At 32.5% G+C, this 70,848-nt stretch overlaps 6 protein-coding genes across 6 annotated transcripts in view; 4 read left to right on the top strand and 2 right to left on the bottom strand.

Moving 5' to 3' along the window:
* Positions 1-3,906: 3,906 nt before the first annotated feature.
* On the top strand, positions 3,907-8,758 carry TRIADDRAFT_58608 (uncharacterized protein; the record flags this gene model as incomplete). Its single annotated transcript, XM_002114744.1, has 10 exons — positions 3,907-4,137; positions 4,404-4,562; positions 6,236-6,446; positions 6,600-6,679; positions 6,931-7,074; positions 7,249-7,383; positions 7,448-7,600; positions 7,768-7,925; positions 8,063-8,378; positions 8,588-8,758. 10 exons carry the CDS (start codon positions 3,907-3,909, stop codon positions 8,756-8,758), a joined length of 1,758 nt encoding a protein of 585 aa, XP_002114780.1.
* A 6,754-nt stretch (positions 8,759-15,512) lies between these two features.
* TRIADDRAFT_58607 (uncharacterized protein) lies at positions 15,513-23,377 on the top strand (the record flags this gene model as incomplete). The annotated part of the gene is made up of 25 exons (XM_002114743.1): positions 15,513-15,795; positions 17,569-17,642; positions 18,003-18,208; positions 18,763-18,883; positions 19,154-19,226; positions 19,313-19,402; positions 19,514-19,707; positions 20,000-20,074; positions 20,150-20,213; positions 20,302-20,375; positions 20,468-20,541; positions 20,734-20,886; positions 20,971-21,097; positions 21,229-21,323; positions 21,405-21,489; positions 21,588-21,734; positions 21,833-21,904; positions 22,051-22,134; positions 22,232-22,285; positions 22,423-22,503; positions 22,620-22,688; positions 22,806-22,895; positions 23,014-23,138; positions 23,214-23,247; positions 23,357-23,377. The coding sequence occupies 25 exons, from the start codon at positions 15,513-15,515 to the stop codon at positions 23,375-23,377; spliced, it is 2,565 nt and encodes an 854-aa protein (XP_002114779.1).
* A 1,279-nt stretch (positions 23,378-24,656) lies between these two features.
* On the bottom strand, positions 24,657-33,512 carry TRIADDRAFT_58606 (uncharacterized protein; the record flags this gene model as incomplete). The annotated part of the gene is made up of 23 exons (XM_002114562.1): positions 24,657-24,801; positions 25,036-25,074; positions 25,188-25,321; positions 25,453-25,545; positions 25,697-25,765; positions 25,840-25,920; positions 26,024-26,077; positions 26,430-26,519; positions 26,988-27,081; positions 27,519-27,637; positions 27,733-27,856; positions 28,052-28,204; positions 28,445-28,521; positions 28,845-28,921; positions 29,057-29,120; positions 29,300-29,374; positions 29,452-29,654; positions 29,861-29,950; positions 30,069-30,141; positions 30,314-30,434; positions 30,563-30,762; positions 30,905-30,981; positions 33,281-33,512. 23 exons carry the CDS (start codon positions 33,510-33,512, stop codon positions 24,657-24,659), a joined length of 2,484 nt encoding a protein of 827 aa, XP_002114598.1.
* A 9,520-nt stretch (positions 33,513-43,032) lies between these two features.
* TRIADDRAFT_58605 (uncharacterized protein) lies at positions 43,033-54,021 on the top strand (the record flags this gene model as incomplete). Its single annotated transcript, XM_002114742.1, has 27 exons — positions 43,033-43,291; positions 44,956-45,059; positions 45,195-45,400; positions 46,179-46,299; positions 46,662-46,728; positions 46,868-46,948; positions 47,420-47,616; positions 47,696-47,770; positions 47,848-47,902; positions 48,138-48,214; positions 48,575-48,666; positions 48,767-48,919; positions 49,113-49,236; positions 49,334-49,428; positions 49,665-49,755; positions 49,857-50,000; positions 50,101-50,187; positions 50,297-50,383; positions 50,504-50,557; positions 50,647-50,727; positions 50,836-50,904; positions 51,356-51,445; positions 51,544-51,668; positions 51,829-51,873; positions 52,071-52,115; positions 52,436-52,986; positions 53,117-54,021. 27 exons carry the CDS (start codon positions 43,033-43,035, stop codon positions 54,019-54,021), a joined length of 4,080 nt encoding a protein of 1,359 aa, XP_002114778.1.
* A 2,744-nt stretch (positions 54,022-56,765) lies between these two features.
* TRIADDRAFT_50604 (uncharacterized protein) lies at positions 56,766-63,148 on the bottom strand (the record flags this gene model as incomplete). The annotated part of the gene is made up of 15 exons (XM_002114561.1): positions 56,766-56,910; positions 56,993-57,081; positions 57,226-57,369; positions 57,488-57,587; positions 57,942-58,084; positions 58,386-58,472; positions 58,871-58,975; positions 59,351-59,470; positions 59,600-59,649; positions 59,921-60,013; positions 60,202-60,447; positions 60,756-60,857; positions 61,448-61,538; positions 61,645-61,728; positions 63,041-63,148. 15 exons carry the CDS (start codon positions 63,146-63,148, stop codon positions 56,766-56,768), a joined length of 1,707 nt encoding a protein of 568 aa, XP_002114597.1.
* Positions 63,149-70,452: 7,304 nt separating this feature from the next.
* Positions 70,453-70,848, top strand: part of TRIADDRAFT_28365 (uncharacterized protein) — a gene marked incomplete at both ends in the record, with an annotated part of 1,303 nt that continues 907 nt past the window's right edge. Inside the window, 2 exons of the mRNA XM_002114741.1 lie at positions 70,453-70,578; positions 70,719-70,848. The exon at positions 70,719-70,848 is cut by the window's right edge and continues 6 nt beyond it. Of these exons, the coding sequence (XP_002114777.1) occupies positions 70,453-70,578; positions 70,719-70,848 (256 nt within the window). The remainder of the gene's footprint in view (positions 70,579-70,718) is intronic.

The raw sequence follows: 70,848 nt of genomic DNA, 5'->3' as shown, positions 1-70,848 counted from the left end.
AGATCAGCTAGCAATGAATACTCATACTAAATGATCCTTATAGTAGTAAAGATTGCATAATGAAATATCTTGTATGTTTGTGTGCGAGATTTCTACCTAGTAAAATCATTTCATTTCTTAAACGTATGCTATACTGTTCAACCTGTAGTATAATATCATAAGTTGATATTAAACTTTAAGGATTATCTGGTGAAATCCTATGATTAGGCTATGAGTTCCATTCTTATATTTAATACGTATAATTTCATATATTGGCTCATCATTCTTTTAACTATTCATGAATCGTTATGGATGATTAAATGATGTGTAAAAGTACTAAATATTTTAGGGGAAGGGAATACGTGCTATCTAGAACTAGGTTACATCGTATCGTGGATGATAGGATTCCTTCTTTGCACCCGAAAATTTCCTCGCTTTACTTATATTCCTATCAAAGAGAATGATTCGGTTATTTATGATTACACAATCTATAAAATACTCCATGCTTCTGAGGATCGAATTATTATCGACAATATTAGATTTAGTTGCCATCATTAACTTTACCTATGGAATTGAATTGGGAAAATAATGCTACTCTTTCTTTCAAAAGTAAGGATCGTAAAGGGAAGAGGAAGTTACGTTAAGAGAGATCAGCATCTAAACTGGCGTGAAATAATATTGCTTAACAGCAATAACATCTCTGATAATGGTAACAGCTTTTGGAGATGGCGTAAAAGTCAGCCGCACTTTGCAATGAAGTGCCTGTCAAGAATAAGTTGTAGGATATAATATAAGCTATAGTATATCATGGTGGTTTGGGCCATGGATAAAAATTATGAAAGTAGTAAGGAATGTAAGGACATTCAAGACGTGGTTAGATATGAAAGCCTTTCTTAATTCACAAGAACTGTGGTAAAAGACTTCACGTATACCTATGTTGACCAGTAAGTTAACATCAAATTTATACTACGTATAATAGAAGCATAAGTACATCAATTTCCCTCTTATACTACATAGGGTTATCGCCAACATGATATAAATTCATTTTACCATTTTAAACCATATCTGATGATCTAGAAGGTTACATCAGATCCCACCTATAATTATAATGTCTTGATGGGCCATAAAAACAGAACATATTCTTCCAACTGGTAACAGGTCTGGCCTACTTATGGCTCTAACACTATGAACGGAGTATTTAAAGTCAATAAAACGATCAAAACTATCAATGGTACTATCTAAAACAGATTTGAACGTTTTCAAGTGGCAGCAAAGATACACAATAAGATGTAACAGCTTGGCTATGGTTTAATACAGAGCATGGAATGAAAAATAATTCGCCCACTTCTTTTATTAGAAGTAAATATTTTCGTATGATTTCGGGCTGTCGACTCTCCGGTTTCAAATAATCAAAGCAGATTTTTCGATAGATTCCTGCCTCATTTAATTTATTTAAATAAATTCCAGTAGGTAATGAATGAAGAGAAAAAACAGGTGGTTAATTAATTATTCAATCTGTTTAACCGACCATATTTTAAGCCTCTATCACTATCAAAACATACCCACCTACTTCGATAATAGGTTAAAACACCATCAAGCTCATGGCTATTTGAAATACTGCAATAGTTAGATCTATTTATAATCCAAATTTTTAACGATTTGAGAGTTGAGATTGATGAGCAAGATATTGAATCCTTTTGCTGTACATTAGCTACCATGTAAACTTCTTCAGGTTAGTACTTCAACTGAACAACGTCGCAAAATATAGCTTATATTTTTGACTCTCCAAATAGTTATTTATTTTTTATTGATGATCGAGCATAATATGCCGTAATAATAACAAATTTAGCGTTGATTATTTTTAACTAAAACCTTAACAGAGATAGAGAGAAAAAAAAATCACCAGCTGCTGCTTTCTAATTCTAAAGTAAATCATGACTAGAATAGAAGTCTTGTCAGTTTGATCCACTTAGGATAAACTAGAATCATCATAATGAGGTCAACAACGATCGCCAATTTCTACTGCAGAATATCAACAACTGCAGCAACTATGCTAATTGTTGTTCTTGTAGTATATGGCAGGCCCACTATCATCTAAACTGGCCAGTATCTACTTTAGTAGACAGTTTCGTAAGAGCAGAAAGTATATTAAAAATAGCAATCGTATACAAGCTTTAATCTACCGAAAGCACCTAAGATCTTTGCAAAGCTCTTCGTAAGTGAAGATGAAAGAGCCAGCTGAAACTTTTTCTTTACCGTCATCATTGCATAATGGAAGGCAGAGACTTGTCCAAGATTCTATGAAAAACAATTTTTAAAAGCCAGGTGGCACTACAATAAACTAGCATTAATTTAGGAAGGTGTGCAATTAAATTGACATTAGCTATAGTATAAAGTAACTTATTAGCAGTGACCTACGTATCGCTTTTAGATCTCGTGCTATTTTATATACTGGGGAAAGTTATGTATCTCGATCTGATTGAAAACTTGGATTACTAAAACTGTCATATTTCCAGTAATCCATGCCTAATGGATGGATGTCAATCGTTCATCTTGCTTTTCTCCCTGCTGCTAAATTGTACCCTATCGTCAATCAATCAATTAATCTTTTCATAGCGGAAATAATCACCTTTATACTTGTATAACGTAGGGGTGTACCTATTTACGCTATTGAAATTCATAATATTATTAATTAATTACTTGTCGATAAAATCGATTTCTTGCTGACCCATTTCTTTGGCATCCAAATGATTACATGACACAGCATTAATGGCTAGTCTCTTATTCTTTATAATCAATAATATTAGTGACGCTTAAAATGGTTTAATTAGATTATCCAAACATCAACTTAGGGGACAAACTCTTCCATTTTCACTGGAATCATGGTGTTGTATCATATGATTTCAATATTAGCTATACGTCAACACTTGCTTTAAATCACACCAAGATTACTTTTTCCTCGAAAGATAGAGTAAATCTTAACAAAAAAGGATTAAAACCACAGCTGAATTTGTAGTTTCTACTCGTACTTATACTGTTTTCCATTTGGTATCATGAAAGCGGATTACTGATTGAAAATTGAAACCCTAGCAAGTCGTCATCTATGGTATAAAAGACTTTATTGACAGGTTTGGAAGCAATCAAAGCGTTTATTCTTCATTTTCGTCCGCTTTAATTTTCACTAGGGTGCCCGTTGCTTGCATTACTTGTTAACTCTATTCATAGTGATGGCTTTACGTAGTAATCTATCGATTTGTTAGTCTGATTACAAACATAAATTGGATAATCGAAATAAAAAAATAAGCAGTTTCATTTTCTCATCATGTTGTGATTGCCATGTCAAAATTTAATGTACCCTAAGATCCATCTCTAGATCAGTCTCTAACAAGTACTATTCTAAAAGCAAATTCTTTCCGGTTCATCGATTTTTCTCATCTTTTCAATTAATAAACGGTTGCAAATCGCACTCTCATTTTATTATTCTCTAGCTTCTATCCTGCTGCAATATAACGAATTTTATAGTGCAGCATCATTCTTTCGATGATAAAAATACAACATTCCTCTGCCTATTCGTTGTTCTACACTGCATTAATTAATCCATTATGCCTGGGCTAGATAGACTAATTTTAAATTGTAAAAGAATAATTCTGTCATCATTAAAGTAGGAAGGGATCAACAGCTCAATTTGATGTTAGGAGCAAAATTATGAATTTTAATTTGTACTACTAATTATTTTATTCCAAAGTTCAATATGTAAATTATCAGAAGAATGAGTCATGGCGGAAGAAAATGGAAAAAAATTGCTAAGATTATTTTATTTCTATTTTGAACAGGTCTCTACTTGACGATTAGACTGTGTTGATCATTGAGTTAGTTTCAATTTGCAGTTTTTTCTTACGCTAATACACTGAACTGCTCCAATTTACTATGGCAAATAACGTGATTCCAAAGAATGACGAAAATATCAATTTAATGATGAATTATGGAAATAACGAGGAGAAATATGAGAAAAATACCGTTAGCGATAGCGGAACTTTTATCGATCGTGCTTCCGATTCGGTCTATGGAATGATACGGCTTCATCCTGTGCCAGAAGTGCATCCTAACCGCTGGTTTATTTTAGCCACCATTACCTTTTTAAATCTATGCAACGCCATGGTAAGTAATATATCATGTTGAACTCGCTTTAAAATTGAATTTTTATCACCACCAGTCATGACTTAAAGCCATCACATTATCGATTAGCTTGTTCAGTATATGATTTTATATCTTGACCAACGATTCATAGTAAAGTAAATGACTTTATCATCTTACTCGGAATGAAGATAGTTATATTAATGTAGATACAGCTATAAAGAAATAAGAGAATTTCAATGGGTAGCAATCCTGTTTTTGCTAAAATTTCGACTCCTATTTTTTTCCAGCTGTATTATACTTTTGCTATGATTGCTGATTCAACAGCGCTATATTACAAGATTTCATTATCAGACGTCAATTGGCTCTCCATCGTAGTTTTGCTAGGATTTGTCATTGTAGGTCCAATCTCCATCTGGTTATTGGATAAATATGGCCTTCGAGTAGGGGTAAGTCGCCATGTTGATTGTTTCTTTTCTCGATTTAGATAGCTGCATGTTATTTAGAGCTACAATTGCTGGAGATAAAAGTGGTTGCATTTGTCTAGAATATATTAAACTTTGCATTGACCTATATCAGTAATGAATGAACAGTATCTAAAAACTAAGCCAAATATTTTACTGACAAGATGTCAGTAGATGTTTACAGTTATAAGTAGATGACAATAGTATAAGTTCTAATTTTCTTAGAGTTAATACTGAGTATCCTTAAGATTACTGTAGACAGCTTAGGTTAAGGACGTAAAAATAAAACAAAATGAGATAGCATCCGTTAATATTGGCATGCAATTATGCCAATGTTAGGCTTACTTTCTAGGTATCAATAGCAGTTATTTCATGCTAAGAGATGTTCTTATAAATACCCAATTTAAAATGTACTATATCTCTAACGATCGCCTTGGATATAACTAGTATTAGGAAATTTCTAGGCAGCATAATTATTATTTCATATTAAAATATATATTCTTATAACGGTTCAATATGCCGTTAAAATGGACTAGATTTAACTATCTTTATATCTTTAGAGTCGAGAATTTTCTAGGTAGCAATAATAATTATTTCATACTAAGATAGTATATTGTAATGGTTCTAAATTCAATTTAAAATATACAACGTCTAACTATCGTTATGCCACTAGACTTCGAAAATTTCTAGGTATCAATAATGATTATGTCATACTAAGATGTATTCTTGTAACAATCTTATACTCATTTTAGAATATACAGTACTGCATCAATTTCTAAGTATCAATAATAATTAATTATTCATGCTAAGATACCTCCTTATAAAGGGCGCTATACTTGATTTTAAACATACTACGTCTAACTATCTTTGTGGTACTAGTAAATTTCTAGGTATCAATGATAATTTCATACTAGAAAGCATTCTCTTTATAGTCCTATATTTATATTTAAAATATTCTACGTCTAATATCTTTATACAATTAGAGTTAAAATTTACAGTATATTTACAATTGAAATTATTACGGAACGATGAAATCATCCATCACGACTTTTAAGTACACAGTAATTTCATTCAATTGAAATAGTTTCATTTTTTATTATATCGAGAGGTTATGATTCAACTAAAATTCCTAACAGCTCAAAGAGTTGAAAAAACATGGGCTGTCCTTTTCTTACTCGTTATTTTCAAGAAAAAGATTTTAAAATCTTTAAATTGACGATAATAAAATAGACGGCATTGGTTTATTTCATAGATAGTTTAAAAGATATTTATTCTCTTTAGAAAATAAGGTTATTAGAATGGACATTCGTATATGTAATTAATGTATAGTTGTGTAGTTGTGAGACAATTAATTGGATATATATCATCAACAATCTAATATCGGCTAACATCTAACAACAATCAACAATCACATCACATCGGTTAGATGCAGCACTATGGCCTAACATGGCATAAATTAATATAAATGTACTGTGTCGTATTTAGCGATAGCATCTGCAAGACGTGTAATTTTTCGTACAGCTTTTGGAGTTGGATGCAACGAGTTAGATAATGCTTTGACGTTGAAATAGTTTAGTAAAGTGATCTATTCTACCATTGGTAATAGATTGAATATTATAACATTGATTTAATTCATTATTGACTACAATTTCTTCTAGATCGTCGTCAACGGTTGGGTAACACTTCTGGGTGCAAGTATTCGAGTATTGAGCGCTTATGTACCCGCAGCCGGTCGTATACCAACATTATTTATCGGGCAGGGCTTGATTGCCCTAGGTCAGCCTGTTATTTTAGCTACTACCACTAAAATGGCAGCAGTATGGTTTCCTGATGAAGAAAGAATACTTGCTAACACCATTGCTACACTAGGTATAATAGACCTACTAAACTATACGAGTATCCACTGCATAATAATCGAGAGCCTTTAATTATTATGTAATTTAAATCGATTTCCTATATCATGCAATCGTTGAAAGTGCTCTTAATATTGAGGCTTGATAATGAATATTTTTTATCATCTAGGTGTGACTTTAGGAATGATGGTATCGAGCGTTTTATCACCAGCTATAACTAATCACAACTACCTTAAGATGCCGATTTTAGTAAGTCTAATGCCTCTAGTCGAGTCTTTACAATTAGGATCAGTGAATGCAACGACATACACATTTCCTATCCTTTAGTATATGGGCAATCTATGTAGTTCATATTTACAGGTTATTATAGCTAAATTAAACATCATTTAGTAATTTTCTTGAAGCAACTAACCCTACAGTCTTCTAGATAGATTGTTACATGGGATTTCGCTTGTCGTTTTATATTGTTAATTTCCTTTTCTCTGAATTCCTATGTATAGCTAATTATTAACCTCATTCCTGTCGCTGCTGCTACTTTAATGGCTACAATTGGAATGAAATATAGTAAACCCCCAAATGCCCCATCATTTATCATGATGTTAGATGAGAATCCTGAGAGTACCTGGAAATGCATTACCAATTTAGTAAGACTGATTCTGTATATGTTACAGTGTATGATTCTATGATCTAGCACAATATTACTAGATGTAGCAAAGTTTCTATAAAAAATAGATCTACGAATTCATATCATGCAGCCAATTTTCAATTATTCTGAACTTATTTTATCCATCTATTTCATATCATTTAATAAATATTAGCTGAAATCAGACAGCTCCTATCAGCTCCTGGCTATTACTGTAGCTACTCATTTTGCAGTCTTGGGTACTGTCGGCGTTTTAATAGAACAAATTTTATGTCCTACTGGTTACCCAGACGTAATTATAGCTTTCACTGTATGCTACTTCAACTCTGCTATTAATGTTTTCGTCATTAAAAAATTTATTTCAATTTTTAAAGGATTTTGCTGGCCTTTGCATTGTCATTATGACTATGTGTGGATTTATTGCTGCAGTTATTATCCTTTTCTTTATCCGAAGTATTAATCATTTTGAAGTAATATCCAAAGTCTTTCTATCCTTGGCAAACTTATCGCTGATTGGTTTCTTTATGGTAACTGTGCTGATCTATTACATTAGATAGGATGTTTAAAATTTTCCAAAACATTGTACTAAAGATGGTTTATGTCTGAGCTTTGATTGAATTTATTACCTATTTACTTTTTCATGATCAAAATTCCTGGATTCTTATATACCCGTATTTCATGATAAATGAACTAGTCTGCTGGATACCGTAATTGCCAAGGTCTTCTTTGCCTTTTTGCGGCGCTTTATGGCATTTTTGGTATGAGTCTTGTCCCGATGATGCTAGAACTATGTGTGGAGTGTTCTTATCCAGTTGACGAAGTCATTAGTTCGGGAGTTCTATTCCTCTTAGCGTAAGTGCATAAAGGAAAAGAACGAAAGAGAGTCAGTAGTTTCTTTTAAATTGCACTATAGCAGCATATGCTAGATATTAACTTATATCCAACATGGATGGAAGTCAAACTAATGCTTTTTCTTCATCACCATTTAGGACTATTATTAGTGTAGTTATGATCATCGTTTTACCAATCATTAGTCCGCCGCTGGATAGCTCTCAAATTATTTATTCTGCATGCCATCATTCTCAGTTAAGTTCATCTAATTCTCCTTCTCCAATGATTTCGGTTCCTGATACTGCAATTATTCCTCGCGATTACTCTTGGGCTACCGTGGTGATGGTTGGATTATTAACTCTAGCAACACTCATTTATGTCATCTTCTTTCAAGCTACTTATAAACGTAAAGCAGCTGAAGATAACCATAAGTTCAATTGCTGGCATGCCTATCGACTAGAAACGGTCAGTCCGGTACGTAGTGGAGACAGCGATGATTATGATTTGGATTAAGATCAACTATGAAAAATCACTGTTCAATAAGAGAATTTTTCAATGATAAATTACAAAGATAATTTGCATCATTAGTTAACATCATCGATGGATTTATACTCGTCTATGGTACCGGTGCAAAAATATGATAAACTATGGCATGGCTAGTTATTTATGAAATCAATACATAGGAATTGTATCTTTCATACATAGTTGGTGGCAAATTAAGTTGGATCGCATTCATTATTTATTTTTCTGTTTTACTTATTGATCAAATTTTGGTCTCCGCCACTAGAGCCATTGTCAAAGATAATCTCATAGCTACATTTCCCCCAAAAATCCATCTCGATGAAAAGAAATGACCATCGTTGTATTAAAAGTTATGATGAGTACGGTATTGCATAGTATTTATAGCTTATTAAGCATTTATGAAATAAGCGGAGCCATTGAAATAGCAAAGAGATCATTGAAAACTCTACTACAGCGATTATAAAGCAAAGAGATGGCTTCAACATCATACGATTCAATTTGAAATTTAGATAAATAAATAATCAACAAACATGAAATAACATTACTACTGAAAGTATTCATAAAGATTTAGTAAGTTTAGAATGAGTAGAGGAATGAATTTAATTGCATTAATAGATCCACTAAATTAATTTATCGATAAACTCCTTAGTTACCAAGGATTAAATCCATTATTTGTTACATATAAAGATATTGATACTCGTATAGATAATAGTTCATCGTTGATATCGTTGAGTTATAAACTAAATGGAATTAATCATTTTATTGAATAAGTTTATAACTTCTGATTTATAAATAATTGGTTGGACGATCACTTTATAATCCAGTCGATTAATAACATTGAAAGAAGATTTATTAATAATGCTGAATAATGTTAGTATGACCAATAGATTTATTTCTACTCTATGAATGACTCTGTTCTCTTGTGTTACCAGTGACAAGATGGTATAAATGATATATATTTATGGTGATCATGTTGTATTCTAGAAATTCATCTCTTTTATACATTCTAAGCCCATTTATTACAGCATTCTTGATTGATTTTATATTTATGAAAGTATGGATATGTGCCGTATAAATTAACGTTTGTACTATCGGCTCATGAATGCACAAATTGTAGAATTTATTTATTACTTGGTGATTTGGCTTACTTAGGATAAGTAAAATATTAAGATAATTAGTCATTCCTTACTGCTGACTTTTGATTCTTAATGATACGTTCTGAAGCTATTTTGCGATTGTATTCTGGGTTAACTCGTATTTATGAAAGTATAGATTGTCTAAATTAATGTGTGCATCGTATACCTTATGAATGTAAAATTATTACCCTAATCACATGGTGGTTTGATCTAGATATACAAAATTAAAATAAAACATTTAGATTTATTTTAATAATTTGTTCCACTTATAATATCAACACAAATATCTTTCATTTTATGGCTAATAAGGAAAATTTTTCTACATGATAAACTTAGTTGCACATCGTCAATCTGATATCGATGTCATTATACAGTCTTATTCGTTACTTTATTTTTATAAGTTACTAAAGAATGTGATACATAGAATGATTGATGTGCGAATAAAACTACCTTAAATCATCCAGGGTTATACAGTATAAGACTGTTACAACTTTAAATATTAATCATCATTTACACAATGTGCTATAATTGCATGCTAATTCGAAAGTAAAGTATCCGATCTTAGAATGTTTGAAGTAGATCAAGTAGTCCATAACTTGACTATGAATCGTTTTCTCATCGAATGTACTACACAGCCATTGCATTCAATTCTTATGATTAATAATAAGAGTGACATAGTTTATTTGCAATATCACCCTAGACAGAGATTACATCTATTGACGGTTAGGATATGTAAAATGATGGATATGGACCAGCGTGTAGCTGAATTGATCTTAATCTCCTTCTTTTATTACGATATTGCTTCATCATTGTGTCCTTAGCGTTAGATTATATTTTCTGCCGTTTATATCAATAATTATAATGTATAATATTTTGTTCTTCAATGACTAGAGTGAATTAACGGAATTTTCTTTTCATGATTATGCTATACTAACAAATTAGTATTGAGATCGAATACTCGTTGTCGTAAAAGTGATTTAATATTTACTGTTTTAAAGAATACAGATTAATCCTGTTAAATGTTGGCTCATTATTGGGTTAGCTTCTGAGGATAGCATAATCAAGGTAGCTTAATCGTTGATATTTTAAGTTGTAGTGAAAAGGCTGCAACAATGACGTAATTAGCACAGCTTTTTGAATACTATAATCGCAAATAGCAGATGGAAATGCAATCATTATTAAGCGCTTATTGCCCAAGGTTATGAAGCTATTAAAATAATGCATCTCTTTGGCTATAGAAAGGACGAATTGCGGATTTAATTGAACTAATGATTATATTAAGGGGATGACATAGAATGATTGATTATAAGCTATTTGAGATTAATGGAGTAAGCTAGCCTTGTTGCTTATTAAATATATTACAATGGCATTTTTATCTGATGTTTCGACAGAATAGAATGGTCATTTTTCATCCTGATGCTATCATATCGGGTATAAAAGTGAATTAGTTATGACTAGATGAACATGTATTTATAATAAATTTAGGCATAATAAATTAATTTCAAATTACAAATTAGATGTAGGCATACAGAATTTGGTTTAGACTTTAAGAAAGCTTTATTTTTGATTTTGATTCTTACTCTGAGTCTTCTTATGGAATTGATTACTTCATAACTCATAGCTGCATCTGAAATTATCAACAAAATTAAAATACGTAACCAATCAAATAATAGAAATTAAGATATCGATCAAAAATGGGCTCTTTCATGCTAATGGAATCATGCCAGGATTGAGTAAAAAATAACAAAATTAGCAAAGGTGACAAAGGTGACAAATACTTTATGCATTGTCAATTCTTTTTATTATTTTTCACATTATTGCAATTTATAAATAAGTTGAAATGATGGTGAGGATAATGATAAGTGGAAATGATGTAATCTACTATAGAGGAGAAGAAAGTTAGCCTTAGTTTCAATATATAGCTTATAATTTACTGTTAGGCTAATGGCATACGTTTATGAATTAGTCTTGATTGATTCAGGTTAAATCACGTAGAGGATATCTACGATACCAAGTTATACAATAAATTTTTACTACGAAATATATTTGCACTGCGATTAAATGAATAGACGATATATACAATAGGATATTGTATTCTAAATTAAAATTGTTGTTACCAATAATTTGTACATTATAGTCGATCATGAACTTATGTTATAGTGTTGACAAATATCTTTATTTACATTATTCACTGTGTGATATAAGATCCATCAGTCTGGTCAACTATTTAGCTCTTTATGTTAAGTTGAAGACTACACTATAGGTGCTTCTCATTTTAGTTAAAGGCCGTTTGTGTATTTCTATGATGTAATTTCTTGAACAAGGTAACCATAACTATTTTAATGTTTTTCTGAGTAGGTGTTTAGTAAACGATTAGCAGCAGATGGTGGGAGATCGCTCAGTCGTACAGTTGATGACAATTGAGCTTTTTATTTATAGATATTTGGTAGTTATTGATGATTTGAGTGAGGATATTGAAGGAATATTCCTTACTAGTACAGTAAATTAATGAACTTATTATCATCTATTTTTTATATCAGGCCGATTCTATTTGTTGATCGATTTTTACTACATATGGTCTAACTGTTTATGTTAATGTTCATTTTATACTTTAATAGAGATATGAAAAGATATTTACGCATTCTATTATGGCATCATAACTTTATGTTAGAGAAATCATTTCATGGTTATATAGACTTACTTATTTCTTAGTTGTAAATCTCCAATATGTTTTTTTAGTTCATCGGACATGCATGATCAAAGGAATAATATTTTCATTGTCATGTTTTGGTTATGTTGGGTTAGTAGAAATAAGAAATAACAAGTATCTGTATTGGAAAGTAATCGACACTTTTAGAAAGTTATAAATAACGATGTAGTGAAAGTCCAACATTTTAATAGCAGGGAATTATTTTCGATATTCTATGTAATACTACTCTAGCTTGAACAATGACTTATTGTCAAGATTGTAATCCACTTTTGGGCATGCTATCATTTACGATCATGTAGCTATTTTGAATCTCTTGAACAATGTAATTGCGGACACTAACCTACTATTAGCCACGATTATCAGCTATCATTATGGCTAATGATTGAAATTAGTTTATAAAGGGACATGTGGCCTTGCAAATCAAATAAAGCATGTATTTTTATGGAAGTAAATAGTCTTTACAGATTTTAGATGATTCTATCCATCATTTAGTTTAATTGCAGTCTAGAGAGGATCTATCTTGTGGGTGTAGAAATTGTTGATGGTATTCATTTCTGTTGATATATACGTAAATCACGATGCTTGTGTAAACGAATACTACGCACTAGTCTAGGGTGGAATTATTGATTTCTGATTCGGTACGGTATTCACTCTACCAACCATCGTCAATATGGATAAATGCCATAGATTACTTTATGTCTCTAATTTAGATTAGAAAGTGCATACTATGATTGCTACTGCTACTTATGCACAGGTTAAGCGTCCAAATACAGTACGTGCATAACACATGTTGGCAGAAATTACATTATTTATTGATGATCTGATATGATATCCACCGCCACAGGCTATCGCCAATATGAACAATACCGTAGTTTAGATTAAAAAGTGTATAAGGTAGAGTTGGATGTCTAGCACACCCACTTTGATTTCTTCCGTAACCTATGTTGATAAAATACAAGTATGTAGGCCTAGTCTACCTCTATCTCAGGCATAGTATACCACGAGTAGCTGTCCCCTATGGGTTCAAATTACGTAACTGTCTTTATGCACTATAATGTACAGTACAAGTTGTGTGCAGTTGGATCATAATGTCAATATTTTAGACAATTACTCTTTATTTATTTGTTTCTTGCCACACCCGTGCCTTGCAGTGCCTATCTCGTTGGTAATCCTATTACTAGACTGGATTGCTATGCCTTTCAGCATGCTGTATTGACATTGATTTTTACTGAAGGTTGCGCGCAGCAGGTGTTTTTAAAAGGACTTTTACCTAACCTATTCAATCTATGATGTCATCTATGGGATAGTCCAACTGGGATAATAGGACTGTTCATCTGGATTTTATGGTTGGAAATAGCTATTTCTGAATATGGACATACCAAGGTTATTATTGCTATTTTCTATTTCCAGACGCAAGATTGGTGTCATTTAAGGTGCGTGGATTCATTCTACAGTAATTTATTATCGATGCACGCCATTGCAAGCAAAGCAAGCTTCTACAAACACGATGCATTGGTTTAAATTAGCAGAGCGCCTACTTGGGCAGGAGAGGCAGGCAGACAGGGAGGGAGTAAAATATCTAATTGATAGATGTTCTTCTCGATGGATACTCTATCATATTATATCCCAGTCTTGTATATGGAGGCATCCATTTTTGAATGGAATTTTATAGCACCCGCGCACTGCTAATAAAATAATAATATTAGTTCAAATACCGCCCTAGGCGAAGCAGATGACGTCATGGACTTCATGCTAGCGCTTATTATAATAATGATGATGTTATTATTATTCCATATTTGCTCGCACTATGTCCATTTTTCTCTGCATCTCCTCCTATTCACTCTATCGTTATCATCCTATCAATCAAATCTTTACAAATGAGGAATTGATGGAGATGGTACAGCACTGTATTCAACTCCATTTTTCAGTTGCAAAGTCATGCTGTTGTTTAGGACTGGAGTCATCGTACCCTATTAGAGTCGGTGTCCATGCATCCCTATCGTCGTGGACCAAGTCTGCCCAGTCTACAATAGTTAGCACACTGTGTTCTTGCAATCAGCCAATTTGTATATCATGCCCCCCTCAAAAAAGGATTCAAAAGTTCGAGAAAAGTTTCTATTAGCTTCTCTGACGATCGCTCAAGAATTACGTCATAGTTGATATAGTTCTCTTTACTTTAGACTATGGATACAGCCGGTAGTTGATCAAGTGAATTCAGTGTAGTACAGACAATGGATTGGGGGTTGGGACAGTCCTGTTCAGCATACAGTAGAAAGTGGAGTCGCATGGTACTACTAGAGTACTGTATGTTATCGCGGTATCCAAGTCGATAGAAAGAAAGGCGGAAAGGAAAATCAACTCTGCTGCACTGCACAGTAATTTAATAGCCTAGGCAGCGATGGGGAGATACAATTGGGGCAATGCCATGTAAAAAATTCAGTTTTCACCTAGTGATGATAGACAGAATTGGTAATTCAGTCAGGCAAAGCGAGCTTCCAACACGCTGATCTTTTTTTGGGGGGGGGGTGGACTTTTATACCCCTTGCCCGTTGCACCATGACGTACGGCATGCACGTTGAATTACGGCAGTGACAAACACAGTGTGACTGAAGCAGCGTTACGGTGTCAAGCGTATACGACAATGGAACACAACACAGCTGTCCACTCAGTGTACAGTGTACAGTACATGAAGTGAATTTTACAGTGTACTGTACTGTCCTGTCCAAGACGTCATAGTATAAATTTAGATCGTGTCCACTGTACTGTCACTACAGACCGTCAGACACACTAGCGCTCGTGTTGTCATTGGAATGTAACGACGTAGTAACGAGCGCTATATAACGGCTCAGTCTTCAATCTCGGAATCAACTACGCAAGTGTACACTAGAAGAAGGAAACGAGTGAAAACGTCATTAAGCTAAATTGGGCAAAGTGACAGTGGCGGCCTAAAAACTTGCAAGAAAATTCCTTGTCCTCATTGGATTTTACGGGCCATTTCCCACATTATTGGATATCGTTTCTAGTGAAGAAAAGCTGTGCTAAACGGTAGACGACCGGTAGTGAAAGAAAGTAAAAAGTTTACTAAGAGGAAAAAACATTATTTTGTGTCTTGCTCGACGTTAGACCAACAGAGCCGATAACAAGAGAGAAAGCCAGTCGACGCGTATTCAAGCCTCAATCCAACAGTTATTTTAGTCATTATTATTATTATATTTCTGATTGCCATTGAAATCAAGCGAAATGCAACCATTTTATTTTCATGCCCTGCTAACACTGTCCTTGTTAGCGACATTGAGCTTAGGACAATCGACAGGAGCCACAACTCCTCCAAGTGGCAATAGCATGACAGCCAATACGACTACCATAACCACTTCATCTTCCAGCTCACTCTTTTCCAAGTTACCGACTCAGGATCAAATCGTGACCAATACTGCCACAACTCCATTGGAAACTGGCATGGCTTTTTTTTATAATATCGCTCGTGGATTTATCAATGCCATCCATACTCAAGAATTGCCTTACGGTAAGTACAATATCAATACTGAATATCCATCCCTAATTTCTAGTCATCAACCTAAATGACCAAATGATCATCTTGCAAGCGAGTTCCTTAGTACAATTGCCATTTTCCTCTTCATTTCACAATGACTACAATTACAATCGATTTGATTATTTGATTCAGGACTAGTGAAATGACTGGTTTCATACAGTAGAAATGAATTCATTTTTGAGAGGGCCAAGATCGATCCACTTTGACATCGAAATCATCATTGATTTATCTTTAATGTTGTTGTTATTGACATTGTTGACCTTTCATCCAATTGGATATTACTTTGATCTCAAGAATTAAATAACAAATCTATTTTTTACCAACCAATATAGCAGATTCTGTTGCATTTGTTGGTAAGAGAAGGTTAGCAACTGTACGCGTACATACAGAAGTAAAACTGCAATTGTGATCCCAATGATAAAATCATTTCATTAGTAGATATAAACATACTGATATCCGGCCACCACAATTGACTATACTTAATTACTGTTGGATCAAGTTTTTAATAAGTATACGATATTTGTCCGTCCACTATTGAAAGTAATCTTGGCGCTCTATTGTGATGAATATTTGCTTATTTGACATCAGCAGAAGTTGATTCCTTTCTACACTCCTGTACATTTCCACGTTAATTAGAAATGTTTTCTCCTGATCGACAACATGAATAAAAAAATGTCCTTGTCTAGTGTGCAATATAGCAACCGACTTGATTTCGCCGGCTTTCTATCCATACACTGTCTGACCCAATCCTTTGTCTATGAATTAGTATCAAACTGAATATGAAAGTGTTGAAGCTGGAGGATGTTAACATGTTAACGAGACTTTGTTTATAAATGACGAATTGTGGCTACGTCGGGACAGAAAAGAAAAAAAATTGATGGATAATAAAGTTAAAGTGATGTCTGTCCCCGATCGGGATGATAATAATAATGAATGTTATTCTTTATCAATCTTCATACTGGACATCTAAAATCCTTTTCTATACTCTCAAAAAAATTTAATTTTGAAGGTAGAAAATTGAAATTCAATATTGATTGCTTTTGAAGACAAATTATCTTCGCGCAGGGAATCATGTGTCGCTTAAATGTGATGTTAGGCTACGCCAAGTTGCTGTGAAATGTACATGGAGCATGGTGGCATTCATAAATTGGTTTAATTTTAAAATTTCTATTCCGATATAGAATGCTGACATAACCCCCCCCCGTATCATCTTACAGTACTGCCCAGAATGTCAAGAGTCAGTTAGAAGTATTCATTACTTTACCCTAGCATTGGCAGGAGCAGATGAAAAGCATGATGACAATATTTGGTAGATCTGTTAACCTATCTAACTCTTTACATATATTAATTTAGCAAACAGTTTTGAAGATAACTACAGCTAGGACCTTAGCAAGCCCTAATAAAGCTAATAAAATGATAGTATTGTAATATTCTACAGTAATCATGTCCATCCGCATTGAGTACAACACAAAGTTTGGGCTATAGAATGAAATATCAAACGACAAACGACACATTGATTATCCGGTGTTAAGTGGAGACGATTATTATTTTTAGAGCATTCGCCGTGATATTATTATAATAGTGAAAAACAACAATGTCTTTTTCTGTTAATACTAACCAAATTATTCCTGGTATGCTTGCGGTATATCTATATACCACGATATTTTAAAGATCAATAATCATGCAATGTACATTACTTCTACTACTGTATAATAATGCTGTCTTGCTTACTTTATTAATACCTAGGTGTCCTCCGTGAATTGATTAAAGCACGGACAACTTCACAACTTCAGGCTGTTTGGGATTTGAATTACGAGAAGGTAAGGGCACAATTGAAATCAGCCAACGCGGGTCATGTAGTACAGTACATGGATCTATTGAACGATTGAAAAACCATATTTTGTTTAATTGATTTAAAATTTAATCAAGTACTACTTGAAAAAGTGACTCTTTCTATATAATATCAGTCTCTTACTGACTTGTACTCGTACTATTGGTAATATTAGAAAATCACAGTTTTTTCACCAATAAATTTATCGACATAATGAAAAATTATCTAATCGGTTATTACAATTAATTTTTTTGTACAGTTAGTACTGTATACTCAAACGTTTTCTAGGCTGTTTCATATTTTGAAATTAATCAACCTTGTTTTAACAAAAAAATGACCATTATAACAGATTATCCATTACGAGCTTGTTTTCGCAATTCTTGGTGGTATCGGTATTGTTGCTGCTTTTACATTCGTTATAGTTGGTATCACTTTTTGTACACTACGCTGTTGTGGAATGTGTGGTAGCGAAATGATGCAAGCCAGAGGAAAGAATTTTAGATGCAAAGGAATCTGTTATGGCATATTTTTAGTAATATTTTCCCTCCTAGCAATGTAAGTTCATATTAATTATAAGTTTACGGTATAACGTACAGTACAGTACTTATATTTAGTGACCTATCTTGTTATGGGCTAGTTTATTTGCCTGCACTCTTCTCTTTTAAATGATGTACAGTACAGTCTAAGTGCTATGCTAACGCATTGCACAGTATTCTATCCATTGCAATGTTAATTTAATGTTGATTTTTGTCCGTTGGAAATAATCATCTGTGAGAGTAATAGGTTAATCCCAGCTGATACTGTATTCAAATACTGTATTATACTGTAGCTTTAGCAATTTTCTTGTTTGCTATTATCATTTACCACTCGTAAATTAACTTATTAATCATGCATTTTATCAAAACAGTAATAAATGATTATGTCAATATTTTCAATAATTATAATCGATGTTAAAAGTGTTTTGAGTTAATTTAGACCTGCTTATAGCTTTCTCTCGTTACTTAATAGACTATAAAAAATAATTTTTTAATTTAATTTCGTACATTATGACGATATCGCCTAGATTTTCTATAATGAATGTATATTATGCATTTTGTCTACTCTTTTAGCGGTGGAGCTATTACCTGCTTTCTGAGTTCCGCTCAATTAGCGGAAACTGTACAGAAAGTTGACGTAACCCTCCGAAATGGTTTGGTGGATGTTACTAACTATCAAACTGTTACATCAAATGTAAGCTGTCTGAATATTTCGTGATTTAAGAAAAAAATTTTGAATAGATAAAATCAACTTTAAAATAAATTAGCTACAGTGTATTATACATACATACATGTACAAGTACAAGGTTGAAATTACATGACGTATTAATTAACCCTAATTCACCATCCATCGTATCGACTTCTTCCAATTATAAGTACATCTTACGGCTACTACTGGTGATTAATTCTATTTCATCGGTGGCCGTTTAAAGTAACCGAGAAAATACCTATTTAATTTTTCTAGCAATTCACAATTTTATTGGACAATGATTTCAACATTACCATGAGCAGAGTTAGAAGATATATCAGCGACAGCGGTAATTGACTTAAAAAAAATTATTTTTTAAATGTTGTTCATTAATAACTAATTCATGTATATATAATTTGATAACTATCACCACAGGTATTGAGACTACGGTTGGTATTCCCTTAAAAGGAATGATTCAGAATAGAACAGATCCAGTAGTTCAAATTTTAACACAACTATCAAGTGGTATTTTGAAATTATTAACGCTAATAATTATACTAATCCTCTTATATAGTTGCTATAAGCTATTTTAAAAGTGCTACAAATTAATTTATGATTAATTTATATTCATTGTAGATAATATTGCGGCCAATATGACTTTGCAGAAAATTAATTCACAATTATCTCAACTCGAAGCTAATATGACTGAATTGAACATTACGATAAACGCTATTAAGGCAAACCTTACTCGACTTGAAACAGCCTGTTCGTGCAGCAGTTCCGTTCAATTTAACATTTCGAGTTTATTTGTAATCTTTGATGCTTCGAAGGTAAAAATCATGACATTAAGAAGCTTAGGTGTAAAACTGTATTTTTTGTATTCTTGCAATATCAATTATCGTTTATTTTACTATTTAATTACTACGACGTCAATTGAATTGTTTTATTAAATTTTAAACTTTATGATAAAGATGGATTATTTTGTGCTTTATTTTATTAGTATTGGAGCTAATCCTATTCATATATATATAATCCATTAATTAATTATTGTTGTTAGGATTGACGGATCATTTTTATTTGATTTTGCAAACTAATATTTGAAATAAATTTAATTATGGATAGATGCCAAGCTTACAGCCCGTATCTGATGTAATCAAGAATGTATCTGATCGGCAGCCGTTAAAGATTAGTGGAGAGGTATTTAAAAAATTTTACTTTTTTATGTCATTCCTATTGCTTAATAATAAAGTGAATATCTTTTTTATTTACTAGATCAATAATCGTACTGCAAAGATTCCAAAACAAGTCGTAAATGAAACGAAGAGTGCTAGGCAAAGTATGATATGCTTGAAAATAATTTATCTATTAATTGTTTATTGTCAATTCAACATTAATAATGTATATATACTATTTTATGGCTACAGAAATCTCCACTCAGTTAACGAGTTTGGACACTATTCGAAGATCTGCTTTATCCTATATATCTTTCATTAGAAACGTAAGATAATACGATTTTGTACGTGTGTTCATATATTAGCAGTTTTATTAGTCTATTTCTTACTATCAATATTCTGATTCCTATGGGAATAGTTCAATATAACGAGTTACGTGAATCCAGCGATCAATGCACTTCAGAAAGAGAAAAAGGAGTATGATGTATACGTGTAAGTGCCTAAAACATCTGATTATCCAATAAATTTTATCTTGAATCATTGTTTAAGGAAATATTAAGACAAAGGTTAACTAAATTCTTATACCGCTTAACCGTGTCTGTAGTACAGTACTCCCGATTGATTTGTATTTTAATTAAATACCGACAATTTATGCATATCACAATTATTGTGTTGACTCCACAGGGTAGCTGGATATATGGTTTACAGCGGTATCCTTATGCTATTCCCTGGTTTGATTATCCTTGGATTATTCTTTGGAATACTTGGACGTAAGGCCGATGCTGCACCGACTGAACGCGGTTTAATGTCAAATGCTGGCGGCATCTTCTTAATGGCGTAAGTTGTTAATATATTTATCCAGCAAATAATTTTTATTTTTACATTAGTTTCAATTAAGAATTTATCATTCTCATGTTACAGGAGCGTTGGGCTAATGTTTATATTCGCATTCTTTTACCTGTTCATTAACGCATCTTTCTTCATGATTGGTGGTAATATGCAGCGGGCTGCTTGCCACCCAATCAAGAATGGTAGTATCTACAGACAGGTTCGATTCTGCTTGCCATTGAATCATTTACTAGCTAGTTATAGCACATAGGATAATACTACAGTGTTTTATTCATGCCTTTATCACCATATACATGCTATCACTAACTAGTTTTTTGCTATAAATTACAGGTAATTGATAATGAAACTGTTTGGGGTGGCTATCCCATCGCTGGATTTTTATTACAAAACGATACTATTCCTCTGACCGCTACCAGAATCCTGAAGTATGCCTTTTAATCTGATTATAATTAACTTTATTTTTATATATATCTGATTTCTTTTTTCTTATCGTTGCAAATTAACAGTGAATGCCAAAAGGATAACTCGCTATATTCAACATTTCTTTTAGCCTATCGCTTTAACATTACCAAAGAATTAGATATTCAAAGGGTAAAATTTTAGAATTTTAAAGATAACTTACATAACGGATAGATACTTTTCAGGTAGTTTAATTTATTGTCGTAAATTTTTTAAAATCTTTTTTACAGCTCCTTCCGAATATAACTGCTGAAGTGGACAAAATAGTCATTCCAACGCCTAATATAACACTTCTGAGTAGTCAGAATAATCGAACTCTGCAAGAGAGTCTGAATAATAATGCTACTAAAATTAATACTACTGAAATTGACGCTATAGTAAGCTTTAAATGTTATTTGTTTGGGAAACTTCAACGTAATTAAAGTCAACGATTTTGTGACCTCATTGTTTCGGCTTCTTTTTTTGCTATTTGTAGCTGTCGATAAGAACTACTTCGATCAATTTAGTGGATTACGCTAATAGACTAGAAGCTGATACAAATTCCACCGTAAGTTTAGTAGTTAGCTTGCTATTGTATCAGAATAATAGCTCTACTGCTTGTATATTGGCAGTTAACCGTATACAATGTTTACAAAATAAGGATGGTTAGCTTACATAATTGATTAAAATTGTTGTGCTGGTACTTTTATTCAGAGCGTTGCTAATGATGTTCGACAAGTTGCACAAGAACTTCGTATCTTAAATTCCGGGAAGGTTGCTGCCATTAATCAATTGAAGGTACTAAATTATGATACGAGTATTATAGTTGTGTACAGTCTAGCTTATCTATATATTTTCGCCTAAGTCTTTTAATTACTTTATTGATCATAATTAGACTTCATTACAAACAAATATCAACAAACTAGAAACAGAAATTATGGCTCTAAGGGTTAGTATTGTATTAAGCAAAATTTCTTGCAACAATTAAATAGATATTATATTATAGATTCAAGCGTAATGATGACAAAACTTCGTAGAGTAAATACTGCCTTGTTTTAAAGTTTGATTACATTCATCTATATATAGAGTGATATAAGGGTATTATTAGATCGAGCTAAAGTTGCCGATAATTACATAAAAGCCAGCTTTCATACGGATGCTAAGAACGTAAGTACAGTATAACACATTTAAATCACAATGATTGGTTGCAGTATATCGTAATTAGTGTTGAATATCTTACATTTATTTACCAAATTTATGCTATCCAATTTTGAAATATTTAGCTTGTAAAAACTATCGCAACCCAAATCGGTAACGAAGCCAAAGAATATGCTAACTATGTTAAAAACAAGGTAGTTATTTTAGGATCAGTATTATTTTTAACATAAATAAATTAATAGGTATGCACTTTGTTAATTTTGATTTATTATAATTGTTAGAAGTGATACTATTTTATTTCTATCGTGTAGATTTCGAACGACGTAGGCAAATGCTTTGTTCTACGTAATGTGTACGACAATGCAGTAAACGTCGTCTGTGATTTCTTGCAAGATGCAATAGTATGTGATTTTTGGAAATGGTTCAATCAATTAATCCGATTTGCTTACGATATGTTAAATTTTATTTTGTTGTAACATTATTGGTACATGTCACATAAAATTTATATCTCAATTGTAGAACGGTGTATGGTGTGCTGTGGGAATATGCGCCATTTGTTTCATACCAAATATTATATTTGGAGTAAAGCTGGCGAAATATTATAGACGTATGGAAAAAGAGCATCCCTATGACAAAAACGCTATGTAAGTGAGATTATAGTAGTCAAATCAAAGTAGTAGTAAACCCGAGAATAAACTTTTCCTTCATATTTTTCATAGGGATGCATATTATGATACTGGTTATATGCACGCGGTAAGTCATAGAATTCACAATAAAAATTAAAAATTTTGTAAATTGTCTGATCACTTAAGGTCTTTTTTCTACAATTTTGCATTTATTGGTTGCATGCTTTTAATTACAGGAAAAGCCTAAAATGGTATAATTACCTAAATACCACTACTCACAAGTTGTAGATGATTGAAATTTTTGTAAGCGTTAATTGGATAAAACTCTTTATGCTTTAAAATTGCATACTACAGAACGTAATAAAGAATTTGTATGTTCGACTAAATAATAATGTGCCGAGGATATCTTGAGCATTTGTACAAGGGTTAAACCTATTGTAGTGGAATTATTAGATGGGTACTTCGAAATGTGTTACGATTTTGCAGGTTTGCTAGATGAACCTGTATATTTATAATATTTGTCGAAGGTTACTGCCTATTTGATGTATGAGATATGTAACTAGAAAGCAATATTCTCTGAATGATAACATTATGCTAGGATTAATCATGAATATGTAATTCTTTTAATGTAAGGTCATCAAACATAGTACGACCGTATTTTCAGCCATGCCACGTAGAAGTTACAATTCATTTTACGTGCGTTAGTAATTAATTTTATTCTATTCATTTTGGTGTGCTATTCCTCTGAATATGTAATCGACAATTCTTGTTTTACTCTGCATGATAGGTTATGAATGACGGCATTGATAATTCTAATTAGTAATAATCATAACACGTATTGGTCTTTATAGTAAATAAATGTTCTTTTATTCACTCATACAGAACGAATAAAGTGACTCTAATACCGTATTACGGTACTCCTTTAAAAATTACGATTATTTATGGATACGACTATATTTTACTTCTGACATGTTAACATTGCATTCAGCATTATGATTTGAATGACTTTAATAATTTTGAAGATGCTGAAACTTTTTTAAGCAACAATATAATGATATTCAGTACAGTTTTGGTACAAGATAAGTTTAGCATTAGTTATGCTTTGTTACTAAATTACAAAGACTTTGGTAGGAATTTCCTCTATGTTTACAATAAAATATTAACTATCTTGGCGCGTATTACGCCAATAACTTAGGATAGAATTATGTTCTACAGGTAATGCAAGGATGCAGATGATATCAACAAGAAATACAATGACAATTAATGGTTAACGATGATAGGAAATTAGTGGATGATAGTCTTACGATTGGCGTCGGATAACATAAGTGAAATTTGACATTTATGCCGATATGATACTATGCCAACGGCAAACTATTGCTCTATCTAAAGTAATTTTATCTATGTATCCATTTTATGATATAATATTTAATTAGAAAAAGAAATTTTTAAAGACTAAAGGAAGAGTCATATCTTACAGACCCATTGTTGATGTGTAGTTTACATCATTGGTAAAGCTCTAGATGATTAAGTAATCATTTAGTAAGCGATAGGAACTTTGTGACCAGAACTTCGTTTCATTGGCGGGCGTGGTGGACCACGATGACCGTTAGCTTTGTATCCAGGCGGTGGTGGGACTTTTTCAGCAACGGGTCCTGAGGGTCCAACCTTATTGCCTTTATAGCTAATCAATCATAGAGATATTTAATCGTTGTTATACATTAATTTAAAATTTTTTAATCTGAGCATAACGTAGTTGAAAGATGCTCAGTTTTAATAAGTAAATAATAAACTATCCATATATGGATAATTTATAATTAATACTATAGATAATAAAGCTTCTAATTTTAGTCTTATTTATAATTAAATGATGAGTGTATTTATTGCATTAATTAATATATGGGGGAAAATATCTTACTTTTTGAGTTGAACGTTATCCTTGTTAGGGCTATTTTCGCTATTAATAAAAATAAAGGTTTCCATAAGTTTATCTAAAGTTATGACTAAAGTGATCTGATATAGAACAACAAATGTAATGATTCCAATTATAGTTATTTTTGTGAAACTTACAACATTTGTTTTGCATTTTTGGAAGTGAAAAATTCTGTCTTCATCCTTCTGAAGTATTTCGCCAATTTAATAGATAAGATACAGTTGGGTATAAAACATCCAACGCACATGCATAGAGCGAACCAGAAACCACTCTATAACCGATAATTAATTGCGATTAATTAAAATTTAATAAGTTATACGGGTAGTTATAATAAGACAAGAGATTTAGACTCGGCCTCATTTTGTTAATATAGAATACTATAGGACAATAACTATGACTTACCAGACCATCAATACCGTAACCACAAGCTGCTTTCAAAGCCAAAGATGCGTAAGCGTTGTAGACTGGTTGACATCGTCCAACACTATTTTTCATCTGTTGATACAAAATGTACAAAGTACTGATTTAGTAACTTGTTTTAATAGAGCTAGTTAGTAGTTAAGTAAACTAGTTTATTTTTCTGAAGAACCATTGCCAATAATATAGTAACTGAAGTATCATAGTAAACGGCTATTTTCTTGCTTACCTCACTGCTTAAATGAGACGAATACTGTCTAACGTAGCCAAAAAGCTTGTTCTTGAAAGTATTAATCACCTACGGTAACCGGTAAGTAGAGCGTTATTCCAAGAACTACGAAAGTTACATAGGTATGAAATGTTTGTACTTACTCCAGCGACTGTATTAGGCAAAGTATTAGCGACATAGCTATTCCAGTTAATAACAGCATCTTTGACACTGGTAATTTGAGTCTGGAAGATGTTTATTATTATTAATTAATAGTTAATATCAGCTACTATTAGGAGCAAAATTTTTATGGCACTACAATAGATGCATCATTGTAACGTGACTTACCGATAATTTAGCTTTATTTGTTACCAATAATTGAAGAGAGGTATTCATGGCAGTCTACAATAGTTGTGTGATATATATATAACTGTACTATTATTATTTGTTATAATCCGTATTTTAGTTAATTTCGATTTTACAATAATTACCAAATTGGAATTGATCGGTTCAATGATGGTATTAGGTATGGTAGTGTTGAGTTGAATCGCAACTGAATCTAGTTTAGTTGCAACAGAAGCTGCCGTCTATTTTTAATTATTAGAAAAGAAGCACTTCAATTAAAGCATAATTCTATATGTTAGTATTAAAGATGAATTTTATACTAATGGTTACTGATCGCTGAAGGATTGTTCTTAAACTACCATACAAGTGTATACTTGTATCAGATTCTTGATCAAAATAAAGAACTTACAGGATGAGGAACTTGCCGAATTTGTTCGGCTTTTGCAGTCAGGGTATCCGCATAGTCTGATATGTTGAATGTTACTTTTGCTTTATTGATCTAGTAATGGGATAAAATTAGAAAATAGTTAAAACAGGGTTTTAAGATTTTCTAATTTTGCATTTTTTTACTGTTCTATAATAACTTCTAGGACAATACTATATTATTCACAGACAGAATTACTATATTTTAAAGTTAGATCGAGGGAATAATATCAATTCGGTATTTTGTTATTACCAAGCTATCATAATTGGATATGCTGATTGCGTCAATTTGCGATTTTAGAGTGTCCAAATTATTCAATGTCGAGTTATCAGCAACATTTAATTTTGAATAGTCGATGGTAATAGAATTAAGCTGAGTTTCAGCGCTATTCAGGGTCTGTTGCATAAGAAAATAGTAACATAAGTTGAACAGCAAAAAGGAAATATATAACAGGGGAAGAAAATAAATTTAAGGCAATAAAAGAAATTGCAAAATGTTAAAAAGTTATTTTACTTTCAGTAAAATTTCCTATTCAGCACTTACGGTATTAACCAAACCACCTTCAACAATATTGGCAATATTAGCACTTTTGGATAAATTTAGAGCAGTGTACAATGCTCTGTTCTGCTGGCATGCACTGTAGAAGGTATAAAATGATATAGCGCGTTACTTATCGATGATTAATTTAATAATGGAGCGAAATTAGGTAGCAAAACTTGAAAAGTAAATATCTTTACGAGATGTGGCTAGCTAGCTATGAAGTTCCACTAATGTTTTTAAGTAGTTAGACTGAATACTTGAAGAAGTGCGTGTATACATATGAGGTATACATCACGGATGTTGTAGTGATTTTATAAGTGAGTAAATTGAATATGGATCATCGCTACTCATGCATGTATCAAATTATATATTTATCGTTATCCTAATTTGAATTTATTAGAGCGGTATGAGATCATATAGCATTTAACTATCATATTGAAACATAAATGACTTTTGTTCTTACAAAAGGAATATATTAGCGCTTGGAGGTAAATTAATATCGTTAGAATGTAACACGATTAAAAGTGAACTTACGATATAAGTCCTGCAGCGGAGATACCAGAGAATAATTGAGTGGTTGGATTATTAGCATTAGAAGGATTAATTAAGCTTTCTAAAACAGTTTTGCCGCCAGGTAAACGAGCGTCGGCAACCTAATGTAAAAGAAGGAATAGAAATTTTCAATATTGGAGTATTTTAATATTTAGTCATTACTATACTTTATATCATCACGATTAAGAATTCCAACCTGAGAAAAGAATGAATTATCACGAAGACCTTGACAGGCTTTCTCTGTATTAGCTCCAATTGTCAATAAGGTAATGGCAACAAAGCAATACAGGAACGAAAATATGATAATCAAGCCAGCAGCTCTAAAGTTAAAAATTATTGAATTCCATGTCATTCAATGTGCTTTTCATAAACTTGAAGCAAGATTTGTAATACCATGACAAAAATGCTGCTATATAAGTGGTTGAAATCAATTTGCTAACCTACTCTATCTTTATTTTCGCCAGAGTATGTGTAATCATTTTATTTAACTTAAACTGTAATTTTTTATTACTTACGCCATAAGGAGATAGCCAGCGATATTGGATGTAGTTGATCGCTTTATTGAAGGTACATCATCCTTGTAAGATAATCCACCCAAAAGCAATGCCAACATAATCAAACCAGCTTGTAAGATTAAAAGTCCAGCGAACCCATTTAAGCCGTATTCCCTAAGTATTACAGATAAAAATAAAGAATATTAATGGCTAATAAAATTGACATGAAAGTGATCGATGACATAGTTTTATGCTCAAATGTCGTTAATAGTAACAGCTTGATTACTGATCATTTTACTACTTAATTTCAAGTATAATTTCATGCTATTACAAATAAGAATGATCTATTATAAGGTTTGATGACTAAGGATATATGTATAATCAATTTAAATTCAATCCCGAAATTGCACTTACGCGTATTTATAGGCATCGGAATTGGTAATGCCATTCAGAGCATTAGCGATTGGAGTATAAAAAGTGCTAAAATCAATCTGGAATATAATATACCGTACAAAAAAATTAGCTTTGAACTGTATTTTATGGCTGGTAAATCAACAAAAGATATTAAAATATTTCATTCGTTTAAATTCACACTGTACGAGTAAGTACCGTATGGCAAAGTACAGTTACCTATTAATATCTTACAATAATACTTGATATTATAAGTAGCATGAAGTATATAAAAGTACGGTAATTTATCAATGCTTCAGCATGCTAATCTACAGTCATTCGATTTGGAATAATTCAATAGTAAATTATCGGATCACCGATCTATCTCTGTGCTTCATAAAATAAACGCTAACCCTATCCTTACATTTTTAATAGGTTGAGTGATGGTTGCAACTTGAGATCCAGCTTGCGATTGTAGTGTATTAACACTAGTGACAACACCTAAATTGATTCAATATAAAGTGATCAGGTTATAACTTAATTCCTTAGAGAGATAGAGCAGCCTATTTATTGCTATCTAGGAAAAAGTGAGCAACTCTAGTCTTGTCATGATGCAATAAATCAGTTATAACATACTGCTTCGAGTGGCGCTTGTTTGTGTTACCACTGTGTCAGGCAAATTCCTAATTTCACTTTGAGCCTAGCACGGTATAGCATGAAAAAAATGATTGTTTGTATAGGATTGTACAAAATATTTTCCTTCAATATAGGAAAATTTGATAGATAAATTTTTAATGGTATCTTGAAACAAATCGGCAATGATACAAGCTAATAGAAGAGTAAATTATTGCGTTTGGCGCATAAGATATGATTCCGTACCTGTGATGCCATATTTGTTAGGCCAAGATTTCTTACTTTCTGGACTTCTGCGATTTGACTATCGATACTTGGTAACTGAAATCATTTCATTTTATCGATATTCATTCATCTGGAAATCATCATCGATTTACTTTTAATGTTGGTATACGTACCGTTCCATAATCAACATTGACGTTGATTACTGAGGTATCGATGTCACTGCAGGGACTGCCTGGAAGTGTATTGCAATCACTTATGGCCGAATTTAAATCAGTCTTTGCCTTGTTGACTTCATTAGTTAATGAAGTTTGCAATGCTACAAGTTGAGTCCTCCTAGCGTTGATGGCATTGAGTTCGTCAGCGGTATCGTTAACAGCTGCAAATGAAAGTAAGCGCATAAGTTTGTTGGATTATCCTTTAGCGAAATTCAATTTTTTACAGTTGTAGATGAGAGATGATAGAGTTTAAATTATTGCAATTTTTATTACACAATAAAACTGAATACATCAATCGTTCATATTTATCAATCACGGAGTGTCTTGGATACATCATAAACTAGTAAAAATGGAAACATAAACTTACTCTTCGATATATTAGTAACAGTTACGATAGAAGAATCTGCATGAGGTTCCACAGCGACTTGGAGGGGTGCACCTAATTCACTTCTGACGGCTAAATTTGAAATTATAACAGATAAAATCCATATTTAAGGGATACAAAACTGGATATCATTATTATGATGAAAATGGCATTTACTTTCTGATAGGATAATTATTTATTCTATTGGTACCTGCATCTCCTAAGTCAGCTTTGACAAGATCCGCTGTATAGTTTAATTGAGGTCCAGCTAAGGTTTCAATTTGCTATATTGTGGTTATGCGAGCGTATATGCGTCGAATACAAAACAATATATAGAATATGTGTTAATCATTCTTTTACCCTAAGCTAATCATCTATAACTATAAGAAATGGGGATTGGACGAGAAAAGGGTTTATTCACGTAGTTTACTGCTGCAAAAGGTAATTGAGTCTTACCGCGGTAGCTGTGTTTTTCCATCGGTTGAGATCACTTATCGCTTCTTGAGCGACACCATTAACATATGGAACGGTGGCCATGATATGTTTATCAGTGAGAATATTGAGTATTCCTCCGGCCCTAATGGATCACCAAAAGTAATTATACTCAATAAATACTATTTATTATCTTGATCGAGTATAAAGTCATCGGGTTGATGTTATGTCCAGTAAATCCATAAATGTGGATCATTTTGAGCTAATACTTACAAGGCAATAGAAGCAAAAATGGCCAAGAAGATGGTATAGCAGTAGCAATGAGATCTCTTTTTATGGGTTTGAACCATGGCACCACCACATTTACCACACATTCGACAGCAACAAAATATTAATCCAACAATAGGCATAAGAACACCAATTAGGAGTCCGATAGCCACACAAGCGAGTAAACCAACTTCTTTTGAGGTTAACTATGGCAATATTGTTGTTGATTATATTGGAATCCATTTCATTTGGGTAAGGGTTTACAGGTAAGAATAAAGAACAACAAGTTACGCTTAGTTATACAGGAATCAATATTGCCATTGAATTTCATTTGAATCCATGTCTTACCGAATGATAATTTGTCGTCACATAGGTTAAGATGTCATTAGGAGTTTGTAAATTGCTGAGGATACCGACCATGAACGCTAAATAGAAGAGAAAATCATTGAGTGAAGATGTTGGATTGAATACAGAATGCAATTCGACTAAATAATGAATTCAATTGGTTTATGAGCTTAATTTGAAGTAGGTAAATTTAAATGAAATAAGGGTCCTCTTGAAATTTAGTAGAAATTATAGATTCTATCGATAGAATCCATTACGTATAGACTACGGTAGGTTTTGGATGTAGTAAAAGAGAGGAAAACGCTTGCAGAATGGGTAAAGTGTTGTCAAAGGGTTAACTCAATAGGACAGGATGGATTTTTGATGTTTAATTTTTGGCAGTCGATCGGAACTAAATTTTGATTGTTACTATTAAAATTATTTATAGCACTCTAGGGTTTTATCGGTAATATGATATCGTAATAAATCATGGCTCTTGAGTTCGGTCTAGGTTGGTTCACGATTACGGTAAAAGGAAATTCAGATTCATTTGCCTAATAACGTGTCCCTTTCCAGGTTTATGCTTACGAAGCGGATCAAAAAGTCAGCAAAAACTGATCGCACAGGCGTTAATGGACATTGCCGTGGATATTAACTAAGGTAAACTATTGGAACGGACCATTGTTGTCAACTTGGAAAGACAGGCAAGAAAATTTAGGGTATTTAGAGATGCATTTGATGTTAATGAATCTACGTGAAATTGCAGTCTAGCAGAGACAGAAGGAAAGGTGTTCATGAAATACGAACCATTTGGAGTGATATTAACGACAGTAAAGTGTTAGAATAAGCCATTAATATTTACTATCAAGGCTAGCCAAGGAAATCTTTTTCTGTATTGAATGGTGAAATTAATGTCAACGAATCCCACCATAATGAAAGCTAACGGAAAAAGGAGAAACGTTATCCTTTAAATAATCCATTTCTGTAGTGATGGCCAAGAAAGGCTATTCTACATTGAAATGATCAATTTAAGGCTATGGAACACAGGAAGGTAAAGGCTAACGGAAAGAGGAGAAAAGATATCTTGATACGATGGTAAACATCTCCAGTGATATAAACTACGTCCAGTTCTTGCGGTAAATCAGAGTCATTATCTTTAAAAGGTAGCTTAAAAAGTGTTTTTTCTACTTTTAATGATCAAATTAATATTGACGAATATCTACAGAATAGAAGGTTGATGGAAAGAGGATAAAAAATGTTCAAAGTAAGATATTGAACATCTCTCATCATAGTAACGACGGCAATTTATTGCTCTAAGCCATGGTTGTTAACTTTGAAAGGCAGCTTAGAAAGTATATTTCTGCTTTTAAAGGTCCATTTTTTATGTTAACAATAATCTATGGAGGGCATGGAAAGCGAATGGAAGGAGGATAAAATATGCCCAACGTAAGATAATAAACATTTCATATCGTAAGGATGACAATTAATTATTGCTATAGGGCCTAGAGGTATTCGTTGTTAATTTGGAAAGGCAGTTAAGAAAGTATTATTCCACATGGAACGCTTATTTTTATGTTTACAAAAATCCGTGAAATTGATTGCTGATATGGAATAGAACGAGGATAACCCTGCATTCATATTTTGAAGCGAGCTTTACTTTAGTATTTCCCCTTGCAAATTATTTTGAAATTAAAGTGCGTAGTTGATTTTGCAGGAAAGAAAAATTAGAATTGACTATCGCATCTTCATCTCTCTCTTGGTATCTCTAAGTTGAACAGGCGCGACCGATAGACAAGATGAAGACGAGAGAAATGGAGAGATATCCCGGAATATTATTTATTTAAAGTGCCGTCGTTGTCGATCAAAAGGATAAAAACTTTCGTTCACGACACTATTTTGGTTATGGATAGGGTTTTAAAAATGAAATTGACTATCGCATCTTTATTTCTCTTGATACTTCTGAGTTTAACGGGTATGAAGGATAGTCAACGTGAAGAGGAGAGAAATAGAGAGATGCCCCGCATTATTATTTAAAGTGCCGTTGTTGTCAATTAAAAGATGAAAGTTTTGGTTAATTACACTATCCTCTTGATTAACGGGAATAGGAGGATAGGAAAAAGAATGAAAAAAATACATTATAAAGTAGATGGTTATACTTAAACTGTTCTACTGTAGTGGAACAGTTAGTCAGTTAGTCACTGTAGAAATAACGGTCCATATCTGATCTTCTTGACCGAATTGATGAAGGTTTACAAACACGAGAAGGGTAAAGGATTGACGGAAATTGTCGGAAATGAAATTGTTGGGTAAATATACTGTAGACAGCAAGTGGTGTCCAAATCGATCACGGATCAGCGATGGAAATAGGCAAAGTCACTTTTTTTAGCATTAAGTACTTACTATAGGGTAGATGACCAGGAATGAGGGCATTGGTAAAGCCTTTTGCCATAGCATATAAGGTGGCTAAATTGGATTCTGGTACATAATCATTGGGATTGGATTGAGTAGTCCCAATGGTTGGTAGTTGGCTAAAAGTAATGACGCCATTATTGACGGTTGTCGTATTTTGTCCGTATACCGTGTGGATAGCCAAAACCAAGAAGGTTAAAATGCCGACTTGAAATTTGGACATGATTGAAGTGATATTAACTATGTTAAGTAACTTTCTCCAAGATATAAATGGTTAATAATAATGGCGAAATAGATTAGTTAGTTAAAATTGAAGTCTTCTTCTGCAGTGGTAGTCAGTAATGCCAATCAAGAGAAGAAGAGAGGGATGCAATGGTTAATAAGCATCAAATGGGATATCTAAGAGAAAAAAATGATGGCAAATTTTTTTCCTCTTGTCGTGGTAGAATAGAGTCAATTTAGCTTTTCTTTTTGTCGAACTTTATCGTTTAATTAATTTACACCATTCCGATGTAATGAATTGCAGTAGATATTCAATCGTAATATATAAAGCGTTGCGTCAAGGGAGAAGAAGAGAATAAATGAAGGAAAAATGGCCTACGGTAATCACTTTGCCAATGATGAGCAACACCGTAGGATAAGAACAATAGTCTATCCCGACGTCAATATTCATGAAAAAAAAAATGGCGTTAGGCCTTTCTTTTGTCCATCATTAGCATGTTGGAAAATGAGGAGAAAAACAAGCTGTTGTGTTGTAGTTTTCCTTGTGATGTCTGTAAGCTAGTATAGTTTGGCGACAAAGGTTTAAGTGGTTCATGTCTTATTCTCATCCATTGCAATTCAAATCGATCTTGACTTAGTTTGTATACTGTTGAATTGTCGATATACATTAATTATACATACATTGGATATTGTTCAGCAAGAATGGAATCTTTTCCCAATGTAATCATTGTTGTTGTCTTTTGAAGCAAATTATTGGATTGAATGGCGATTGTCTAGGTTATTTTTCTTCCTGACTAGGCTAGCATCTCCTTTTTCTTCCTTTAATCAATAACTCCTGACGTTAGGGAAACAATGATTGCAAGTTGTTTTCTTCATCACACTTAAATGATTACATAATAAGTTAAGTTAGCAATGTATAGCAATGGGATTTTATTTTTCTTTCCTCGTGCTATTATCATGATGATTTACATTGGAGCCATAATAGACGTTATTAGCTTTCATCATGCTAACAGAATAAAAACAATTCAATTGGATTTGAATACAGTATCATCAAGAATAACCAAGCCAATCCCATTTTCTGTCATTCTAATTAAATATAATTGACTTGACTAGAATGGCAAGCTATTAATTCACCAAGATACCGAAGGAAGAGTTGATTGAAATTCAATCAAGGGATAGAATATGGTATTGAAGAGTAGTTGCATTGCTTAATTGTATCTGGCCTTTTCCAAATCAATGGAGTTTCTACAATCGTCATGAAGATACCTCTACACAGAATTAGGGTTAGAATATCGTATAGAAGAATGCTTCAATTGCTCAGTTCTATTTTGTTTTGGGGGTAGAATTGCAGTCGAGAGAGCTAGATCTCTTCTAAAATGGATTGAGAAAGACAGGCAAATGAAAAGTTGATTGAGATTCTATCAAGGGATAGAATACAACATTGAAGTGTGATTACATTGCTCAGTTGTATCTGGCCCCTTCCAAATCGATGAAGTTTCTATTGTCGTAATGAAGATACCTCTGTAGATAATTAGGGTTAAAATATCGCATTAAAGAATGCTTCAATTGCTCAGTTGTATTTTATTGACGGTAGAATTGCAGTCGAGGGAGCTAGATCTCTTCTAAAAGAAATTAAGAAAGATTGCGAAATGAAAAGTTGATTGAGATTCAATCAAGGGATAGAATAATGAGGGTTGAAGAGTGGTTGTATTGCTCAGTTGTATCTGGCCTTCCAAATGGACTGAGTTTCTAAAGTTATAATGGAGATACATCTACAGAGGACTAGGGTTAAAATATAGCATTGAAGAACGATCAAAATGATTAAGTGTCTAAGTTGCAGATAGTTAGGTCGAATCAAGGGATAGAATTTCGAATTGAAGGATACTTCAATTGCTCAGTTGCATTTTGTTTTAGGGTAGAGTTCCAATCGAGAGTATCTGGATCCCGTCCAAATAGATTAAGATTCTAAGCTACAGACAGTGAAATTAGGTCGAATCAAGGGATAGAATATCGAATTGAAGAATACTTCAATTGCTCAGTTGTATTTTGTTTTAGGATAGAGTTTCAGCCGAGGGGAGCTGGATCCCATCAAAATGGATAAAGTATTGAAGCTAAAAGATAGTGAAGTTAGGTCAAATCAAGGGATAGAATACCGTATTCAAGTGCTCAATCGTATTTGTTTTAAGATAGAATTTCAATCGAGGGTAGCTAGATGGTTCAATTGCTCCGTTCTATTTTCTTAATATACCCTCTATCTTCATCTTGATACCTAAGAGATGGGCTAGGAATGCTACAATTGAGCTCAATCAGGAGGCATTATTCGAATTCAATCGAATGAGTTCATGTCTGCGGTTAGTCTATGAAAGACTTTATTTTAAAGATGTTCTAGATATGATTGAATTCTGAATTAAAAGATGAGTTATAAATTATTAACATCAATTGACCTCAAATTAAACGAAGGAATAATTTAATGAATGCTCCAGCAGATTTATATCTGCAACTGTGCATAAAAGATAGCTTATATCATTGAATAAAGTATAATATAGAGAGATGTCATAAAATAATATTAATCATCAAAAGTTAATTATCAATATTAATAGAAAAATTACTTTATTAAATACACTATGTTAATTGAATACGATACGCCAAAGAAATTTCCTTTTAACGTCATCAATACTAGCAAAGATAATTTCAGTTTAGTTCTTTATGCCTTGCTATCAAAGAATACGTTAAGGTCATTCTGAGAATGACTAAAATCGAGATACAGTAGCCTTTGATCCTTTCCAACGCATACCTTCTCTAAATATAACATAAGTATGTCTAAATTCAAGCTTACTTATTATCAATATTAGTAAAGATTACAACGGTTGATTTCTTGATGCAATGCTATCAAAGAATACTTGATCCTTATCGTGAGAATGAGAAACGTCAGCATACTCTATACTTTGATTCTCTTCAACGCAGACCCTATCTAAATATAATACAACTTATATTCAGCTTATTCATCATCAATGTCAGCAAAGTTTATAACGATTTATTTCTGGATGTTATGCTATCAAGAATACTCTACTGTTATCCGCAGAATGTGTTGAATCAAAATGCGGTGAGATCGATCCTTTTAAATACAAACCATATCTAAATACAAAATATATATGTCTAAATTTATCTTATTCAGAGAATGAGTAAAATCAAAATACAGTAGAATCAATTCTTTCCAATACAGTTCATAGTGCAACATCCTACCTATCCTACTATTTTACTCTATGTAAGTTATTAAGATTAAAAAGATTTCTTCATTTATATAGCTGAATATCTTCAATCCAAAGAATGCGTTATAATCAAGATGCGGTAAGACAGAACCTTTCGAATATAAATCATATCTAATACATATCTAAACTTATCTTATTCAGAGAATGAGTAAATTCAAGATACAGTAGAATGAATTCTTTTCAATACAGTCCATATCAAAGCATACCTATTCTGTCATTTTACTCTATGTAAGCTATTAAGCTGTGTAGAAATGATTATCAAAAATGATGTTACTGCCTCATAGCTATCATATTCAGTACGCCAAATCATGAAGGTAGTCTGCAAATAGGACTCGATATCAACGGTTATCAACAAAGACGTTATAACTTTCGAGAGAAAGTAACAGAGCTAAGTAATGCTCTATTTAATGATCAATTGCATGACCCAACAGACTAATTGAAGTACAATTCATTTTCAATTAGCCAAAGTAGAATAAAGTGAGCAAAGACCAACGACCGAATCCCCTATTTATAATATAAATGACTGTTTCTCTCCTCTTATTTATATTTTATGCATTATGATAGTTTGCTTATAGGATGTACTTGTACTTTTTACTTTACAATATTTTTATGCATAGTCTACTGTAACTCTATAAAAGATTACGAGTTTGAGGATATCATCAATTATGCGCCCTTAGCTATGCTGATAATGGATTTTAATGTTTTCTGGAGTTGTTTTCATTTTTCCGCTTATCAATTTTCAGTTAATCGTAAATTAATGATTGTTTATTGATTTTAATTTCTATATAGTTGCTGTGATATCTGAATCCGTCAATCAGGTTATCATCATTAGGCTATTTTACTCGTTAAGTATGCTGATTATAATTTTATAAGAACTCTGAAGAATGATTGTGAATAGGAGTGCATAGAAGGGAGCAACCATTTTGCATTTTGAGATCGCTTTCAAGACAATCATTTCCTTGTTGTTTCAAGTATTTATAATATTTACTACAGGACAATAGGGATTTTAATTACTGCTGATACAAACATATATTTACCACAATAAGCTATCCGTCTATAACAGAGCTTTCCCATTACTTGTTGATAAAAAAATAACTACATGATATATAATGAGAAATGGATAAATTAAGTTGAAAGATAACAAGAATTAATATTAACTACGGAATATGATGCCTATGGCTTTATTCGTATCTTCTTTTTTAATGAAAGTTTTACTATTGATTATTTCCAGAGAATGATGTACAGTATGCTATAGCATTATTACCGATTGGAAAACGACCGAATAAAATATTTTATGAACCAAGGAGCTTATAATACTGTGAGTAAATAATTAAAATGTTTCTAATGGTATTTCAAGCAAAACAGAAAAATTGAAATGTTTTTAAAATAGTTTTGATCCATTCTAGTATGTTTTGTTCCGTTAATAATTAATACGTTATCTATTAAAATATTATTAAGAAATCAATTCAATTTAAAATTAAAACAGCTAATAAAGACCTAATTAAAACAGGAATGAATTATTGCTTTATTGCAAGCAAATCCTAAAAATTATAGATAAGGTAATTGATTCTCTATTTGCATCATTAGCTAGCAATAAAGATGACTTTGTCCTATATTACAAAGTTGATGTTCTAACATCCGTCGCATTTTGTAATGATATAGAATTTGGGCAATAGATGATTTATTTATAATATAGAAAATTTCTACTACCTTGTTAGTACAAAGGTATACAGATACTCTTAAATTATAATTTTTACACCGTACGTTGTCAGATGTTACGAATAATGAAACTCCTTCTAAAGCAGAGATGGTCAGTGCATGTACCTCCATAGTAGTGTTTTAGCCAGCGATAATCCACACTTGAATTTTTCAGTATGAAGTTATACGATTGAATCTCGACCGACGCCTTAGCTCGTGTTGTAAACTAAAAGTATCTTACATAGTAATAAAATTAAAAATCGGCTAATTATTTATAACGCTGTAACATACGCGGTCAATGTTTTATTTTATGCAGTAAATCAAAAGTATATTACGTGGATAGTAGTCAATTCAGAAATGGCTCGTTATTTGCAAAGCTCTAACTGCTAATTTCTCTGATGGAAATGACATTCAGCTACAATTAAGCCTTGACATCTTACGCCCGTATTTCACTTAGGCATATTTAAATCTCTTGTATGTGCTCTCGTAAATACTATCATAGTTGTGATTTCATTGCTGCAATAATAGTCAATAGTATCAATTTGTTTGATCGAGATATGATACAGCTATAATCAAGTATGAAAGCTTCGTATCTGTGTATTGTTTAGGTATGATTAAAATCTACTCTATAAGCTCAAGTACATATCGTCATCGCCGTAATTTTATTCCTGCAATAATAGTCAATGGTGTCAATTTATCTGATCGAGATGGGATTCAGCTATAATCAAGCATGAATGCCTTATATTCACGTACTGCTTAGGTGTGATTAAATACTGTATATGCCATCTTGCATATCATCATTGCTGTGATTCTATTCCTACATTAATAGTCAATAAAGTCAATTTATATGATCGATATGACATTTAGCTATTATATTATATTTAATAGGCTTATATACATACGAGTATGTATATATAATCAAGCATGCAAACCTTATTCCTGTGATTTATTTTTACGTGTCCCTTATAAACACCAAACACTAGATAATATAGTAGCAGCGACTGAGAGAACAGAGTTTTGCATCATTTAAGGTAATCATATCTCTATAGAATTAATGGATTACCTATACCAATTGAGCCAAGGTAGTTTAATTCCCATACAGCTATAAGGCGAAATGAGTGATTTTAGCGCGGAAAGACTTGTATACTCTCTTGTGTATCATCACAGCCGGCATAGCTAGCTCATAAATACTATCATGGCCACATCTATAGTAGTACTCGGTGAAAATATGCTTGCAACCTATTTACAAGCATACTGATACCATTTACAATCAATATCATCTGTTCTCTTTCCCATCCATCGTAAAGGTCATGATCATACCTATACTATAATAGTTCAATATGCATACCTATAGCCCATCCAGACTGTTTTGCCTATCATTCTAGCTGCAACGACTAGTTGGTACTAGTATTAGTAGTAGCAAACCAGACCTATCTACTTAGAGCATCGTTTTGCCTTATAACCACTACGTCATTAGGATATATTTAAAATCGATTACCGATGCCTTTGCAACAAAAGCTATTTAATGGGTACAATAATGACCAAATATGGTAAATTATTTTATACAATACCTAAAGTCCTAGACATACTTTAGTTAATTCTATGGAGATGAGGTGGTAGGAAGAATGGATGATGCAAATGAGATGTTAATCAATCATATCGACAGTTTTTTGCCTTCAGTAAGATATCGATTTGTATATATCAGAGAAATAGAATAAATTCATAGTCTAAACCTTCATAATGATGATCAAGATGCAATGATGTCATTGAATAAGAGTAATATTATTATAAATAGACATGCCAATCAAAAATGATTCAATATAATGGATGTTCGATAATTGACACTTTTATTATTCAATTGATTGACTGCATTAACAATTAATTCTATAATGCCTCTTTTATGGGTCCATTAAAAATAGTGCACATGAGATTACGTATTCTCTATCCGAGATGTTTCATAGAAGATTTTCTACGACGTATTCTATTACTGTTACTGATGTGTTTTTACCTGGAGTAGAAAAGTGTATTGACCTCCAGCGGAGAATACCACAAGTAATACTCGTAAGATTACGTATTCCCTATCCGAAGTACTATATAGAGGTTATTCTATTATTATAAATGATGTAGATTTACCTGGAGAAGAATAAATTGACTTCTTATAGTTATACTATAAGTAATGCACATGAGATTTTATATCCCTTGTCCGAGACACTATATACAGGTTGTTGTATTATTATTTATGAATGATGTAGTTTTTACCTGTAGAGAATAAGATCACTTATTTCCTATCCAAGGTACCTAATATAGAGGTTGCATTATAATTGTTATTACTGATAAAGTTTGAGCTGGACAAGAAGAATAAATTGACTACTTGTAGAGAATGCTACAAGTAATACATATACAATTAAGTATTCCCTATCCGAGGTTAATTCTAGAGGTTATTCTAGTATTATGAAAGGCGTAGTTTTACCCGTGGAAGAATAAATTGACATCTTGCAGAGAATACCGAACATAAGATTACGTATTCCCTATCCGAGGTACCATAACGAGGTTATTGTATTAAAATAATTATTACTGATGTGATGTAAGCAGGAGAAGAAGAAGAAATTGATCTCTTGTAGAGAATGCTACAAGTAATGCACACAAGATTGCGTATTCGCTATCCGTAGTACTTTATACAGGTTGTTTCATTATTATGAATGGTGTAGTTTTACCTGGAGAAGAGTAAATCCAGCTGCTGTAGAGAATGCAGTAAATAATACATATAAGTATTTCTTATCCGAGGTACCCTATAGAGGTTGTTATAATGTAATTATTACCGATGTGGTTTGAGCTGGAGAAGAAGAATAAATCGAAGTCTTGTAGAGAATACTAATAGTAACAGATATAAGTTCGCATATTCCCTGTCCGGGGTACTTTATCAAAGTTATACTATTCTATTCTATTACTGCAGATAACGTAGTTTTTACTTGGAGAAGAAGAGTGCATGGACCTCGTATTTGCGGTACTATATAAGGGTTGCTCTATTATTATAAATGATGTAATTTTACTTGGAGGAGAAGGCAAATTGAACTATTATAGAGAATACGATGTATAACTAATGCATATAACATTACCTATTTCCTCTCCGAGGTACGTACATCTTGGAGGTTATTTTACTCGTATTATTGCCACTCTTATAGTTTAATCTGAAGAAGAATAAATGAACTTCTTGTAGAGAATACTGTAAATAGTGCCATGGATTAAGCATGTATAAAATCTCGGAGATAGTTTATATCTCTCAAGACGAGTAAAAGAAGTCGATGATAGAACTCTCTGTTTTATTGCATATGCAATTTTACTTGGAGAAGAAGAATAGTAAATGTCTTCTGGGAAAAGTACAAATAGTGCATATGAGAAGATTACGTATAACGTCTTAGAGACAGTTTATACCTGCCTAGACGAGTAAGTAAAGTCTATGATAGAACTTTCTATTTCATTGCAGATGCAGTTTTACGCGTGTTTGGAGAAGAAGAGTAATAAATCTCCTCCGACAAGAGTAATGTCTCCAAGATACTTTAAACATCTTGCATGAATTATAATTATAGATATAGTTTTACACGGAGAAGAGGAATGAATTGACTTTGTACAAAGAATACTACAAGCAGTGGACGTATTGCTTTTTCCAGTTTCCTCTCTGTGATACTTTATCGAGTTTCCATGATGATCACTCATGTGGAATGTTTTTATTGAGGGGAAAAAAGAGCCGATAGGAGGATAAATCACATTGACATCGGCTCATCTTAGCTCTTACCTACCATCAATCGCTAAAATCCCCGATAGAATAGCATGGAATCATCCAATTTCAATATCCAATGCGACGATTGGATTGGTTAAAAGGAGTTAAAATGGGCAGCCATTTATTTTGGTCTATTTTCATATTAAAATAACAATCCAATCATAAGCGTCCATTGATTGATTTAATGGACAATAAAAAGCAAATAAGGATCAATTGGAAAGGAGGCTTTACTCATGGCCTTTACATTGTCCTTCATACCCTAATCGATTGATGCTAGAATAATTGCAACAGATTAGCGAGTTAATGGTGATATCGTCATTGATAAGTTACCATAGTAATGAGTTCATTTTATTCAACGAGTTGAGAGAAAAATGCATGCAGGAGGCGTTGCTAAGATCACGCCAAAGAAAATAAACACAGAATAAGAGAGAAGGACTTGCTTTCGTCGATGTAATTGATAGCCCTGGCCGAGGGTAAGCAGTTGGTGAAAAAAGGAAAATATCGAGATAGAATATTATCTTGATATCAACATCAATTTATCCTTCGACAGGAAGAAGATCCAAAAGAAGAAAGATTAACACGTTTTGGATAACAGACTGCTAAGCAAAAAATCATTAACAAGCGATAGACAAATTTTACCAACTGTGCCTTGATCTCCACTTGGATAAAGTTCTCTTTTTTGACATTGACAATTTGCTTCTTCTTTTGCCAACAAGATTAATCATTTTCTCTTCGTCTATTCTTTCTCCGATCACAATTTCTAACGCTGTTCAATCATGGCTGTTAATCTTTCTAAGGCTATCTCAGGTGTCTTGTACTTTCTACTTCTCTCTTCTACCTACAACTATGTCGTTCAAGCTCAGACACAAAATTATATCCAACCGAATGGTGTAATCGTTTGGGCAGAATTGCCAACAATGCCAACTCCTCAAAGTAATCCTGATACTACACCTATAGTGGAAGTCGTTACCGTCTATCTTTATAAAATGGTCAAAGATTTCATTTTCTTTCTTCAACCTAACGATTTACCTTATGGTAAGTGCTTGATACAATCGATTCTAATGATGGCTAAGAACAATCTCTCTCTTAATAGAAAAAAATAATGGCGATAATTGAGTTTTACATAGAGGAAAATGTTGGATAATCACTTTCGGCTTTCTTTCTAACAAAGACTGCGGAAATAGGAAAAACGTTACTGACTTTAAAATTGTAACATATCAGTGATATCTTCAAGGGAGAAGAATATTTTATTTTATTGCTAACTTGATACGGAGGATGAGTACTATACCTTAGTTGATTAGTCTATGGCGATTCTTAAGTTAGAGTATGACATAGTACAATATAGTGTTCTCCAGCTGATTTTTTGCTACGTAATTTTAACGTTTAGGAAAGAGTTTAAGTAGGAATGCTGTAGCTAGGAAATAGGGAAAACTGCGCGTTTAAAATTGTAAAATGACAGCAATATCGTCCATGAAGATATTACTTTATTTTATTGATAACTTGGAGGGATAAGTACTATGGCCAATTAGCCCATCGAGATTCTTTCAGTGATTACAATGAAATGTTAGTACAATGTTCTAAAGCTAATTTTTGGGGTAAGCAGTTTTAACGTTTAGGAAAGAGTTTAAGTAGGAATAGTGTAGCGCGGAAATAAGGAAAACTACGCGTTAAAAATTGCAATATGATATCGTCCATGAAGATGGACATTTTATTTTACTTTATTGAAAGGGAGGACGAGCACTGTAGTCAATTAGTCAATGTAGTAGTACTCCATGGTGGAGATTCTTGAAGTCATTACCACGAGATGCTAGCGCAGTGTTCTCAAGCTGATTTTTTTTGGAACGTAGTTTTAACCTTTAGGAAAGAGTTCAAGTAGGAATACTGTAGCTCGATAAAAGTACCGAACCCGTCCGTTTTTAAAATTGTAAGATATCAGTGATATTGTAGAGGAAGATGGATGTTTTTGTTTATTGATAACTCGACAGGCAGGACGAATAGTCAATTAGTCAATGTCAATTAAAGAAAAATGTAGCTCGTAAATGGGAAAGACTACTGCGTTTAAAATTTCAATATGACAACGATATGGTAGAAAGAGATGGATAGTTTTATTTTATCGATAATCTGATATTGAAGAAGAGTAGTTTACGCGTCTTAACCAACGGAGTAGTAGCAAATTATAAATAATTTTCAAGCAATGACGACTATGTTGTGATCATCCGAAGCTGATTTTTGTACAATTACTCTTAATGTTTAGGAAAGAATTTAATTATAAATACTTTAAATTACTCTAATTTACCTGCTGGAGCTGTTGAACATTACTTGAACTCAAATTGAAAATGAAGCCATTTTACTTTCAATATTGATTCGAAGGACAAGTTATTATTAAAATTGATAAAATATCACTTTCAATCAATTTACTATATAAAAGTGAAGGATAGAAGAGTAATTCAATTAGACTTTCTATGGCTACCTTTTGTGTTTGTTTTTAATTAGATAATAGTATTAAAGAACAACTTTCTTGACTACCTCTTCCTTTAAACTATATCAAAGATCTATCTTCCTTCTTCTTAATCCATCATCAGCTACTTTATAATCTAACGAAAAAAACTTTATTATAATTATTCATCATCACTAGAACTGAATCCATGTTTAACGTTTCGCTTTTAAACATTCTTTCAATCTTGATTCTTAATGATTAGCTCAAATCAACAGCGTCCTGAAAGGTGCCAAAGTTATTCCTTCCACTGGTAGTGCTACTGGTTTTACCTTTAACCGCGATACTATTACTTTATTAGTAGCTCAGGTAAGCAAAGAAAGTATCCTTGTATAACTTATTGCATTCAATCTCCAGTCAAGGCAACGGATATGAATGTAGTCGATGAAGGAAAATTCCAAGTGATGTAAAATGAATTAATGCAAATTGTTTTCTATACACTAGGCTGCAGAATATGAGGCACCATTTTGGGCTATGGCCATTCTAGGAATAATCATCGGTATCGTTTTGCCAATTGTCGGCCTCATTTTCTGTATTTGCCGATGTCAAGGAAATTGTGGTGGCGAATTGGTTCAAAGACCCCCTAAAACTGAAAGATATACGCGTTTTTGTTATTCCTTTTGGTTGGTTATATTTGCTACCTTCATCTTGTAAGTAAATGAATGTCATTTCCATCTTCCCTTTTACTTGCGATGGGTAGAAACTCGTAATGAGGATATCGTTCTCAGCCATATCCAAGGGACTGCTTGTTTCTTCCTGACTGTTGAATGAGGATATCAAGCAAATAGTAGTTCATTTTCTAACCAATACAGCTTATTCTTCTACTGTTCTTATTCCTAGATTCTTCCTTAATAAAGTAACTTATTATCATCCCTATTTATTCCATCTGCATCAGTTTATTCATTTCTCCTTTTACCCCCTAATTCTTAACCATGCAGAGTAAGCTAAATACCTCTTTACCATGATGATCCCATTTGTACAAGACGCATTCAAGGATCTTGTTCATAGTCATTTCGAAAGAACTTTTGGTTTCTGACTGACTGTTGCAATAAGATATTAGATAGACACTTGGTCATTTTTTGAATTATTTTCTTTTGCAAACACCGGACTCTATATCAAGTTTCTCTTATTTTCCCATTTGATAAATCGCAATCTCTGATGCAGTCATTCGATCTATCTTTGCTATCGATGTTAAATAATTACATTGAGCAGTTCAAGACTAATAAGCTGATCTATTGCCCCATCTATTTTTATTCTACTCGTATATAAAACTTCCTATATATTAACGTCTAACCAAAACAGCCAGTGGCTCATAGCTAGCGATAGAATTTTTTTTAGCTTTTTCTAATTCCTACATTAAAGCCATTAAAACAAAATGCTATAAACAAGTTGTCTGATACTAAATTCTTTTCCGATTTCCTTTGCCAGGGCCGGAGGGATTTGCTCCATCTTTGCTGTTAGCGAATTGCTCTATGCTTATAGCACTGGTCTACCAACAGTTCAAAAAGCAAGAACAGATGTACAAAGTTTTGTCGATAAAGGAAAAAATGTTAGTAGAATTGACTGATTATTCCAGTGATATAAGAGTGATTTACTCGATAGAATGCCATATGACCTGGCAACAATTTCAATCACTACAGTAATGTCAATTTTATGCCGCAAATTTAGTATAGGTAGAGACAGATGATATTTATGGATGTTGCTGTTCTATCTATTTAGCACTAAAATTGTCATCATCTATTTTAGTAATTACCGCACATTATTGACGCTCATTTGTAATATCGTTTTCAAAATTTAGCCTACAATTGCCTATCATGTGAATATAGTATTAGAGAATTGATTCTATCATTTCATATGCTAATCCGCTTATTTAATTGGTTTACTATACAAATTGAATATTTTACAATATAGCAAATTCAAGACATTGTGGTTACTAAATCGAATTTCATGCTGGATCAAGTCTCTGTCAGAGTTAATGGTATATAGATTTAATTGATTAACTTGTAATACAGCTGATAGTACGCGCTTACAAATAGCCGTTCTAGCATCTAAATGATTCGCTTTCTTTATTTTTAAAACTATTTTACTATTACTATTACATTGGATCAAATCTATAGGATTGCCTACAAGTATTAACGATTTTGTTTGCCATTCTAACGAACAAACCATTGTCAATAACGTTAAGAATATTCAAATTAGTAAGTAGATTAGAAAATGATCGAGTTAGGACGCTGTATATCATGATAAATATCTACTAAAACGTGGAATAACTTTAGTATAGATGATGATAAATATCTATCAAAACGTCAAATAACTGTGGTATAGATGATGATAAATATTTAGCAAAATGTGAAATAACGTTAGTATAGATGATGATAAATATCTACCAAATCATGTAATAACTCTAGTACGCGCAGAGATCATAAGAATACCTACCAAAATGTGGAGTAAATAATTTTAGTACATTTCTTGAATTAAGTAATCAAAATAGGAAAGTGTATAGCATGATAATTATCTACAAAAAAGGGGAAATAAATAACAGTAGTATATTTATTGAATTAATTGATCTAGATAGGAAGATGTATATCATGATAAATATCGACAAAAACACGTTATAAATTGCCGCGCTTTGCTTCTTGAATTCTTAAATGATTGTGCCAATCCTTTAGATATGGCCCAAACTAGTTCAGACATACGAAATATCATGCATCAAAGAAATCGATTGATCAGCTTACAGCAAGAAATTAGCAAGACCTTAGCGGATGCAAGAACCAACATTACCAATTCTATCGTATTTTGCGGCAATGCTTGTTCTAATTTTACAATCAATGTTAACACAGCTCAATTTTCAGCAGATTTCTCTCAGGTATACTTTAAAGCGAACGATGCGTTCTATCTTATGTAGACGTTTTCACGATAAATCATTTAATTGCATTCATTTCTAGATGCAAGATTTAACCAATATAAAAAATGATATTGATCAACTCATTGCTGCTAAACTAGCAACGCTAGCAGCTCAGGTAAGATAGGTTGGGAAAATATTTTATAGTTATGCCATTTTTACTCATGCCATTCTTTCTTCACGGTATTAATTTAGGGTTGCAATCTAGTCACAACTTCAGTTTCTTCTGCCATGACTAACACTAAGCAAGGTAAGAAATGATACGAGTAATTGTTTTACGCGATTGACCGTCTAAAAATGTCAAACAGCCACCATATCTACTTCATAATTCTACCCGAATCTGTACTAACTATAAGCTACGATGACAATGAAATTATTTTGCAAAGTATCTCTTAATTTATCTGCATTTAGTAAATATTCAACTAGAATTTTTTAACCAAATCCGATGCATAAATAACTTTAAACATGATCTTTCTTTTCTACAGTTGCTAATCAAGCGATTACTACCGCCAGAATAGCTTTTACCAATCAATATAACTTTTTTGTTCAAATAACCGATGATGTAAGTTCAGTATTTTAGTTGAGTGTCATTTATAAGCAGTTGCTCGCTGTTAACCAATTGCTAAATGACAAAATATTTATAAGTCAAGTCTATCTAAAAGTAGTTCACTATCGAATGGATAATATGGCAAAGATAAAATAGTAGAATATTTATTGGGATGATTACTATATGATTAAAGTAGTTCATATCCAGTTAATGCTAAATTATAGAGCATATAGTTGAACTGATTATTATTCATAAATAGTGGGCCGCTATCGAACGAAGGCTAAATTATAGATAATATATTTGAGATGATTGCTATTTTTAGAATAATTTAACCATGCTGCTAAACAATTAAAACATTTTACGTGATTTGTGTAGACGTTTAATCCACTATTAAGCCAAGATACTCAGAAAGACGTTATTGAAGCTATTGGTCCTAATGGTGTTGCCACTAGTATTTATCATGCTTCGTAAGTTAAAAGAAAATTTTAATATACATAGAATTTGTATAAAGTACTAAACATGAGAGCCCGTAAATTTATTCATGTTTGTCAATTTTGGCATTTCTAGCATGATTTTTTTCATCTTCTTTGGAGCCGTGATCATTCTTGTCTCCCTCTTCCTCTACATTGGTGTACTATTAGGCTGCATTGGTTATAAAAAAGGAATTGATTCACGAAATAGAACTCGAACTTCCAATGCTGGTGGACATATGTTAATGGCGTAAGGAATCGATGATGTTATTTTCTTATACTCTTATATAAAACTTTAAGCTTTAGATATAGCATTGAATATAATGGTTAATTATTTAAACATTGAATCTAATAATTTATAATAAATTCTAACGAACTTCTTTATCGCCAGGGTTATTAAGTTCTAACCTTAACTTTTTGACATGCTATTTTGCACATTCTAGAGCTGCATCCATCTTGATCATTTTGGGATTTTTCTTCTTCATCATTTCCGCTATCATGTTATTTGCTGGTTCTAATGCAGCCTTAATTTGTCCACGAATTGTCTCTCTGGAAGCGTTCGAGAAGGTTCCATAATTTAATTTCAAGCTATAGACATATAACACAATTCTAAACTACTTTTACTAGCTAACCATCATTCTATTGCTCTCCTATGGAATCCTAGACTATTGATAATAAGACTGCGTATGGCGAATATCCATTGGGAGTTTTATGGCTAAAAGATGGCAACGCACCAGTTAAATTTTCATCCATTGTCAGGTCTGTTTGATTTAATTTTACATATCTAAGAGTTGGAATGAAATTGATTCCAATCTCTAGGGAGCAATATTAGCAATCTTGATTTGTTTTTATTTGGCTACTGAAAATCGTTTTATAGCTATGCTTGATTGACTAGTCAGAAATAGTTAATACCTGATTCCATTATTGAATATCCTTACTCTCTATCTGTTATGAGCAAGCATGTAATATTCTTTATGCTTTATTTTTAATAACAGGAACTGCCAACATAACAGCTCACTTTATAGGACATTTCAGCCTATCGTTGATTACTATAATTGGTCTGTAGCTTTTGATACTTTACAAGCAGTAAGTAGCAATGATGTAATGCAATATGGGCTGATAGATGATGAAAGGGTTTTCACATTTGTGCTGATGTAATTCATTATTTCCAATTTGACTTTGATTAGAAAATTAAGTCTCTTAATGGCCAATTAAATAAAACTGTAGACTTTGTCAATAATGTCAATGTTATGCCAGCTAATCTTCGTAGCAGCTTACAACGCTATCGTATGGATACACAAATGATCAATTATGCATCATTTTCAAACGTGGTAAGTATCCTAACACCTACTTAATTGTCGAGAATACGCATTCAACATAAATTTTAATAACGTTTAATCTAACGATCGGTCGCATTTTGGATGGCAACAGCTACAGCAGCCAATGACCAATGGTGTTGATTTGCTACAATTAGCTCAACAGCTAGAAGATTATCTCAAATCATTTACTACTGTCCCGGTAAGCTAATACATGTAACTCCCTAATTGATTTATTGAGGTATAACGTATAAGCTATGTTTAATTGACAAAGTAACAAAAATTCTGATGGCTTTCATTGCTTATATTAGCTTAATAATAGAAAGCCATACGATCTTGCCGTTGCTAGCTTTCGAGCAATGGACGCAAAAATTAAAAGCCAAATTATCCCAGATAAGGTAATCCTTCTAATTATTAACTAGATTGCATGGCTAATTATTTTAATACTAGTAATTTTATTATCAATATTTACTATTATCATAAAATTCCAATATATTTAATGGATTCAATTTTTGCAGAATCAACTAAATGCTAATTTGACAGCTCTGAAATCGATCTCACAAACATCAATGGTATATTAAGATATAATAAATTAAGATCTCCGTTCTTTTTATCTATGCGTTCCCAGATGATTAATGCTGTCTTCATATTTTCCACACAGACTACAATTAATAATACTATTCAAACTGCTGACGATGGAACCAGACGATTGAAAGTTAGCAATAATATTACATTTTATCAGGTACGTAAATCATTAATATTAATTATAGTATAATCAAATATGTTACCACGTACAGTAAACCAGTTCTTTTATGCATCATTCTAATATGTATATGCTTCTATTTCACAGCCTGTTAATAGCGCTAGAGTCAAGATTAACTCTTTCACTATTCAATACAACAATTACGCTAATTACACTGTAAGTCATTGGTAATTGAGCTTGTTAAAATAATTAATCTTAAATAGTTATCATGTTATAGTCTAGAATATTGATATGAATGTGATAAGGAAGAATTAGCAATTGTATCATAGCAAAAGTTAACCATATTACAATAGTCCTGATGATAAAGTCTAGAATACTCTTAGAATAGGAACAATAATAATACCGATGAATTAATATAATCGTCCATGACTAGAGATATTAATGCAATCCAATACGTTTAGAAGGCAGTAGTCCATGAAGTTTAAAAACATAATTCCCTCCTAGCTATCTTCAGACTTATGTCATTACCTCACTTTGGATAGATAGATGATGAAATTAATGATAGCTATATTCTTCGTTAATAGCAGTAGTTAATATTGTCATCAAGATTGCATCCTTTATCAGCATCATGCTTTACCTTGTACCTTTTTCTCTTCCTCTTATACAGTTGGTAAATGTAGCTAGTCCTACCGGTTTACTTGGAAATGCATGGAATGGCCTTACAACATTGGGTTGCCATCGATTATTAGATGGATTCGTAAGTTAGCTTTCAAACATATCTTCTTGCTTCATCTTAACATACTGCTCCAATATCGATTGCCTCATATATAATAGATCCTATTTATTCAATTTTAGAATAGCTATTGGTTTTCTATTGGGATTTCCGAATTTTTCTTCATCCCAGTCATTATCATGGCTATTAAATTCGCTAAATTTTTACGAATCATGAAGTATGAATACGCTGATCACCACACTGTTGCGTAAGTTTCTTTTATACACGTAATTTACTGTAGTTTTTGTTATGAAGTTTCAAGAATCGATTATTCCTACCTCTATACACGCTTAATCTTAACCATGATCTGAGTATGGAATTGGTTGATCTTAGAATGTAATTATCTATTTTCCATCTCATTTTTGTAGGAAAAAATCACAAGTTGCACCATCAAATGAAGATATCAAGAAACAGTAAGTTTGTCTTGATAATTATTTTTAACTATCATTGAATAATTAATTTAATACCTTGCGTAAATTATTTCCTTTAGTTCGAATTTCAATTTCAATCTTAAGTTGAGATAGCGTGGTACAACCGGAGTTGTTTATCATAGCAGAATGATTTCTATCCATTTCTGTCCATCTAATTCTCTTATTCATTTTTAAAATAGTTTAATTGAAGAGAAATCATCCAGTCGGGATATCGAAGAAGGCCTGTAAGTAGTTTAAAATCCTAAGTTCGTGTTACTATTAATCAAGGATTATTTTGACATATGATAAAAAATTTTAGCTTAGTCCTACAGGCATATGTATCCTGCCTTGAGTATTTCTTACCATCTATAGCCATTTTCTTCCATCTATTTTTAATCAAAATATAAAAAACTACTGCTTATACGTAGGCATTTGTTTGATGAGTCGATACTCTCAATAGCTTAATATCTTATCACTAGTAGAGGCGATATCTTAATGATATTGGATAATGATTGCCAATTACCAAGGAATGAATTGATTTTCATTTATTATACTTACCATTTAGGAATAATGCACCTCCAGAAAAAGATAATCAAGCTGAATTTGTCGAATTAAATAAGGTAAAATCGAAAGCTGAAGAAGCCAAGAATGATGTTGAAGAGCCCAAAGCGTTAGAAGTTGCAACTGAAGTTGTAACAGTTGAAGGGGCTGCTGAATATCATGATCAACCTAAAGAAATCGAGTTGAAGCAGGAACATGAAGATTCCAATCATACTCAAGTTGGTGTTGTTAAAAGTAAATTAGAGTTGGCAGATGAAGACGAAAAGGATGATGTTGAAGATGTAGAAAAGAAAGTTAAGTTTGAAGAAAACAAAATTGAAGAGAATGTAACTGCTAAACAAAGCAATGATGTCACTAAGACTGTTGATAGCGATGTGGCTTCGAAATCGGTATCGAAGAAGAAAAGGAAAAGACGAAATAAGAAAAAAAAGTCAAGTTCCAGTCTGCTTCAGGCAGCTGATGATAGCGCTGTGGTAGCAGGTGCAGCGGTTGTAGCTGATGATTCTAGACCTCAGACTGCTCCGGATCAAATATCACCTAGGAAATTGAATAAAGGTGTGTTTAGGATTATCATAGTGTTGCATTATATTTCTATTCAAGAGATTGATTCGATGCTTATTAGCTGATTTCTAGTAATTGAGACTAAGACTATATCCTTATCCTTTTTATCGTTATGTATTAACAGTAGGATTACCGACACCATCCAATGTAGTGGATGTTGAAGCTCCTGATGAAAGACTCAGATCGAAGCATGATGATCTTCCAAAACCAGTTGCAGTAGTTCCAAAAGAAGTCAATCATGAGTCTGAAGACTATGCTGATCATCATCAGATCATTGAATATGTTCCACCATCAGTTCCGCATAAACCGGTTCGACAATCAAGTATACGTTATATCCAACCTCAAAATCCACATCCATCGACGATAACGATGCGTCCATCACCGATTGTCCAACAAAATCAGAGCCAACAGCAATCTGTTGTAGCAACATCTTCACCACCAAGACGTATAGTCCAACCTGTTAGAACTGGTAGTTCACCAGCTATACGCCCTGTCCGTCAAATGCCTGTAACTCCAATCGGAACGCCAGTCTATCAGCAATCAACTGCTCAACAGCACCCTCCTCCAACCTATTCGGTAGTTACAAGGCCGATTAATCCATCAGCTCAGGCTCAACCACGTATTATGCAACAGGTTCAACGCAATTCTCCAGCACAATTTAATCGCTATCCTCAAGGCCAACCCGTTAGAACCGTTATTGCTTCTCCACAGCAAGCTGTTCAAGAAGGTGTTATTCCCGCTCAGCAATCGCAATATATTGCTACAACAGGTAGCAATCCCGCTCAGATGCTATCACCAGTAACTCAAGTTATGCAACCAAGACAGCAGACAACACCTCAACCGGTTCGAATTATGCAACAGCAAACCAGACCTCAACCAGTTCGAATTATGCAACAGCAAACCACACCTCAACCAGTGCAAGTTTTGCGCCAACATGCTACTCCTCAACCAGTTCAAGTTATGCAGCAACAAGCTCCATCTCAGCCGGCTCAGGTTATGCAGCAAGCGCCATCACAAATGCATATCTAAGTTCTATGCTGCTGGGCTACTTTTAGATATGTTTGCTTACTAATTTTATGACTGTTAAAATCAATCTTAGTTTAGCTTAAAATATCTTTAAATAATTCTTAGTTAAGCAAATTAGTACTTTATAAGATAAGATATCTGTTTTATTAACACGCTAAAATTCTTTTAATTCTCGTCTATGGATGCTGCTTATAATATTTTTGATTTATTTGATGGAATTGGAGTTATAGTATAGTTAACATAACTTAAAAGCTGGCTAATCTAGTTAATGTTATAAAAATCTTCGAGATTTAATTCACATCCATCATTAGATCAAAGAAAATAATTGATTTATACATTCATAATTTCAAGATGAACGTCCTCCGTGATACTCTCCTTGTTCAGGCATAATTTGTAGAATAGATAGATATAATAGGCTACCTACAAATATTGAAATTATCGAATCACGTTTAAATAATTTAGATTTATGCTATTGACTATTAGTTTAAGTCACCAAGATTGAAAAGTTATTTCATAGTTTTTTTTACTGATTATCTTAAGGTAGAATTATCTGTAATTGCAATATCGTATATTCAATGCTGGTTAAAAAAGTGTTAAGAAGTAATACTATTCATATTTAGATATGATTAGGCTATTCTTATTAACAAAGTTCACAACTAAATGCAATGCTAGAGTATAGCATCACTAATTAAAGAAATCATAAATACTAAGGTTATCAAAGCTAGTTTTTAATTAGAGTGAGTATTTTCATCACTGTTGCGAAGATAAATCTAGATTTAATGAAATTTAACTTCTCGACGAAGTAATATCACGACAAAGCAATATATATACATATTTGCTGAAAATGCTGTTATTTATTACTGTAAGTGTAGACTAAATCGATTTGTTAGGTCGACTTATCGTATTGTAGCTATAATAAATTTTGCACTTTTAGATTGAAGTATTTCGGGAATTGATAGTACGCTAAATAATTACTATTAGGCTCGAAGAAGAATAAAGATATTCAAAGACCTTAAAATGTGATTAATTTCAGGTAATTTTGTAATTGCTGGCTCAAACAGTTTCCTGGTTATCCATTATATGCAAACCGTTAAAGTGCAGAATCTTCTTTTAGCTTAATTCAAGTTAAATGTAGGCTTATAGTAATCCTAGGAGATAAAACTAACCAGAATTTATCAAGTAGTTCAAGCAGATAAATTTTTTTCAGATCTGATGAATTCTTCAGGTAGTCATTGTACCTGAAATTCTTTCTGATAACAATCTAATTTGAACAGTTATTATAACAGCTGTTTCAATTTAATTCTATTCTATTCTTGACCTAATCTATCTCCAGCATTGGTGTTATTCTGGAATATGCGAGAGTAATTTGTACGGCACATTCCCGATTGAGCAATGCCTTTAGAAGTGCTAAATTCGATACCGTCACACTTACAGTACATGTATACAGTTAAGGTTGATTTATACCTTCAGATGCATTAAATTTAACATAGTGAAGATGTAGCTGTGACAATATTGAAGAAGGAAAGTCTGCTATAGAGCTATTCTAAGCTGTTCATTCTAGATCGAGATAGGTAGACACTAGATAAGGAATAACTGAGTAAAAATAGTTATATTTTAGGCAAAGATCTTGATCACGAATTACTTTTGTAGTTTTGACGGTATTTGAATGTTAGATTGACTCTAGAATTTTATTATACTGTAAGATAGCTGAAATATACTATATTTTAGTGGTATGCTCTTCATTACAGAAGAAGAATGTAGAAAATATACAGTATCATAGATGAATATTGGTATCAAAATTTGTTGGCAATTTAACCGATAAAATGAATGAAATGACTTGATGAATAATTGACGCTAACATGGAGTTCATTCTTCTGCTAGAAAGTACCTTAATATCCTACAAATACATAGCAGTTATCTAGTCTAACGGTTCACTACAATCAAGAACAGGATAATTTGCTTATTGGAAAAGATAAAATAGTCATCGGTAGAGTCCAATATCGCGTTTTTATTTAATAAGCTTATTGCACATAATAAATGATATTTTATAATACAGTCTTTACACTGCTCTAATGATAATAATTTACGTTAATAAAAATTTTCCAATATTGCAGTACAATTTAATGAAGTGGTTAGCACAATTACTTATAAAAGGGTAGAAAATTTTGATTCGGTAGCTATACAAAAAAAATAACAAACGATTTCATATATTTCTTAATTAAGATTTGTTACCATGACATGTAGAGTCTAGATTCAACAGTATGAAGATTAATATTGTCATCATTTCAGTCAAAATAGAGTAATGAAACTACTCCATTATCTATGCTATGAGTCTTAAAAGGGCTTGATAGCGAATATTGACTCTGCAATATTTATGACTTCATAAATTGTTTAAATAAGTCATTATTGATAATCGATGGAATACAGTTACGTGCGAAAGGATATGATAAAAATGTCATCATTGATTACCGATTTACTTTGCAAAATAGGTAGCAATTTCGCATATTTTATGTCTATGATTTTACTATTTTGAATCCGATATGATTGTTGTCATTGTAATACTTTTAACTATATAGACATAACATAGATATTGAACTTAGAGGAATGGATTGCTATTAGCATAGAAATTTATTTTACAATGATACTTGACTGATTTGAATCCGTTATTGCTATACTTATCATTATAATTTTAAATTACCTTGATACGTCTACGAAATTACTATCTATAATCTATAATTTTACAGTTATTACAAATCTTCTTCAACAGTTACAGTCAAATCGACTGTTTGCATGACTGTATCTTCTGATGAACAGCCTCGTAAGCCAGAAATATAGCGTGATGGCTTAGGAACCTTGCTATAGGAATCTTTTTTCGTTTGCGTTTTGTTTTCTCTGTTATAAGTATAGATATAAAGGAATGATTTCAAGTTAGTTTAGTTAAAAGTTGTAATCAGGAAATCGTTTCAAGACTTACTTTGGCAGATAAACTTGTGATATGTTATCACGCCGGAAGTGGCTGAGATTAGTTTGTGCCGAATGGGTTACTTTAGTTCTTAAATTAGCCTTAGTTGTAAGAAATTATTGTAATATATTTTTAATATTTTGCCATATAATTACCCGAGAATTCGCTTGATTAACGGAGGAATAACGATATGAGTAAAAATGAAGTTGTATTTAGCTATTACTAAAATATCGAAAAATACTGACCAATTTTAAAGCTTTTCGTCGGAGTTCCCACTCATTCCATTCGTAAGATTTGACGATATTGCTTTCTAATATATGCGTATCAGTTTGTGTTCCCATATCTGCTTTAGTAACAGGAGCTTCTACCATTTTACCTGAATCGGCAGCCTATTTACAAATTTCAATAAGCAGTTTTAATTTTTATGATATACATACGGTTATAAAATACTCTCGATTTAATCATAGATAGGAATAGATACGAAGTACTAAAGCGTTTATTGCATACTCTGCCATATGGGCTAATGGTCGCAAATTGTTTATGAAGCTCCAGTAGTTGTATTAATTCAGGATGAAATTTTGCATTTTCAGTTGCCATGTTAATATAACTAGCGGTTTTGGAATTCAATAAAAAGTAAGTACTGCAATATTAATCGATAACAGGTACATTTCGTACAATAACATTACTATCTTTAAGTACTGTTTCATAGTATATTTAAGATGCCATTTATATTACTCGATAACAGGTATATTTCGTACAATAACATTACTATCTTTAAGTACTGTTTCATAGTATATTCAAGATGCCTGTTTATATTACCGGACACCAGTAATTAAGTTAAACATGAAATAAGTTGCATTCAATAAACATGCTTTGTAAGGCTTCAATACAATAACAGTAAACAGATCTAGGCTAAATTACATATAGGAAATGAGTGAGAAGGATGCTTTCAGTAACATACTTATCAGGATCGGAAGCGAATTCATGTGCGGCTTCTTGTGATGAAAATGCAAAATTGTGACCTTTATAGCGAATAATACCAATATTTGGATCTCCAGGCAAGAGAAATCGATCTTCAATAGCGCAAGTATAAGCGCAAAAACCCTATATATTGAGATTGAATTGAAATTATACTCCTATGCTAGTATTTCATTATTGTGCTGATCATTCATAAGGATACTTAAGCATTTCTTGCCTTATATTGGATTGGTAGGCTGTCGAAATTTTTAGTCGTTTCAGGAAAGAGGACATCTGTTTTCGGAAATAACAGGGTACTGAAACGGTTTTTTGGATCGGTATTCTAGCGTTGTATATTAAGATATTAATTCTTCATTCAATTTATTAAAGACATTAAAGATTTCTTAAATTTTATGGTAGTTATGCGTCGATGTCTGTTTCTACTAACATATTGTACTCTTTCTTCATCAGATAAAATATTAGCATATTCCAAGTACGGCTCCAATACTTCGTCGGTAAATATCTCTTGATGAAGCTAAATAATAGTTAAAAAAGGATATACTAAGATTTATGCCTTCTCAACTAGTTTTTGTTAAATATAACATGGTTAAATGATATTGATAAAATTTGTCATGTGTAAAACATGATTTTCTCGATTGCTAATAGATAGAAGTGCTACTAAGCAGGATTTAAATAAATAGCGTATTGAAGTCAATACAGCTACGAATTAAAGTTCCAGTTATTTAAATTTTAGGCTATTAAATTACGTATACTGCAGTTTAAAAGTAAAATATTTAAGCTGCAAAACATTAGATTGAACATGTACTAAAATTGAAATAGCTGGAGCAGTATGTAATCGTATTAATTGAAGAAAAATGATTTACTCCGATGAAATATGTAATTTACAATTTTGAAATGACAGAATAAGATTACCCTGGCAAATGGCTCCAAACTATAGAGGATATTATTCAACACACTGAGGAGTACTAATTCATCTTGTAATCCTCTCCAAAGTTGGGCTACTCGAATAAACTGAGGCTGTTGAAATAGAATAGAGCATCTGCATTATCATTTGATATCGGTACATGCTATAATTTTCATTTATTCAACGCTACTGTAGCTAAAAAAAATCGCTATTTATCAAAGAAGCCTTAAAATTATCACAGAAAGATTACTACTGACTCTATATCATTATCATGTACTATTAACGGCGTATTATCCACATTTCTTTAGTAGATGATCAACTATATTTTTATATATATATAACTTTGAAATACTATAACGTAATAGTGTATTTCAAATGTCAAATATCGAGTGCTTAATTACTGTATTAGGGTATGAGTATAAATTTTATGGAATGAGCTCATAATGATTAATTATCGTCATAACTTGTTTTCTGTTAATGGTACTTACATAAACTTGAGCAGTAGGTACTGCAGTCTTGGATTGAACAATCGTTCTTAAGCCATTTAATCGATCTTTTAGTTCAATTTCTACAGATTTGCTGTGATCATTACATTTATGAGCATCATCCTAAATTGTTACGCATTGCATGGATAAAGATTAAATTGCGTGCTATAGTCCATCAGGTTGAATATGATGTGTTTATTCGCTGGTGGAGTTGCTATTGCCTTAAATCCTATGCTTTTATTTCTATCTTACCAGTAATATCTGCAAGAATCCCTCATGCTGACGACTATTAACCAAGGAATCTTTGATTAGTGAAAAATTAGGTACGGACTCGTTACGATTATGTGGGTCTTGATACTTATTTAGTATTGCTATTAATTCAGAAGGAAAATAATTGGTTATTATCGATTTCAAAATGGATAGAATATAGAAATCATGCTGGTTTAATTGATATGATTATATACATATATAGCGATAAAATTATGAGACATTTAGTATAAATTAGGATAGATTAAAATGTGTTAATGTAAACTTCAAGTCCGTTTCTGTTTATAAACTAATATTGCTACTAACCAGTATATTTATAAGCCATTTGGCGTATAGCGCCTAAATTTTGATCAATGTTATTTAAGGTTTCTGGAATCGCTTCGCTAAGTAGTGATGGCACTAGTCAGAAAAAGCAATATTTAGCAACACCATCGGGTTAGAAATAGAAATTTGAAAAAGTCATGGCTGCGAATTATATTTTAAATATTAAATAGCAATTTGCGATGGTGAATAGAAAATCGCGATTTTGAATATAGGTGATCTGTAATGCGAATAGCTTTAGAGCGTGTAAATGAGAGGAAACTTACAATCGTCAATTCCTTCTCCTCCTTTACCACAGTCTTTGTTAAATAAACGAATACCGGTTACAATTAATATCAACTCTTGTAATTGTCTTTCTTTATCTTTCTTAACCATTGCTAAGAATGGGCCGAGTTCAGTCTGTGGAAAAATACTTTGTAAGGCTGCTGTTGCTTCACGAACAACATTAATATCCGTTGGAGAACCAAGGCCTGATTTTAGGATAATGAAAGACACCATTTTCCTGTATAATGCTGAAATAAATGATTGAATGAGGAAATGCTGTAAGGATTTAAATAATGTAAAAAAATTGCTATAATACTAACATAGTTGCGAACTGAAAGATGTGTTACTTTTATCTACGTAATTCTATTACTAATATCCGCAATTAATGCATCAAATAAAGTTTGAAATTTATTATAAAATACTATTTATACAAGGTACTTTATCATTAAAGGTGTTTTTAAGCCTGTGCATATTGAGATATGACCGTTTAATAGCCTTATTAACAACTTTCTTACTATCGGTAATAACAAAATATTTGTTTTTAAAAGTATGTTACCTTCTAACTCTTCTTTCGTTCTGGCGCGACTATCAGTTATTTCTCGTAGTACTATATCTAGGCGATTATCCAGTACACGTTTGTGTTCTGTTAAGAACTCCTCTATATTATATTAGGCAAAAATAGAATTATTGAATGTGTGCTTTGAGTTAGTATTTATTAATATGATTCAAGAGAAACGAAAATATAAGATTAATAAGAATAGTAATATAGTAAACAATCATAATGGGTCCATCCTCAAGTCATGCTTTATAATGGCTACATAGAAATCGTAGGCGAATGGGATAAGCAACTAGATGCAGGATAGCATTAATCTTAGCGAGTATAAGAGCTCCCACTTTTACGAATTGCTAAACTAATTGTTTTATAATACATGTACTCCCGGATGGATGAGTCAAGGATATTTACCTAGATTACCATTATGTACAAAATCATTTATTTCGTTTTTGGTCAATTGCATTAAACTATCATTCCGCTAAACGTAGTCGCTAAAGTTATATAGATGGAAAATCAACGAAAATGCTATCAAAATTACGATTTCTTTACTCTATATGACCTTATACAGTAATTACGATATTACACCTATTAGCTGATTTCTAGCAGATAATAGCTACTACTATCACTTCCTTACAACATGTAATCATTAATAAAATCATCTTTCTAAAGTCTGCAATAAATCAAATTGTATTTACCTCTGCCTGTATAATTCATATCGAAATAAACCTGCATTTTTATGGTGTCTAACGACGGAGATTCATTGTCTAATAAAGTTTCCACGCATTTCTATTTTATAATTTTGAATAAAAGATTACGATATCAAATGAGTTGACAGTAGAAAATTCACATCATTTATATACGAGATCAAAATTATTTGTTAATTGAAATTAACCTGAATTAATCTTTCGACGTCATCTCTAGTTAAGGCTCGATCAACATTAAAATCGTTTTCGGGATTGAGAACAATAGCCTTTACCTGCGAAATATCCATTTGAAAGCAAATAACAAAATCGTTGTTCATAAGACTATCTTCTATCAATATACAGAGAAATGTTTATAGGAGTATATATTTGTATCATAAGTCTTATATCAGATAATTAAATAAAATGTCTGTGAAAAGATAGCACACAATTATGATCTTGAATTCGCTCGGTATACATATTAAATTATGGCTCATTCAAAGTCTATTTCAGTTTAATCTAGGAATTACTGTAACATTAGAATTTAGCATTGTTTTCTCTTCTGGTGGATTATACTAGCTTTAGGATATGAGGTAGGGTTCAAGTGCAGTAAAATTATTTTCTAAATTATTATTATATTAAAGGTATTCATTCACAAGAGATGGCTGGGTATTTAGGTTTATTTAGAAATTTATTTCGAAACGATGCGATTGTATGGTATAACATTACACATGTCGCGAAAAGATTTCGTATTTGTCAATTAGTTGATGGATGCATAAGTAATACATCCTAGTACAAGATAAACCTTGAGTTGAGTATCTTTAAATCATCTTAACATTATATAAACCTTGCTGCATAAAAAGACTAAATAAAATTAGCTAATTATAATTAAAATACTTAGTTCTTTATTAAGTTGGTTGATCTTATAAGCATACATGAATGATGTTGATGAAATTTAGCGTTAATCTGCCGTACTGTCTACAATCGTAATCGAGACGTAACATTTGAAAAAAGCTCTCGAATGTTAAGATAATTGCCAGTCCTTAATAGTAGGTTAGGATGAGAAATAAATTATATCAGGTTAATTAATTTTATTGTATCAGAAGTTGGTGATACATGTGTTTTTTAGCTTTTGAAATTAGTTCTGTATAGATCTTGACAAACTGCGATGAGTGGAGAAGAATTACATATTTGAGTGTTATTAATGCTCACTACTACGTGATGAGTATATTTTGATGCGAAATAAATATCATCTGTTTAGTTTGTTTAGATATAGCGATGTTTGATGAGCATCGATCCTGTATTGTATTAATAATTGTTCATTTATCACCTCTAGCAATAAATGAAAAGGAGGTACTGACATTGAAATTAGTGGAATAGTAAGCTTTAGTCATAAATTACCATAGAATACGAGAAACTAGATTTTTACTAATCAGTGACGACTATTTCATGCTATTTTAAGTTATTTTACACTGCAGGAGGATATATATTTAGCGGCTAAACATTATATTTCTTGTTTAGACAATTTTAAGAGTTGAATTATATTTTCAGTCAAGTAAGTTAATTACAAAATGATACAGGGTTGATAGGTTTTCGATTAAAACTTACGATAAAAGCTACCAAGGTTTCTGACACGGCTTGGCCTTGGGTTGCACATTCTTGAGCAATCTCTCGAATGATATTTTTAATAACGCTTTCAGCTTGTGCTTTAGACATGGCTGATATAATATAAGAAGAGAAGGAAATTAAAGATGATCTTAAAATTGTACCGTTAAGATAGATCCATTATAATGTTTAGTAATTCACGTTATCAGTTCAAGTACAGTAATCAAACTAATTTTAAAGTTCATGTAAGGTCAACTTTGTTCTGCTCATGGCTAGTTGTTATTTCTCTAGATTAAAATGATATGGTTTGATGTAGCTTCTAGGAATGGTGAATTGATAAAACTTCAATCCTAGATAGTAATTCAATTTCCGATTTTATCATTTAATTTTTAAATTACCGGTGATATTAAATTTAAGCGTATCGGGATGAGGATGTAGTGAACGTCTTTCCAGTTAGTGACTAGCATGCACAACTATACTAAATATCTTATAAGTATGCTTTATATGATATAGCAAATCATAAATTCTTCCTTTCGATGTTTAAGCAATAAAAATATAAATTGTAAAGCATAAAGATGAAATTACGCGTCCGATTGATACTATTTCGGTAAGCAATTGCTACTTACAGCTGTATTAACCGTCATGATCATATCATCGGATGTTATTTTAGATTTGCAAATTATAAAACTATCCATTTGATGCTATGTAGAAGTTATTAATGCAACTTTATCATGTTTTCAGTAAAAAATTCATATACTCAACTGTGATCATCGTCATATAGATATGTATTATTGATAGTATACTGGTACTCGCCGTTCAGTATAAAATGCTAAAACTTGATTATATCATTGATAAAGTTAATGATGGAATATTTACACTACCGATGGTATTCAATGAACTAGTTTACACGATATAATTATCATGGTCACTTGAGCATGGCCTATAATTTCCTGGGAATACTAGTCTAAGGTGAATGAACGCTGGAATTTGTGTTCATTAACATCAACCAATAATTTTAGAAAGGGTATTACAACGCGTTCCAGCAACTATTGGCTGTTGAAATGAATAAAATAGTTGTAAGCAATATCTCTTCTGTAGATCCTAGATAGGTTCAAGTAGTAATATTCAAGTTATTCGAACGATATTTCAATTTTATGTGTTTCTACCTATTTTGATTGATGAAGGATTTCACGAAGAATATCCAAAGATCCCACGATGATCGTGATGTGTGAGTAATGTTCGATGGTGTTAACCCTTACTACAAAGTATTAGTCCAAAGATTTTGAGTTCTCTTGTCTGTCTACCGAAATCGATTGTCCGTTCGGCCTAACTATAGCTTCTTACTCTAAGCACTAACGATGATTTCGCAACTAGAGTGGTTATGGTATGGAAATTTGAATTTGGAGAAGGTGTTTACGTTGGGAGGCATGGAGACGATGAAGCGGTAATGCGCATGACTAGAGGAGATTCCAAGTGCTGGGTGTGGCTTTCTTGATACTTTCACTTATAATAAAATGGATGGTCTACTAAAACTATTCTACTGCTAGTTTATGGGGTTATTAAGGGTTAGTTTGCTGTATATTCCATTAGACTACTAGAAGTACTTATTTTTGGTCGTTTTTGGATATGATAGTTGTATCGCTATAAAATATTATATGCAATCATCTCAATGTTGCGGTGGATGGAAAAGTACACCAGAAAAGTGTTTTTATTCTTGCTTTAGTAGCCCGTGCGTTAACAATCACTGGACAGATGGAGACAAATTGTTTTTCTTTTATGTTTGCAAACTCACCATTCTACCCGATGGGCTTAATCACTTAGATAAGAGCATTATGAGGATAAGCGATGTTTCATTTGTATATTAGTCAATTTTGGGTTTTGTCTATAACTTATTGATGGAGTCCGTTTGAAATATCGGTCAGTTTACATTTTTGTATAAAATTGGCGGATTTTAAATTTCTAACTAGATCAATGTATGATACCTCCATAAGCGCTAGCGATAACATAAATTTCCATGGAAAGCCTATCTGTTTATTCACTAAACTGTATGTTTTATTGTAAAGGGTTGTCTATCTTATGGATTTTAACCCGATTCATCATGTCGTCTACAGCAATTTTATTAAGCATAACAGATTATTCTATGTAACATAGTGCTTATGTCATTATAACTCATAGATATTGCTACTACAATAAGCTGAATCACTACAACATACAATTATGTGGGGTAGCGCTTTGTATAAGTAAATTATACTACGTATTTCTTTAAAATAATCTGAACTGGTCTGTATACATGCAAATTAATTATTCAAACCATTCAAACGAATTGCAATAGTTACTGTATGAGGTTTATCTATATGTAAAATTGGCGAAATTGAATTTCGAATTATATCAGTGTATGCAGTTCTCGTAAGGATTAGCAATGACATAGTTCCATTGTGCAAAGTTTGTCGGGTTATTCACTTAACTGTATTTTCTATTATAAGGATTTGTATACGACTCGTGTGTTATGGATTTTAGCACGCTTTACCATAGTATCTACAATTACTTTATTAAGCATAAATAATAAGCATAATAGATTATTCCATATCACCAAGTGCTTACTTCATATCACTGATAGATGTTACTACTCTTGTTAGCTGAAATTACTACAATATTGTTATGTATATAGTATATCAGAGATTTAAATGTATATAATACCTGTACAGTAAATTATGATTGACTGGCATATCATTATAATTTTTTAAAATTATATAATAAGATTGATATACTGGCATTGCACATATACTGAAGTGTACACTGTACAGTATCGCATTACCGTACATTAATACAATACAACAAATATACAACTCTGTAGGGTAGCATTTTGGTAAAAATAAATTATACTACGCGTTTATAAAAAATGATCTGAACTAGTCTGAGTACAGTGCATGTAACTTACTTACTCAAACCATTTAAACTAACTCCAATAGCTGTTGTTTACTGTAGTAATATTGCACTGTGTAGCCTGTTATACAATAGCAACAGCCCATTCCATTTATGCATACAATGCTCTGATCGCACTGTACTTAGCTTGAGTTCCACAATATACATGTGTTTAAGAAAGAACTCCTAGGGCAACTTGATCTAACAGTAAGTCCATCCATATTGATCCGTCTGTTCGTGCTATAGTGGATGACTATTGTTAATGCTAAAGCTACTTGGTATTTTAAATGAGCTCCTTGGCAAGAAGTTGATGTTTACCATCATTTTATTCATTTTTATGACAATATGAACGTGACCGTATGCGAAATCGGTCATTTTGCAAACTGCCCTTAGGATTAAAAGATTTAAAATTGTTGTAGCAAAATGACCGCTACTGAAGCTAAAGCATTTTGTAAAATGACTATACTGCTTAACATTTTGCAAAGTGACCGGGCATTTTACAAAATGTCTTGTCGTATTGTCATTTTGCAAAATACACGGGCAGTTTGCAAACTGTCTGTCCGTATTGTCATTTCGCATACGGTCACGTTCATCTATACAACCCAAAATGAGATGTACGAAAGGCTATGCTCAAACACAATTACAACACTTTCATCGGCAAATGCAATCGATTATCAAGGCTGCACTACGCTCACCTAAAACAGAGACCACGAATAGTTCCTGTCTAAAAATCTACCACGAATCCTTCACTACAGTGATGGACTACGAGATAGACAGTATTGTACCATTTCGTGATGGTGCATCCACAATAGTCTATGCTACATTATAATATGCGTACAGTACAGTATACCGAGACAAATCTAGGAAGTTTAGACCTACAGTACATGATCTCAACGAAGAATACTGGATATTTACCATTGCACAAGCTATTCGAAAGTTACAATAAAGCGATATTGAAGTTGAATCATCAGCAGAATTTCAACTTTTGAATGACTCAAATGGATCATTTCGTCCTATGGATAGCCAGCTTGATTGGGATAAAACATGTACGCGTATATTGTAGCACTGCATGCATGGAACGGGATCTCATGTTGTCAAGAAAGAATTTATTAATATTTAGGAAATACTGACTTGGTAGTACTGTATACTGAATAGTTTTACTATACGTTATTACCAGTGCCATAGGCCAGCGATCTCTCAAGTAATAATCCCAGTCCAAAAAATGGAGAAGAAGGATCAATTCTATTTTTACTGGAGTGGGGGTAAGAGGGGGGAGGACTTTTATTACTGAGCTGTCACTACCGAGTATCGTTTCGAACAAAGAACGCCATTCTACTGTAGTATACAGTCGTGTACAATATAGGGTAGCGTATGGAAATGATGTATTGGTCATTTTTAGCCTACATAGCAGTTCTAGTACTGTACTGGAACTGGACTTGGGAGGTTCTCTTCGATTAGGACTACCGTACCGGTCCCACCGCAGTACGGAATGGTACGGTACGGAACGGAACGGTACGATACGGTACGGTACGTATCTCTACGCAACCAGGACAACGGGCTATCACTTTCGTTCGTAGACGACGAAACTCCTCCTGACTTGGCTACTTCATCGTTGCTCAAGTTGAAAGAGCTATGGCAGAAGAAGACGATGCCAAAGAAATGGAAGCTGATCAAAATGAACGCCTTTTGAATGAAATAAGAGGTCTGTCATTAATGATTGTGAGATACTGTCGTGTTGAGAGAGAGAGAGAGAGAGGAAGGAATTTCAATCGACTAGCCTGCACTTCTCTGTTCATACTAAACCATGCATAAGTGCTCATTCAGTTGTAGAGCCTAGTAGGAAAGTAAGCATGCAATCGCGTTTGCTCATTTATATGCCGTGATACGCTCTAGCAATGAATGCGTTGCTAAGTAGGTAGCAAGCATTCTTTCCCTTCATTAGATTTTTTTTCTTGAATCGTTTTAAACTAGAAGATAGAGTAAAGTGAAATCACAGTTTTGTAATGCCCTATCTTTCTATGACTAAGAAGATTGAATACAAGTTGTGTGTAGACGATACAAGAAGGAATTCACATGCTATAATCGCTTTAATGGATTGCTGCGTTGGGATTTATTTTTGTCATCGTGTGCACAATCCATCAAACTTCTCCTTTATTGATAGCCTCGTAAACATACTCATGCCTTGCAACATCATTCCCTTCGATCTTCATGCAATCATCTTCTATTGCGTTATGTATTTATGATTGTTGTAGGCAAGGCTATTATCACCATGCTGCTGCCTGTAGTGCATGTAGATCTTCGGTAGGATGGCAAAGTAATGAGATAATGACAAAAGTCTTGAGGTTCAAAACTACAATTATGCATATAGTAAAATGCATTTTCTGTAATGATATTAACCTACAGTAGCTCGTCTTATAAACGCATTGAATACACTGACTTGCTATACTACGTATTTCCTGTAGAATATTGAACAGGAATAAAATTAGCCTACTGTATATTAAATGATCTACCACCATTGAACCACTTACTTTTGTTTGAAATACTGTTGGACAAGAGTATCTTCATACAGTACTTCTACCATGACGTAATAATTTTCTACAATAAGAGTATTAGCACCTTCAGATTTAGAAAGTAACTCACTACGTGTACTACCTAATTTCGATATAATATAGTAAAGGCGATATGATGTCGGACAAAAGTAAAATCATACCTTACATAATGGTCTTTTGCAGCACTTATTTCTGTATAATAGAGGCCATCAGTAGAGTCATAGTTACAATACGGCCTACTGCATCACCCATTATCGGTATGGTGTGTAGGGTAGGACTATCTATATGCTTTTGAAGTAATCTACTGGACTACGTACGAGATTTCCTGTATGATCGACTCGTAACTTAGAGATAGGAGTAGAGACTTTGTGAAAAGAGCTACTGCACTAGATTTATAATATCTGGAAGAGGGCAAGAGTATCGATTTAAAACACTTTGAATGATATTCATCAATGGATAATGATTGCATTGTGATCCTTCATCAATCTTATTTATATTCATTTTAGGACTACCGTGGTCACAGTTCATGGCTCATGAATTTATGCGCGGTTTTGCACCTGATTATCATAGTGACAGCTATTCATCTGGGCTTCTCAAGATTCAGACATTTATGAAAACGCCTCGTGAACTAGAAAAGGTGATTAATCTAACCGTGTATATTAAAAAATATCGATAATTAATTTGCTGTAAAGTGAATTGATAAAATCGTGCGCTTCCTAAGTGTTTATTCGCATATGACTTTGTAGATGTAATGGACTCTGTATACTGTAGAAGTTACTACCGTATGTTCTAGTGTAGGTATAGTTGATTACCTGACGAATTGATAGGTGATAAGAACTCTTAACGCCGTCAATACCAATATCAATTTTTACCTTTTGCGGTGATACACTAGATATATTGTAAAGCTGCAGACCCGTAAAATGACGTACTACATTGCTCGTTATCAACAATATATTGTAGTAGTGTATCAAGTTAATTCAATTAAATAGTATTGACTTATCGTCATTATTTGGGATTAGACATTATCATTCTAGGGCTAAAATTAATAAACTCGAAGTCGTATGGTGCATAACAACAGTGTACAATGATGTAAATCAATCAGTCTTACACTTTGTACCCTAATATTCTATCAAGTCTTAATACAAATTCGAGATGTTATATTACTGCCTGTTACAATCCGAAATACCGTATAACTCGTACTACATTGTATTGAAAAAGTATCGCAGAAATTAGCGTTATCGTTTATGTACTTTTTACTATCCTCTTCTGTTATTACAGACGTTAGCGATTGGCTTCCTACTCTGTTTGGATTCCTTTTTGTTCATTTTCACGTTATTGCCTATCCGGATTATCATGGCTGCATTGTACTTTTTCAGGTAATAAAAATCTTTGCGATTTTGTAACAATTGATGGAAGTGGAATTGTTTTTATAATGGCTAGTAGGCGATTTAGTTCACTTCGTATACCCATTAGTCGATGATTGTAGGGTTTACAATGCTGTATGCCGATATCAAAATATGTCATAATAAGAATGCTACGTTATTAAATTACAATACCTGACTGTTTTTCATTTGGCCATTTACAAAATCTAGGCTTAACTTTTAATTAATACAGCCGTTATTTTTAATGTCACGTACCTATCTAATGACAAACTAATATAGTATTCTTTATAATTAGGAATTTAACCCTCTATTCCTATCAAATATGCGATGTACTACGTGGTAAATGTACAATTGTTAAAGATAATCATCATCATTTCTTGAATTGATTATGACATCTCTACACAAAATTAATAATTGGATGTGTAGTAGCCTTTCCAAAAATACCAGCAACTAGAAGAACTAATTTAGATTATCGAATACTGTATATGCTGGTCAATTGTAGATGTTAGCTACAGCTCGTTTACTGATTCAATTATAACTCATCATTTTTTTTGATTTCCTCGTTATTGTAGGTTTGGTCTTTCTAATTTGTTGCATATTTATACGAAATTTGGATATATCTGTAATTTATCATGTTATACGTGGCCAATCAGTTATCAAACTGTATGTCATTTTTAATATTTTAGATGTGAGTATCATTTTATTGTTCTCTATTATCAGATAGTAATTACTATAAGAAGTGGCAGCAATACGATTATGATATTTCATACGAAATAGTGATGTGTTATGTAATATGTTTACAATCTATCATTTCAATTTATTGATTAGATCTTAGACAAGTTGTTCGCCTCATTTGGCCAAGACATATTAGATACTCTGTTTTGGACTACTACACAATTTAAAAAAGGAAAAGGAAACAAATTTCAAGTCATCCAATATTTCATTTTATGTGTCTTAT

The sequence above is a fragment of the Trichoplax adhaerens genome, genomic scaffold, assembly GCF_000150275.1.
Source record: "Trichoplax adhaerens TRIADscaffold_8 genomic scaffold, whole genome shotgun sequence".
NCBI classification, from domain to species: Eukaryota; Metazoa; Placozoa; class Uniplacotomia; order Trichoplacea; family Trichoplacidae; genus Trichoplax; species Trichoplax adhaerens.
Note: the sequence above shows the minus strand (reverse complement) of the source record. Positions and strands in the feature narration are given on the sequence as shown.